The sequence below is a fragment of the Aphelocoma coerulescens genome, chromosome 29 (assembly GCF_041296385.1).
Source record: "Aphelocoma coerulescens isolate FSJ_1873_10779 chromosome 29, UR_Acoe_1.0, whole genome shotgun sequence".
In the NCBI taxonomy this organism is placed as follows: domain Eukaryota; kingdom Metazoa; phylum Chordata; class Aves; order Passeriformes; family Corvidae; genus Aphelocoma; species Aphelocoma coerulescens.
This window is the reverse complement of record NC_091042.1, coordinates 3401415-3465840: the sequence shown is the minus strand read 5'-3', so window position 1 is coordinate 3465840 and position 64426 is coordinate 3401415. Positions and strand designations below refer to the sequence as shown.

At 58.4% G+C, this 64426-nt stretch overlaps 7 protein-coding genes across 9 annotated transcripts in view; 4 read left to right on the top strand and 3 right to left on the bottom strand.

The window, feature by feature from the left end:
• The window catches only part of LOC138099959 (zinc finger protein 787-like), a 3328-nt gene extending 852 nt beyond the window's left edge, over window positions 1–2476 (bottom strand). The window contains 4 exon segments of the mRNA XM_068997587.1: window positions 1–1145; window positions 1147–1298; window positions 1748–1840; window positions 2359–2476. The exon segment at window positions 1–1145 is cut by the window's left edge and continues 852 nt beyond it. Coding sequence (XP_068853688.1) covers window positions 591–1145; window positions 1147–1298; window positions 1748–1840; window positions 2359–2443 — 885 coding nt within the window. The 5' untranslated portion in view covers window positions 2444–2476 and the 3' untranslated portion in view covers window positions 1–590.
• A 3676-nt stretch (window positions 2477–6152) lies between these two features.
• RNF212B (ring finger protein 212B) lies at window positions 6153–9189 on the top strand. Its single transcript, XM_068997757.1, has 11 exons — window positions 6153–6331; window positions 6711–6763; window positions 6878–6952; window positions 7049–7164; window positions 7458–7506; window positions 7631–7694; window positions 7801–7843; window positions 7928–7979; window positions 8056–8104; window positions 8520–8551; window positions 9064–9189. The coding sequence occupies exons 1-11, from the start codon at window positions 6232–6234 to the stop codon at window positions 9124–9126; spliced, it is 696 nt and encodes a 231-aa protein (XP_068853858.1). The 5' UTR covers window positions 6153–6231; the 3' UTR covers window positions 9127–9189.
• A 463-nt stretch (window positions 9190–9652) lies between these two features.
• Window positions 9653–12269, top strand: ASB8 (ankyrin repeat and SOCS box containing 8). The gene is made up of 3 exons (XM_068997761.1): window positions 9653–10029; window positions 10562–10666; window positions 11261–12269. Exons 1-3 carry the CDS (start codon window positions 9913–9915, stop codon window positions 11891–11893), a joined length of 855 nt encoding a protein of 284 aa, XP_068853862.1. The 5' UTR covers window positions 9653–9912; the 3' UTR covers window positions 11894–12269.
• Window positions 12270–12876: 607 nt separating this feature from the next.
• On the bottom strand, window positions 12877–20679 carry PFKM (phosphofructokinase, muscle). The gene is made up of 22 exons (XM_068997759.1): window positions 20478–20679; window positions 19520–19593; window positions 19351–19428; window positions 18891–19080; window positions 18194–18359; window positions 17877–17921; window positions 17683–17791; window positions 17463–17558; window positions 17266–17358; window positions 17061–17186; window positions 16820–16884; window positions 16675–16738; window positions 16143–16289; window positions 15423–15493; window positions 15256–15343; window positions 15011–15163; window positions 14693–14857; window positions 14446–14507; window positions 13973–14084; window positions 13707–13806; window positions 13334–13439; window positions 12877–13225 (listed from the first exon to the last, which is right to left on the bottom strand). Exons 1-22 carry the CDS (start codon window positions 20566–20568, stop codon window positions 13078–13080), a joined length of 2349 nt encoding a protein of 782 aa, XP_068853860.1. The 5' UTR covers window positions 20569–20679; the 3' UTR covers window positions 12877–13077.
• Window positions 20680–23532: 2853 nt separating this feature from the next.
• On the top strand, window positions 23533–32591 carry SENP1 (SUMO specific peptidase 1). Its single transcript, XM_068997760.1, has 16 exons — window positions 23533–23725; window positions 24585–24657; window positions 24760–24859; window positions 25267–25402; window positions 25840–25943; window positions 26313–26548; window positions 26790–26844; window positions 27013–27051; window positions 27163–27247; window positions 27557–27709; window positions 28108–28239; window positions 28692–28895; window positions 29628–29707; window positions 30121–30205; window positions 30770–30865; window positions 31323–32591. Exons 1-16 carry the CDS (start codon window positions 23651–23653, stop codon window positions 31383–31385), a joined length of 1716 nt encoding a protein of 571 aa, XP_068853861.1. The 5' UTR covers window positions 23533–23650; the 3' UTR covers window positions 31386–32591.
• Window positions 32592–38962: 6371 nt separating this feature from the next.
• On the top strand, window positions 38963–57973 carry COL2A1 (collagen type II alpha 1 chain). The gene is made up of 54 exons (XM_068997526.1): window positions 38963–39119; window positions 40818–41021; window positions 41841–41857; window positions 42078–42110; window positions 42228–42260; window positions 42380–42433; window positions 42618–42722; window positions 43140–43217; window positions 43502–43546; window positions 43630–43683; window positions 43774–43827; window positions 43942–43995; window positions 44088–44141; window positions 44230–44283; window positions 44460–44504; window positions 44605–44658; window positions 44766–44810; window positions 44929–44982; window positions 45061–45159; window positions 45288–45332; window positions 45863–45961; window positions 46422–46475; window positions 47049–47156; window positions 47383–47436; window positions 47543–47641; window positions 48218–48271; window positions 48356–48454; window positions 48542–48595; window positions 48744–48797; window positions 49089–49142; window positions 49278–49331; window positions 49420–49464; window positions 49679–49777; window positions 49864–49971; window positions 50060–50113; window positions 50304–50357; window positions 50461–50514; window positions 50627–50680; window positions 50770–50877; window positions 50996–51049; window positions 51142–51195; window positions 51725–51886; window positions 51967–52074; window positions 52982–53089; window positions 53277–53330; window positions 53470–53577; window positions 53919–53972; window positions 54079–54186; window positions 54389–54442; window positions 54729–54836; window positions 55253–55541; window positions 55800–55987; window positions 56726–56968; window positions 57304–57973. Exons 1-54 carry the CDS (start codon window positions 38963–38965, stop codon window positions 57448–57450), a joined length of 4536 nt encoding a protein of 1511 aa, XP_068853627.1. The 3' UTR covers window positions 57451–57973.
• Window positions 57974–59689: 1716 nt separating this feature from the next.
• TMEM106C (transmembrane protein 106C) lies at window positions 59690–63283 on the bottom strand. Of its 3 annotated transcripts, XM_068997618.1 has the most exons (8): window positions 63163–63283; window positions 62452–62674; window positions 62290–62353; window positions 61767–61926; window positions 61546–61686; window positions 61349–61398; window positions 61045–61098; window positions 60467–60688 (listed from the first exon to the last, which is right to left on the bottom strand). In XM_068997618.1, exons 2-8 carry the CDS (start codon window positions 62642–62644, stop codon window positions 60565–60567), a joined length of 786 nt encoding a protein of 261 aa, XP_068853719.1. In that variant the 5' UTR covers window positions 62645–62674; window positions 63163–63283; the 3' UTR covers window positions 60467–60564. The 3 variants fall into 3 exon arrangements, with proteins under 3 accessions (XP_068853717.1, XP_068853718.1, XP_068853719.1); XM_068997616.1 differs by lacking the exon at window positions 61349–61398 and having other exon boundaries at window positions 59690–60688; XM_068997617.1 differs by lacking the exon at window positions 61349–61398 and having other exon boundaries at window positions 59690–60688; window positions 62452–62652.
• Window positions 63284–64426: the final 1143 nt, after the last annotated feature.

The window sequence follows — 64426 nt, the reverse complement described above, 5'->3', positions numbered from 1 at the left end:
CATGTCCCCTCAGGGCACGAGGAGTGGGCAGTGTCCTGCTGTTCCTTCACAATGCTGTCCCTGTGTCACAGTCCCCGCATCCCATCAGGGCACCAAGAGCGAGAGCGGTATCCCTGCCGGTGCCAGGGCATTGTCCCATTGTCCGTGTGTCCCCTCCGCAGGTGTCCCCAGGTCCCCTGAGAGCACGAAGAGCAGGTGGTGTCCTGGGCAGTGCCATGGCAGCGTCCCACTGTCCATGTGTCCCTCCACAGTGTCCCCGCATTGTCCTCTCAGGGCATGAAGAGCAGGTGGTGCCAGGGCATTGTCCCACTGTCCCCACATCCCGGTGCCACTGTCCCCATGTCCCTTCAGGGCACAAAGAGCAGGCAGCGTCCCTGCCGTGCCAGGGCATTGTCCCACTGTCTCTGTGCCCTCTCTGCAGTGTCCCCATGTCCCCTCAGGGCAGGAAGAGCAGGTGGTGCTGGGGCATCTTCCCACTGTCTCTCCACATCACGGTGCCATTGTCTCCTTAGGGCATGAAGAGTGGGCGGTGGTGCCAGGGCACTGTCACAGTCCCCGTGACCCAGTGCCGTTGTCCCCACAATGTCCCCTCAGGGCACGAAGAGCGGGCGGTGCCCCCGGCGGTGTCTCCTGAGCGCGGCACTCCTCGCGAAGCTCTCCCCGCACTCCACGCAGATCAGCGGCTCCTGTCCGCGGCCCTCGCCCCCTGCGGGCCCCTCGCCCTCGACCCGCGGCCCCTTCAGCGCCCTCGGGGCGCCCGCGGGGTGGGCACAGCGCCGCGGCCGCGCCGCCCCTGGCCCGGCGTGGGTGCGCTGGTGTTTGATGAGGTTCTTGCTCTGCGTGAAGCTCTTGCCGCACTCGGCACAGCCGTACGGGCGCTCCCCGGTGTGGATGCGCTGGTGTTGGATGAGGTTGGAGCTCCAGGAGAAGCTCTTGCCGCAGTGGCCACAGCGGTACGGCTTCTCCCCAGTGTGCGTGCGCCGGTGCTGCACCAGGTGCGAGTTCTGCGAGAAGCTCTTGCCGCACTCGCCGCAGGTGCTGGGTCGCTCGCCCGTGTGCGTGCGCTGGTGCCGCAGCAGCTTGGACCAGTGGCTGAAGCTCTTGCCGCACTCGTTGCAGATGAAGGGGCGCTGGCGGCCCCCCCCCCCGCCGCCCCCCACCCTCCTCAGAGCCCCCCGGGGCCGGGCCGGGGGCGCTGCGGGGCGGCGGCGGGCGCAGGGGGCTGTGCGGGATCACCGTGCGGATGATCTCGTGCGGCAGCACCTCGGCCTCACCATCGCTCACGATGCCGTCATCAGCTGGGGGGGACACGAGGAGGGGGGTGAGGGCACAGAAGGGGCTGGACCCCCGACCCAAATGTTTGTTGTACCTTGAAAAGGGGCTGGGCCCTTCTTGGGGTGTCTGGAACCCCCTCAAAAGTGTTTTGAGCCCCCCCAAATGCCTCTACCCCGCTCCAGTGGTGTCTGGAGACTCCCAAAAGTACCTTGAACCCTCCCCAAACGCCTCTACCCCCTTCTTGGTGTGTCTGGAGCACCCCCAAATTGCCTGTATCCCCTTCTTGGTGTGTCTGGAGCACCCCCAAATTGCCTGTATCCCCTTCTTGGGGTGCCTGGAGCCCCCCAAATCTGCCTGACACCCCCCCCCCCCCCCCCAAATTTCCTTTTTTATCCCCTTTTTGGCTTACCTGGAGTTACCTGGGTTACCAAGGCCACCCCTCCCTCCCCCCCAGTTTTAGGGTCCCCCTCACCAATGAAGACCCTCCGGACCACGTCTCCCTCGTCCGAGTCCTGCAGCTCCACCACATCCGGCTCCTCCTGCTCCATGGGGGCTCCCAGGGGGACTGTGGAGTCAGGGGGAGCCCTGAGCACCCCAACCACCCCCCCAGGACCCCCCCAGCCCGCAGAACCAGCCCCCCTCCAAATTCCAGTTGCATCCTGGTTCCTGCTGTGCCCCTCAAATTTCTCAGTGTGACCCTAAAATCCTCCGTGACCCCAAAATCCTCCCTCTGAGCCCAAATCCCTCTGTGTGACCCCAAATCCCTTTGTGCCCCCCTCAATTTCCCTGTACCCCCCAAATCCTTCTGTGTTACCCACCCAAACCCCTCAGTACAACCCCAAATCCCCTCATGCCCCCCTAAGTCTCATCCTTCCAGAAACCTCTGTGCCCCCCAATCCATGTTCCTCCCAAAATTCCTTTGTGTCCCCCCCAATCCCTCAGTGTAACCCCAAACTCCCCCATGTGACCTCAAATCTCTCTGTGCCCCCCCAAATTTTCCTGTTCTCCCCAAAATCCCTTTGTTCTCCCCCAAATCCCTTTGTGCCCTGCCAAATCCCCCTGTGCCCCCCAATTCCCCCCCACCTGCTCTCGGGGGGGTCTCGGGGGGTCGCGCAGCTGCTCCGGACTCAGCCCCCAAAATCTGGGAGGGGGGTAAATGGAGCAACATGGACAGGGGGGTCACAAAGGAGGGGGGTCATCCAGTGCCCCCCAAAATTACCTGGGGCCCTCCAAATCACCCAGGGTCCCCCCAGATTCCCCCCAGTCCCCCCCATTTTGCTCCCACCCCATTTAATTTTGGGGAGGGGGTACAAAAGAATGATGGAGCCCCAGGGACCATCCCCAGAATTCACCCCCCAAGCCAGATCCAACACTGGGGGGGCTCCCAGGTTTTCTTGAGGGGTCCCCACTCTCCTGTCCCCCCTCCCCAAGAATGGTTCATCCATATCCCCCCCCTCCAAATCCAACACAGGAGTATCCCAAATTTTTTTGGGAGAGGGGTCTCCCAAATTTTTTGGTGGGTGTCCCTCTCATTCCCCCCCCTTTCTGCCCTCAAAACCAGCACCTGGTCCTTCCCACCCCCATCCCAAATCCAAGACTGCAGTTATCCCCAGCTGTGCGGCGGGGGGGTCCCACTCTCTTTTTACCCCCCTTTCAACCCTAAAAAACGGTGCCTCACCCCCACCCCGGCCCCAATCCACAGCCGCCCCCATCCCAAATCCAAGATCAGGGTTATCCTCGAGCAGGGGGGAGGCAGGGTGTCCCAGTTTTTCGGGAGGGGTCGCCGCTCTCTTCCCTCTCCTTTCCAAACCCAAAAACGGTTGGAAAAATCCCCCTCCCCCCCCCAAATCCATTGCTGCTCCCCCCGCCATCTCCCCATCCCAAATCCAAGACTGGGGGTGTCCCCAGTCGGGGAGGGGTCTCCCAAATTTGGGGGGGTGGTCCCCACTCTCCTTTTTCTATCTTTTCCAATCCTCAAAACGGCGCCTCGTTCCCGTCTGCCTCCCCAGCAGAGGGGGAATCCATCGTTCCCCTCCATCCCAAATCCAACATCGGGGGTATCCCCAGTTGTAGGGGGGGGTCTCCCAAATTTCTTCTGGGGGTGGGGGGGTCCCCGCTCTCTTCCCTCCCCTTTCCACCCCCAAACCCCGCCGTTCATCCACATCCCCCCCACCCCGAATCTTTTGCCATCCATCCGCCATCGCCTCCCCCATACCAAATCCAAACCCGGGGGTATCCCAAACGGGGGGGGGGTCTCCCAAATTTTTTGTGGGAGGGTTCCCACTCTCCTTTTTCCCTCTTTTCCAGCCCCCAAAACGGCGTTTCCCCCCTCCTCAATCCATCGGCGCCCCCCCGCCATCGCCCCTCCCATCCCAAATCCAAACCCGAAGGTATCCCAAATTGGGGGGGGAAGTCTCCCAGATTTTGGGGGGGGGGGGGGGTCCCCGCTCTCTCCTCTCCCCTCCCCTCCCCCCCCGAAGCCATCGCCTCCCCCCCAATCCATCGCCGTCATCTCCTCCCCCATCCCAAATCCAAGACCGGGGATATCCCAAATTGGGGGGAGGGTCTCCCAATTTCTTTAGGGGGGGTCCCCGCTCTCTCCCGTCCCATCCCTCCCCCCCCAAAACGGCGTTTCCCTCCCCTCCCCCCGCGCCCCCCGACTCACCACGGCGGCTCCGCGGCGGGGGGAGGCCCGGGGGGGTTTCGGGGGGGCCCGGGGGCGGCTCCGGGAGTCCCGTCGGGCTCGGGGGTGCAGGGGGGTCGTGGCGGGGGCGTCCCCCGGGCGCGAGGCGGGCGCGGGGCCGGGAACAGGAAGGTCCCGTCATCCCATTCCCCGCCGGATGCGCCACTGGGAAAAAAGCGGGGAAAAAACGCTGGGAAAAGCGGGGGGAAACCCTTGGAAAAACGGGAATTTGGGCGGGGGGAACACCTTGGGGGTAAAAAAAGGGAGGGTCCCGGCAGGGACACCCCCGAACCGCCCGATTTTGAGTGGGGGGGAATTGTGAGAATTGCCCGAATTGTTGGGGTTTTTTATTATTTTGGGAAGGGGGGTGTTTTCCAAACGGGAAGTGGATTTGGGGGGGGTGGACAGGGTGGGTTTGGGGAGATTAAAGACAGGGGGGCCCCCCAAAGTTCTCCCCCCCCTTCCTGCTTTGTGTAACGGCAGCGACGCGTTTCCTGCCCCCCCGGGAATTAAAAATGGTTGGAATTACGCAACGAGGGCGGAGGGTTCGGCAGCGGCATCCAGGGATTCCGGGAACGGCGGAATCCGGGCGGGCTTCGGGGTGTCCCCTGCGTCCCCTCCAAATCCCTTATTGGTCCCCCCTCAGAGGGGTTTATTGGGGCGTTTCCTGCCCCCCCGCCCCCAGGGATTAAAAATGGTTGGAATTACACAATGAGGGATCACGGGATCCCGAGATAGCGGGATTGGTGGGTAGCAGGATCGGGGTTTTGGGGTAGCCCCCGTGCCCCCCCAGATTTCCCCTCACGACGGTGTGGGAGTGCATTTCTGCCCCCTCCCCGCCCCCCGAATTAAAAATGGTTGGAATTGCACAACGAGAGATCACGGAATTCCGGGATTGTGGGATTGGGGTGCCCCCTGTACCCCCCACCTCACTGAGTTTCCCCGCTTAGGGTTTTATTGGGGCGTTTCCTGCTTTCCCCCACCCTGAGAATTACAAGTAGTCAGAATTACACAATGAGGCCGGGGGGTTCAACAGTGGGATCGAGGAATTTTGGGATCAGGTAATAGTAGGATTGAGGTTTTGGGGTGCCTCCTGCACCCTGCAAACCCTGAGCCCCTCACCCGATATTCTAGGGGTGCTTTTCCTGCCCCCCACAAATTAAAAACTGTTGGAATTATGCAACAAGGCCAAAGATTTAGCGGGATTTTGGGATTCTGGGAGCATGGAATAGCAGGATCAGGGTTTTGGGGTCTCCCACTGGACCCCCTCAAATCTCTGATCTCCCTCAGTGTTCTGGGGGTCCTTTTCCTGACCCCCCAAGAATTAAAAATGGTTGGAGTTACACAACAAGGCCAGAGGATCACAAGATTTTGGGATTGTGGGATTGGGGTTTTGGGGTGCTCCTCCTGCACCCCACACCTCCAGATCCCCCCGGAGGGTTTGGGGGTGCTGGGGTCAGAGTGAGGGGTCCCCATCTCCTTCCGCCACCCCAGGCACTGGATCCTGGAGGATGGGAAAAGCTCCCTGTGGCCACACTGGGATCACTGGGGATGACCCCAAAATCTCACAGTGGGACAATGTCGTTGTCACCCCCCGGGTGGTGTCCCCAAATCCGCATGGTGGGATGACACTGCTCGGGGACCTTTTATTGATGGCATCGGCAGATTGTGTGCCCAACTCCCAGGATTCCCATCCTGGGGTCCCCATCTCTGTCCTGGAGTTCCTGTCCCCACCCTGGGGTCCCTATCCCAGCATGTTCATCCCACCGTCCCTATCCCCATCACAGTGTCCCCATCAGTGTCCCCATCCCGGTGTCCCCATCCCAGTGTCCCCAACCCAAGCGTACCCATCCTGGTGGCCCTGTCCCCTCATGGCATCTCCATTTTGGTGTCCCATCCCAATTTCCCCATCCTCATAAGAGTCCCCACAGGCCCAGGTGTTGCTGTCCCCATTCTGGTGTCCCCATTTCGGTTTCCCTGTCCCCATCTATGTGGTCCTTTTTCCCCTTCCTTTTCCCACCCTTTTTCCCTCACATTTCCCGCCTTTTTTCTCTCTTTTACCGCCCTTTTTCCCCCCTTCAGCTTTCCCGCCCTTTTTCACCTCACGCTTCCGGCCCTTCTTCCCTCGCATTTCCGGCCCTTTCCCCCTCACATTTCCCTCCCTTTTTTCCTCTCACCTTTTCCCACCCTTTTCCTCTCGCCTTTCCCCCTCATTCTCTCCCAGGCCCTCGCGTGTGGAGGCGTCACAGGCGGCTCCTCACCCCAGCCCCGCCATGGACTGGTTCCACTGCAGTCGCTGCTTCCGCCAGGATGGCGCCCGGTTCGCCATCACCAACTGCGGCCACATCCTGTGCGAGGGCTGTGGGGGCACAGGTAAAATTGAGGCAAAACCCCAATTTAAGCCCTTAAAACGCTGAGAAAGGGAGAATTTCCTTCAATTTAACCCCTTAAAATGAGGGGAAAAGGAGGGGTCACCTCAACTTAAGCAAATAAAATGGGCTCTGGCCTCTATTTAAACCCCTAAAATACCGGGAAAAAAGGGTTTCCCCTCAATTTTTCTCTCTCAAATGATGGAAAAAGGAGGATTTTCCCTCAGTTTAAACCCTTACAATGGTGGAAATGGAGGACCCTGCCTCAATTTAAAACCCTAAAATGAGGGAAAATGGTCCATTTCTCTTAAGGAACACAATTTTCGGGACTTTTGGACATCTTTTTCTCTCACTTTTCTCACTTTTTTCTCCCCCTCCCACAGGTCCCTGCCCCGTTTGTGCCACCGCCTGCCGCTACCTGCCCCTATCCCAGCAGGCCAGTGCCCGCCATGTTGTGCCCTGTGTCCCCTCGCCCTCACCCCTTCCCACTCTTTTCCTCTCCCACTTCCCAACCCTCTTCCCATCATTTTGAAGCCCCCGTCCCCAACAGATGCGCCCGCAGGAGAAGGTTTTCTTCAAGAGCCCGGTGGCCATCGCCCTCAAGCACCTTGCCCACGTCACGCAGGTGAGGAGGACGCAGGTGGCAGGGGATGAGGTTCCACCGCTGTCCCCAGCCCCACACGCAGGTGAGAGGGACAAGGGGGTGACCCACGTCTTCCAGGTGTGGCGGTTCCAGCTGGCACAGGCGCAGCTGCTGCTGGACTCGCACCGGGACAGAGCTCGGTGGGCGCAGGCGGAGCTGGAGAAGGCCAGAGAGGAGCTGGGGGAGAGGAGGAGGTGAGGGGGATGCCATGGTAGGGGGTTCACTCCTCCATCTTGGGCTCCTCTGGGCATGTGGGTGAGGCATCCTTGGGCAACGTCTTGGTGAGAATCCTCATCTTTCTGGCCACTTTCTTGGGAGGGTCTTACCCCCCCTTGGCTGCCATGTTGGTGACAGCATGTTCTGCCATTCGCTGCCATCTTGGTGAGCTTCCACCCCTTTGCTCTGGCCCCCTCAGCTGCCCTTTTGGGGGATCCCCACTCCAAAAGGGGGGAATTCCCACCCCCCATAAAATCCTCTCCCTTCCCAGGGAGCTGGAGTCCCTTCGCCGGGAGAACGCGGAGCTGCGCCGCATTCAGGTGACCCCCGAAGCCCTCTTCCCCTTCCCTCACCCCCAAACTGCCCTCCCAAGCCCCCCTGCCCCTTCCCTCACCCCCAAACTGCCCCCCGCCCCCCAAAACTGCCCCCCAAATCTCCCCACAGCTCTCCCCGGGCTGGCGCTGGAGCAGCCACAGCAGCACTCCCCGTCCCTCCCCCACACAGTCAGGTAAGGGCTCCCCCAAATTATTAAGGGGGTCTTCCAAACCTTAAAGCCCCTCCCCCTCCCCTCCTTGCTCATGGGGTCGCCCCAAATTTTCCCCTCTCCCTTCCAGTCACCCCCCAGCCCCGCCAACAGCTCAGCAGCCAAGTGGTCAGGTAAGGGGTGGGCGCCCTAAATTTGGGGTGGGGTCCCCCAATTGCACGGGGGGGGCCCCAAAACCTCCCACCCCTCTTTTGCAGCCGCTCTGCCCCACTGGAGCCCCCCCGGTCTCGCAGCACCCCAAGATGGCAGGTGAGACCTCTCCCCAAATTGGGGGCACCCTAAAACTTGGGAGTGTTTCCCGTAATGCTTTGCACCCTCCCTACAGGTGGGTGTAGCCTACAGGGATGCAGGGACCCCTCTGGCCTCCAGCGTGGGTGAGTGACCCCAAATCCTACAGGATTTACCCCAAAATACTGCCCCAAGCCCCACCCCCTTTCTTTACCTCCAAGGAGGCAACCCGAAAGCTCATATAGGACCACGGTGTGACCCCAAAACCCCTGATCCCTCCCTATAGGAACCCCAAAACCCCTCGGTGGGACCCCAAACTCCTGATCTGTCCCTATAGGGACCCCAAACCACTGATCTCTCCTCACAGGGACCCCAAAGCCCCAAGGTGGAACTCCCAACCCCCGATTTCTCCCTATACGAGCCCCAAGCCCCACGGAAGGTGCCCAGAGCCCCCCTAACCTCCCGCAGCACCCCAAGCCCTCCCCCAGAGAAGCCCCTCAGAGCTGACCCCCATCTATGGGGTGACGCCAAACCCCCCCTAACGCCCCTTTCCCCCCTTAGTGCCCCCCCGGGCTGGGAGAAGCGAGGGGCAGGTACTGGGGGCACTGGGAGGCGACGGGGAGGGGACTGGGGGCTTTGGGATAAACTGGGAAACGCAGAGAGGGGGATTTGGGGGGACTGGGATAAACTGGGAGGGACTGGGAGGGGACTGGGGGCTTTGGGATAAACTGGGAGATGCGGAGAGGGGGATTTTGGGGGGACTGGGATAAACTGGGAGGGACTGGGAGGGGACTGGGGGCTTTGGGATAAACTGGGAGATGCGGAGAGGGGGATTTGGGGGGACTGGGATAAACTCGGAGGGACTGGGAGGGGATATGGGGAGCCCTAGGAGGGACCTGGGGGCACTGGGAGGGGGTTACTGGGAGGGACTGGAAGGGGGGGTGGGTTACTGGGAGGGAAGGTTGGGGTTACTGGGAGCACTGGGAGGACCCCAGCTCCACCCCCTCCCTTATCCCGCCTCTTTTCTCCCTAAATCAAGACAAGACCCCCAAATTCGGTAGCCACCCCCAAAATTCGGTAGCCAGGACCATTTTCCTTTATTTAGGGCTCTGCTCTGCGGCCGGCGAGGGGCGAGCGCTCCCAGTGGGATCCCAATCCACGGCCATAAATGACAAAAGAAGGGACCCGCGGCTCCTGGACAGGAGCTCCGGGGCTTCCCCCTGGCCCTGGAGATGGCCGGGGGGAGGAGAAGTTTAAAATTAGTAAAAAAGTGCCAATTTTGGGGCCATTTGGGGTCCGTTTCTGGGGCGGGGGCGTGGCCTCTCCCGCGTGGCCCCGCCCCGGTGACGTTTCGAGGCCGTGCTGCCGGTGCTGCGTTCCTATTGGTTGGTGGGGCGGTGGGGCTGTGGCCCAAGGGAAATGCCGGGTGTGGGAGGAAAGGGAGGGAAGTGGGGAAAAAGGGGGGAAATTGGGGAAAAAGGGGGGCGGGGGTCGCGAGGGCGTCAATGGAGGAGGGGCTTCGTGATCCGCGGAGAGCGCGGATTGGTGGGAATCCGTTCGGGGGCGTGGCCCAAGGGCGGCCGGCGCTGGCGATTGGAGGAAAGGAACGGAGGGGGCGGGACCAGCGGGGGCGCCGGAGCCGGATTGGTGGGGACGCGGCGCCGTTGGGGATGACGTCATTTCGGTTAGCGGCGTTTCCGCCTCGCGCTGGGCCGGCGGCCGCTGCTGCTCCAGGGACGCGCTGGGAGCGGCCCGGGGCCCCCAGAAGCGCCTCGGAACCCCCAGAAGCGCCTCGGAACCCCCAGAAGAGCCTCGGGACCGCTCCGCAACCACTCCGGATTCCTCCGGAACCGCCGCGGCTCCACCCGCGGCTTCTCCTGCGCCTCGGCCCGGCCCGGGCCGCTCCCCGGCCCGCCCCGGGGCCGGACGGGGATGCCGCGGCGCGGCCCGCGCCATGTGGTACATCATGCAGAGCATCCAGAGCAAGTACTCGCTGTCCGAGCGCCTCATCCGCACCATCGCCGCCATCCGCTCTTTCCCCCGGGACAACGTAGAGGATCTGATCGGCCGGGTGAGCCCCGGGCTCGGGACACCGAACACGTTCCGCGGCCGGGCCGTGCCGCTTAACTCCCCCAAGGGCTCCGGGTGCCTATGACGGGCACTGCCGAGCTGTTCCCGGGTGTTCCGGTCCCTGCGGATCCTCCGTGAGGACTCCCTGGAGGAGTTCTGGGTCCCGATACGGGAAGATTAGGGCACCTCCGGTTGGTTTAGAAACTCCAGGCTTTTCCTTCCCCCTCCGGACCCCTGGGACTGAGGGGGGAGGGGTCTTCGGGGGTCTGCGGGCACCGTTTGGTGAGAATGAATTGGTGAAACGCAGCCGGGAGTTGGGACTGAGATCGGGAGCGTCCCTGCGAACGAACCCCCGGGATTTCTCTGAATTAACCCTTTCTGAAGGGATGGGAGGGGGGAATTCCTGACCCCGAGGCGGTTCCTGCTCTCGGCAGTTCCTGCAAACAAACCCCCGGGATTTGTGTGGATTAACCCTTTCTGAAGGGATGGGAGGGGTGAATTCCTAACCCCGGGGGGGTTCCTGTGCTCCCCAGGGCGCCGATGTGAACTGCCTGCACGGCACCCTCAAACCCCTGCACTGCGCCTGCATGGTGGCTGATGCCGACTGTGTGGAGCTGCTGCTGCAAAAAGGAGCCGAGGTAAAGCTTTGGAAAAACCAAAAACCGGTAAAAAACGCTGAGAAAAGGGGCTGAGAAGTAGGGAGGAGCTGATAAAGAGCTGGGGTTTGAGCTGATGGGTTTAAGTTGGATTTTGGGAAAAAGTTCATCCTCCAGAGGGTCACGGGGCACAAGCCCCAGGGATTGGGGTTTGGACAATGCTCCCAGCACAAGGCAGGATTTTTGAGTGTTCTGTGCAGGGCCAGGGCTTGGATTGGATGACCTTTGTGGGTCTTTTCCAGCTCAGGATATTCCGTGGGTTTGTGTCCGCTCACAAAATGGCACCAGGGGAAAGTTCATTGTCCCAGCAGGGAGGGAATTTTTCGGCTGAGATTTTGGGAGTGGAGGAAGGATTGAAACTAAATTTTTGTGCTAAAATTTTGGAGGATGGGAAGCAAGAATTAGACCCTAAATTTGCTGGGGTTTTTCCCCACTTTCCTCTGGCTGCTGGGCAGCTCCTGCCCCAAACCCGTCATTTTCCCCTAAATTTGGGATCTGGGACCTGTGGCTCTTCCCTTGTTGCCGGGCTGAGCTGGGGCAGCTGCCTGACCCCGAAATCTTCATTTTTCCCCCCAGGTGAACGCCCTGGACGGCTACAACCGCACAGCCCTCCACTACGCAGCAGAAAAGGATGAAACCTGCGTTGAGATTTTGTTGGAGTACGGAGCCAACCCCAACGCCCTGGACGGCAACAAGGACACGCCGCTGCACTGGGCGGCCTTCAAGAACAACGCCGAGTGCGTGCGGGCCCTGCTGGCCAACGGCGCCCTGGTCAATGCCCTGGACTACAACAACGACACCCCCCTGAGCTGGGCGGCCATGAAGGGCAACCTGGAGAGCGTCAGCGTCCTGCTGGACTTCGGCGCCGAGGTGCGTGTGGTCAACCTGAAGGGCCAGAGCCCCATCTCGCGCCTGGTGGCATTGCTGGTGCGAGGCCTGGGCACGGAGCGCGAGGATTCCTGCTTGGATTTGCTGCACAGGGCCACGGGACACTTTGAGCTGCGCAAGAACGGGAGCCTGCCCTGGGAGGTGGCCCGGGACCCGCAGCTGTGCCAGCGGCTGGCGCGGCTGTGCTCGGCGCCGGGCACGCTGCAGGCGCTGTCACGCTACGCCGTGCGCCGCTCGCTCGGCCTGCGCTTCCTGCCCCAGGCCGTGCAGCAGCTGCCGCTGCCCGCCCGCCTCAAGGAGTACCTGCTGCTGCTCACCTGAGGGAGGGACGCCTTCCCTTCTCCCGATCGCTTCTCGCTCCTGGGAGGGGTTCCCCGCTCACCTCAGGACCCGCCGGGTTCCTCTCCGTGGTTTTTGTTCTCCTTGGCCACTTGGGGCCCTGACGGCCCCTCACGCTCCCTCCATTTTTTCCTCTCTGTTCCCTCCATTTCCTGCCTCTGTCCCCTCCACTTCTTTCCCCTGTCCCCTCACGCTCCCTCCACTTTCTCCCTGTTCCCTCCATTTTGTCCCCTCCATTTCTCTCCCATCCCATCCATTTTGTCCTCTCCATTCCTTCCCCTGTCCCCCCATTCACCCTCCTGCAATGAACAATCACCCTCTGATGGTAAATTATATCCCAGCTGTTGGATTAATCTGGTCTTTCCCCTTTTTTAGTATTTTTTTTTTGCCTTGAGAAAGGAAGGGTTTTGAGGAAAATTCTCCTTTTAGGAAGGGCCCGAGGCAGGAAATGAAGGGCTGGGATGCAGAGAAATCCTGTGGGAAGTATTAGCTGGAAATGAAAAGATCCAGGTGTTTCTCCAGCATGGAGAGTGAGGTTTTCCCTGTTTATCCATAATTTTTATGCTGCATCAAAGGTGAAACCACCTCAAAAACCAAAATTTTGCAGGGCTGGAATTCTTGTGGGCCAAGGAAATTCCCAGAGAGCTCCATGTGGAGCTGAGGGCTTCCCTCCCATCTCCCCAAGCTCTTCCTGAGGTTTCCCACCAGGAATTCACACTTTGGTGTTGGTCTTGGGGGTTTTTTTGGAATCTGTTCCAGAATCCAGTGGAAGAGCAACTCTCCAAGGTGAAACCAAGCAGCTAAAAACCCCCATTGTTTTCTGTGAGGAACGTGGGGATGAAAACTCAAATTTTGCCTCTTTTATCCCTCCCTGTTGTGCTGGGCAGTGGAATCCTGAGGATCAGGAGGGATTTGGGGTCAGTGGGATCCAGGTTTGCCTTTCCACGGATTCACAGAGACCTGGAGCACTTGGATGAATGCTGAATTTATTGAAACATCTTCATTTTGTGACTTTTAACCCTAAAACCCTCAACCTCCACCACCCACCCTCAACTCATGACAACATCGCTTCTCAAAATCCCATAAAATTGCCAAACCAGCCCCAAAAGCCTGCAGGAGAAGAGGGGTTTTGGGGTTCCCTGGGGGTGGCATGGCCGCTGTCCCTGTCACAGGGTGGCCTCGGGGACCAGGACCTTGCGGGTCAGGTGCTCCAGGTGCGCCGTCTCCGACGTGTCCAGCTCGATGTTGTACTTGGCCAGGATTTTGAGGATGGGCCGCAGCCTCAGCCACCACTGCTCCTTGGGGATGCGGTGCCTGAGGGGACACAGGGACAGGGACAGCTGGGGACATCTGGGAGCATCCCAGGCTTTGTCCCACTTTCCCACTTTGGGTGGGAGAGGGAGGGAAGGGAGGGGCACGCACTCGAAATCCGTCTGCTGCCGCAGCTCGGTGATGGGCTGGAACACCAGGCTGCGCTTGCGCATCCCCAGCAGGCAGGCGGAGTCGGCCGTGTTGGCGAAGATCCGGCCTGGGAGGGGGATTGCAATGTTTGGGAACCTCCTGGAGGCGAGTTAGGAATGTTTGGGGAACCTTCAGGGACGTGAGAGGGGAAGTTGGGAATGTTTGGGGTCCTCCAGGAGGGGAAAACCCGCAGGAAGGGAGGTGGAGAATGTTTGGGACCTTCCAGAAGCGGGGAACTCCGGCCAAAATCTGCGTGAGGGCCCTTTTGGGAGCGTTTGGGAATGTGGGGTCACTCTGGTATCCCTTTGGGAATCCCCCCTCCGGCAGCACCCACCATGCCGGGAGCACTCCTTGATCTTCCCGGTGATCCAGGCCACGGCCTTGGCACCCATCTTGGTGCCGAAATTCCGGTCGAAGGGGGTGGGGCTGCCTCCCTGTGCCAGGAGAATCTGAGATGAGCTGGGGACATCCCCTGAACCTGATCCCGTTTCCAGGGGGATCCCCCAAACCCCGATCCCATTCCCAGGGAAATCTCCCAAACCCCGATCCCGCCCCCAGGGGAATTCCCAAACCCTCACCCCATTCTCAGGGAATTCCGACCTGCTGCATGTGCCCCAGGATGTTTTTCCGGCAGTCGAAGACCCCTTTGCCCTCCTCGGAGTAGAGGTTGTAGATGAAATCCGTGGTGTAGTTCTCACTGCAGCGCTCGTTCCTACAGCGGGGGCAGGATTGGGGCCAAATCCCACAATTCACCCCATCCCAAAAAATTCCCTGATCCCAAATGCAGTCACCACGGTGAGACCCCAAATCCTCCAGTTCCCTGGATCCCAAACACAATTCTCCTAATCCCAAATGCAACTCCTCAGATCCCAAACCACATCACCATAGTGAGACCCCGATGGGAGTTCCCCATTTCCCCTGATCCCAAAACCCTTTTCCCGACCCCATCACCACGGTGAGACCCCCAATTCTGCTGACCCCAAACACCCCAATTCCCTTGATCCCAAACCCAACCCCCACGGGAGTGACATGAGGTCCCCCCCAGGTGTCCCCACCCCTAAGCCAGGGCCCACCTGAGCACAAGCCCCCTCTTCACCGTGGTCTTCATCTTCTCTATCAGGTGATCCACGTTGGCCTGCGGGGTCAGGAGTGGGGTGGGGAACGGGGTCACGAATGGAGTAGGAATGGAGGCTGGAACAGGGTTGGGAATGGGGGTGGGAGTGGGGTCAGGAGTGGAGTTGGGAATGGGGTTGGGAATGGAACCCACTCATCCCACACCACCCCGGTGGCACTGGGGACAGGGGCCAGGGCTGTCCCCACCTGCAGGTCGCGGCTGCTGAAGGGCTCCTCGTAGATATAGGCGGCGTCGGCGCCGGCCGCCAGCCCGGCCATGGTGGCCAGGTAGCCACAGAAGCCGCCCATGGTCTCGATGATGAACACACGGCGCTTGGTGCCTGCGGCCGACTGCTTGATCAGGTCACACGTCTGGAATAGGGCAGGGTTTGGGGGTCAGGGGATTTGGGGTGCCCACCCCGACCATTTGATCAGGTCACAAGTCTGGAATGGGGCAGGGTTTGGGGTCTGACCATGGTGATGGTGTTTGGGATGTGGGATTGGGCTATAGGGTCGGGGTCTGACCGTGGTGATGGTGTTGAGGGCGGTGTCGGCGCCAATGCTGAAGTCGGAGCCAGGGACGTTGTTGGAGACGGTGGCGGGGATGATGCACAGGGGGATGCAGAGCTCCTCAAAGCGGGCACGGCCCTCCACCAGCTCCAGCCCGCCCGTGAACGCCTGGGGGACAGCAGGGGACACTGACCGTGCCCTGGCCACATCCTGATCCCCCTGGCCACATCCTGACCACGCCCTGACCATGCCCCACTGACCTCGAAGCCGCCGATGATAATGAGCGCGTGGATCCCGAATTTGCTGATGTTGGCGCTGATCTCCTCGAAATATTTCTTGGGCAGAGTCCTGGGAAGGGGAAACCCCCCTGGATGAGCCCGGTCAGGGTGGGGACTCCAAATGACCCCACACAGAGGGGGGAAGTCACCTCTTGGTGCCCAGTTTGGATCCTCCCAGCCCCGTCCAGCTGCCCACGGCGTTCCAGCTGATCTCCTCCACCTGGTGGGGGGGGGGAAACAAGGGGTTAATGGGGTGGGAGAAGGTTTTGGGGTCACACAACGTCCCCTCAGCCCTCTCAGGGGGTTACACGATGTCCCCTGGCTTGGGGACAGCAGCAGATCAGACCCACAGTGGGGCTGGGGTTTGGACAGGGGTTAAACAGCCCCATCCTGAGGAATTCCTGAGGCATCTCCATCCCTGCAGGGCACAACTGCTTCTTCTAGGCCCTTTTCTCACACCCTTTTCCCACAGGGATCTCCCCATCCCAAAATCCAACCCCTCAAATCCATCCTGCACTTCACAAACTCTTTCCTCACCCTATTTTCCTGCTGGGATCTCCCCATTCAAAAACCCAACCCTTCAAATCCATCTCCAACCCCTCAAACCCATCCAGCACTTACCACCCCCTTTTCCCACCCCTTTTCTGTATAGGTATCTCCCTCTCCCCAAAATCAAACCCTCCAAATGCCCTGGGCACTCCTTTATCCCACAGGGATCTCCTCATCCCAACCCCTCTCTCCCATAGGATTCTCACCATCCCAAATGCCAGCCCCTCAAATCCATCTCAAACCCCATTCCCTATAGGAATCTCACCATCCCAAACACTTTCCCCACCCTTTTCCCACCCCATTCCCCTCCAGACCCTCACCATGCCGAACGCCAGTCCCTCGAAGCCGTCGTGCACGGCGAGCACGCGGTGGCCGTGGATGAGGCCGATCCGGACGGTCGCCCGAACGGCCGCGTTCATCCCCGCGGCCGGAGCGCCCACATTCAGCACGGCCAACGTGTACCCGCTCTGGGGACAGGGACAGGGTTGGGCACTTGGGGACAGGGGACATGTCTTGGGTGGCCTTGGGGATTGGGGACACAGGTCAGGTGGCCTCAGGGACTGTGATGGGATTGGGGTAGCCTGGAGTGACTTTGGGGCCAACGTTGTAACTGCTCTGCGGGGACAGCGGACACAGCTGAGGTGGCCTTGGGGACAGTGGCAGGATTGGGGTGTCCTTGGTGGGATTGGGATGGGATGGGGGTGGGATGCATCCCTGGATGAGACTGGGGTGTCCTGGGCTGGGATCTGTCCCTGGGGTGTCCTGGGATGGAACTGGGGTGTCCTGGGATTGGGGTGGGATCAGGGTGTCCCTGGTTGGGCCCCTCCCCGTGCCCTCCCCAGTGTCCCCTACCTTGGTGGCGGGCGGGCGGATGTGAGCCAGCAGCTTGTAGACGTTCCAGTTGTTCTGGAAGCTCCTAAAAATTGGGGAAATTGGAGTTTGGGGACATTTTGGGGACATTGGGGTGCAGGGATGGGGACAGGGAGGTGCCACCCACCGGCCCCGCAGCTTCAGCGCCTCCTCGAAACGTCCCTCATTCATGGCCGTGGTGACGTCCTTGGTCTAGGGGCACAGAGGGGGTTTGGGGTGGAATCGGGGTGTCCTGGGTGGGATTAGGGCGGGATCGGGGTGGGATGAGGTGGGATCTGTCCCTCGGGTGGGATTGGGGTGTCCTGGTGTGGGATCCATCCCTGGGCTGGGTCTGGGGCCACTCCCGGTGTCCCCCCGTCCCCACTCACCACCTGCACGCACTCCATGAGGGGCAGGCGTACAGCCTGGTTGCCGGACAGACTGACCACGCAGGCAGGCGTGTCTGGCGTCCCCTCCAGCAGCGCCATCACGGCCTCCACGCCCATCCTGCTGCCCTGAAGGGACATGGGGGGGGGGAGGTGTCACCTCTGGGGTCCCCTCGTGTGGGGTCAGGGTGAGGAAGGAGGTGCCCACCAGGATGCGGTCGAAGGCCGAGGGGGTCCCCCCGCGCTGGACGTGGCCCAGGATGGTCACTCTGGTGTCGTATCCCAGACGTTTCACCACCAGCTGTGGGGACACCGGGAGAGCTCCGTGACCGGCCCCAAAAGGGGAGAGAAGGGGATTGTCCCCTGTGTCCCTCCTGTCCCCTGTGCCCCCCCGTTCCCACTCACATCCTTGATGTTGTCCGAGGTGATGGCCTTGCCGTGCTTGTCGATGGCACCCTCGGCCACGATGATGATGTTGAGCCTGGAGCCGCCGTCACGAGTCTGGGGGGACACGGGGTGACGAGGGGGATGGGCACCGGGGGACATCCCTGCAGCCATCCCTCCATCCCTCCCTGTGTCCACTGTCCATCCCTGTGTCCACCCCATGTCCATCCCTCCGTCCCACCTCGGCCAGCCTCCTGCACAGGTGCTCTTCCCAGTCATCCTCAGGGGGTGACTCAGGGATGAAAACCCAATCGGCGCCGGAGGCCAGGGCCGTGATCAGCGCCAGGTACCTGAAACGGGGCCAAAAACGCCTTTTGAGCCACTTCCCCCAATTTTTGGGGTGACAAAAGCCCCCCAGGTGCCACCAGGACGTACCCGCAGTGCCGCCCCATCACCTCCAGCACGAAAGTCCTCTGGTGGCTGCGGGGACAAGAAAGCATCACCCACCCAAAATGGGGACACCAGGGGCTTGGGGACAACGAGGGTGTCCCTGCCACCTCTGTGCCGTGGTGGCGATGGTGTCCACAATCTCTGTTAGGGTTTGTGTTTGTGTTTGGGTCAGGGTCAGAGTAATGGTCAGTGTTAGGGTCAGGGTTGGGTTTAGGGTCACCTCCTTGTCAGCTCTGCACTCTGGTGGTGTTGGCGATTTAGGGTTAGTATTAGGGTAAGGTTTAGGGTCTCCACCCCGTCACCTCTGGGCCGTGGTGGTGATGGCATCCACGATCTCCATGATGCGGTGCAGCGCCGAGTCGGTGCCGATGGTCATGTCGGTGCCGCAGAAGTCGTTGTCGATGGAGCCCACCATGCCCACAATGTTCAGGTGGCTTGAGCGCTGCGCCTCCTCTGCCGTGATGGCACCTGGGGAGCGATGGGCAGGAGGGGCACGTCACCCCCAATGGTCACTCGGGGGTAGAGGTGTCACAGAGGTTGTTAGGGGGGAAAAAACAAAAAACATGGCTTTGGGTGATCAAAAGCACGGTTTTGGGTGACAAAACCCCGTATTTTGTGTCGGACACCTGGATTTTGGAACCAAACCTTTCTCTTTTGGAATCAAACCTTTACAGACCCCCTGTTCTCAATGTGAGGCCCCCCCCGAAATGGCCCCTTTGGTGGCAGAGGTTCCACAAAGCTCCATTTTGGGGGAAAACCCGGAATTTTTGGGTGGCCACACCCTGATTTTTTGAACCACACCCCCTTTTCCCTCTGTGTGCCCCCTTAAGCCATCTCCAACAGTGCCCCAAGCCTCCATTATTAGGGAAAAAACTCACATTTTTGTGTGCCAAAAACCCAAATTTTTGTGTGCTTTTGAACCCAACCCTTTCCCTCTTGTCCCCCACCCTCTCCCCCACCCCAGGTGATTTCACGGCTCCCCCACTGTCCCCCCCATACCAGTTTTGACCAGCTCTGCCACGAGCCCGCTCCACTCCGCCCGGAAGGTGTCAGCGCCAGTGAGGCTGCCGTCGCCGCCGATCACACACAGGTTGGTGATGCCGTGCTTGGCCAAGTTCCGTGCGGCGCGGAGCCGCCCCTCGCGCGTGCGGAAATCCTGGCAGCGCGCGCTGCCAATCACCGTGCCGCCCTGGGGGCAAAGGGAGTGCGTGGCCTTGGTCCCGTCTGTCCACCCCTCTGTCCATCCAACCCTCCATCCTTCCGTCCATCCCTGTGTCCATCCCTGTGTCCACCCTTCCCTCCCTCCTTCCCTCCCCCCCATCCCAGCTCTGGTTTTGGGTCATTTTCAACTGAGTCTCAGCTCAGACTGGGACCAGTGAGGGACAAACTGGGATGAGGCCAGGAGGGGACCCCCGGTGTCCCCCTGTCCCCATCCCCCGTCCCTGTCCGTGTCCCTCACCAGCTGCAGCATCATGGACACGCTCTCCCACGTGGCCTCCTTGATGTGGTCACCACCATCCACCAGCCCCTGGTAGCCCTGGGGGGCAGAGGGGACAATGGTTAAATGACACCTTTTCCCACATTTTGGGGTGAGAATGTGGGATTTTGGGACTGGGGCTGGCACTGACCTCGTACACGAAGAACACCTTGGCCCCGGTGTAGATGCCCACGCGCACCACAGCGCGCACGGCCGCGTTCATCCCTGCGGGACGCCACAGTCACTCTGCCACCCCCCCAGACACCTGGCACCCCCCGGACACTCCCAAAGCTGTCACCGACCCCCCCCCAGCTGCCACTCCCTTGGGGACACCCCAAATCCGTCCCCCCTACCCCCCCGCGGTTCCCCCCCTCGCAGCTGCCATCCCCCCCCGGGTTATTTTTGCCCCGGTGACCTTTGGTGGCAGCGCCTGACGCGGCTGACAAACACGGGGGGAGGGGACACTCCGGGGGGGCCCCCCTGGCCTGGCACCCCTCCCCCGTGTCCGTCCGTCCCCCCCCACCCATGGGACCCCCGGAAAACCCCCAAATTTTGGGATGAATCCTTGGAATTTTGGGCAATCCCGATTTTTTTGCCTCTGTGCCAAAGCGCCACCCGTGTCCCCTTGGAGTCCCCTCCCCGAATTTTGTCACCGTCGTTCCCCCCCCCCCGGCACCCTAAAACTCCCCCCGAGCTCCGCCCGACCCCAAAATCCCCCCCAAGGTCATTCCCAAAACCCCAATCCAGGGAAAACCTCGATGGTTGTGGGATCAGAATCCCGATTTTTACCCCAAGAGGAGTCTCCCCCCTCTCACCCGCCCCCAAATTTTGTGGTCCGCGGGGTTTTGGTATGGCAGGGGATTTGGGATCCTGGGGGGTTTGGGGAGTTTTGAGGGGATTTGAAGGGGGATTTTTAGGGATTTGGGGGGATTTGGGGTGGCGGGGGTTTTGGGATCCCGGGGGATTTGGGGAGTTTTGGGGGGGAATTTGCAGGGGACTTAGGGGGATTTTTAGGAATTTGGGGGAATGTGGGGCGTGGCTTTGGATTCCGGAGGTCTTGGGGTCGTGGGCTTTGGGATCCCGGGGTTTGGGGTTTTGGGGTCCCTTACCCTGCGCGTCCCCCCCAGAGGTGAGGACGGCGATGGCTTTGCCGACCCCCAGGGTCTCGGGGTGCCGGTGTCCCGCGGGGCTCTGGGGCATTTTCCTGCCTGGAAAAAATCGGGAAAAACGGGAAATTCGGGCAGATCCCAAGGCGGGAAGGGCGGAAGGACGGTTCTGTCCCCCCGGGTGGCGCTGCCAGCGCAGAGTGGCAGCGCTGGGGGAGGGACAGGGACACGGGGACACCGGGACAGCCCCGCTGCCACCGCCGGGACACTCCCGCCCGGGGGGGCACTGGGGGGCTCCTTACTGGGACCCGTTTGTTCCCTTTACTGGTGCCGGTCTCTATTCCCTGCTGGTGCCGTCTGTCCTTACAGGTTCCAGTCTGTCCCTACCGGTCCCAGTTTGTTCTCCCTGTGGGAGCTGCTCTGCTCTCCTTACTGGTGCCAGTCTTGTGTCCTTACTGGTCTGTAAGGCCAGTCTGTCCTCACTGGTCCCAGTCCCTGTTCCCAGTGGGAGCTGCTCTGTCCTCCTTACTGGTCCCAGTCCGTCCTTACCAGTCCCAGTCGCTGTTCCCTGTGGGATCTGCTCTGCACTCCTCACTGGTTCCAGTCTCCTTTCCTTACTGGTCCCCGTCCCCATTCCCTGCCGGCCCCGGTACGGGGTCATTACTTGCTCTGCCCTCCTTACTGGTCCCAGTCTCTGTTCCCTGCTGATTCCAGTACCTCTCCCTGATCGGTTCCAGTACATCGCCGGCCCCGGTGCGGGGCCGTTACTGGTCCCGGTCGCTGTTCCCGGAGGGATCTGCTCAGCTTTCCTTACTGGTCCCAGTTCCCGTTCCCTGCCCGTGCCGCTCCCGGCTCCAGCTGAGCGCCGGCCCCGCTGCGGGGCCGTTACTGGTGCCAGTGCGGGGCCGTTACTGGTGCCAGTCCCCGGCCATTACTGGTGTCAGTGCGGGGCCGTTACTGGTGCCAGTGCGGGGCCGTTACTGGTGCCAGTCCGGGGCCATTACTGGTGCCAGTGCGGGGCCGTTACTGGTGCCAGTCCCCGGCCATTACTGGTGCCAGTCCGGGGCCATTACTGGTGCCAGTGCGGGGCCGTTACTGGTGCCAGTCCGGGGCCGTTACTGGTGCCAGTCCCCGGCCATTACTGGTGCCAGTCCGGGGCCATTACTGGTGCCAGTGCGGGGCCGTTACTGGTGCCAGTCCGGGGCCATTACTGGTGCCAGTCCCCGGCCGTTACTGGTGCCAGTCCCCGGCCATTACTGGTGCCAGTCCGGGGCCGTTACTGGTGCCAGTCCCCGGCCATTACTGGTGCCAGTCCCCGGCCGTTACTGGTGCCAGTCCCCGGCCGTTACTGGTGCCAGTGCGGGGCCGTTACTGGTGCCAGTCCCCGGCCATTACTGTTGCCAGTCCGGGGCCGTTACTGGTGCCAGTCCCCGGCCGTTACTGGTGCCAGTCCCCGGCCATTACTGGTGCCAGTGTGGGGCCGTTACTGGTGCCAGTGCGGGGCCGTTACTGGTGCCAGTCCCCGGCCATTACTGGTGCCAGTCCCCGGCCGTTACTGGTGCCAGTCCCCGGCCATTACTGGTGCCAGTGCGGGGCCGTTACTGGTGCCAGTCCCCGGCCATTACTGGTGCCAGTCCCCGGCCGTTACTGGTGCCAGTCCCCGGCCATTACTGGTGCCAGTGCGGGGCCGTTACTGGTGCCAGTCCCCGGCCATTACTGGTGCCAGTGTGGGGCCGTTACTGGTGCCAGTGCGGGGCCGTTACTGGTGCCAGTCCGGGGCCATTACTGGTGCCAGTCCCCGGCCGTTACTGGTGCCAGTCCCCGGCCATTACTGGTGCCAGTCCCCGGCCGTTACTGGTGCCAGTCCCCGGCCATTACTGGTGCCAGTGCGGGGCCGTTACTGGTGCCAGTCCCCGGCCATTACTGGTGCCAGTCCCCGGCCGTTACTGGTGCCAGTCCCCACTGCCCGCTGGGAGCACTGACCTGCGGCGCGCCCCCGGCTCGGAGCGGGGGGGAGGAAGGACAAGAGGAGGAGGAGGAGCGCGGCCAAGGAGAGCGCGGCCGAGGCCAGGAACCGGGACAGTCCCGCCACCGGCACCGGCACCGCCGCCATGGCCCGGGGACAGCGCGGGGGCAGCGCCGGAACCGCTCCGGGACCGCCACCATCGCCCGGGGACACGGGCTGGGAGCCGGGATTGGCCGCGGGGAGCGGTGTAATGGGATCGGGGTAATGGGATCGGCTGCAGGGATCGGCTATTATGGGATCAGCTATTACGGGATCGGCTCTGATGGAATTGACTGTAATGGGATCGGGGTAATAGGATCGGCTGTAGGGTCCAGCTATTATGGGATCGACTGTAACGGGATCGGCTCTAATACGATCAGGTATTATGGGATCGGCTGTAGTGGGATTGGATGTAGGGATCAGCTATAACAGGACTGACTATAAGGAGAAACTGGAATGGGATCGACTATAGGGATAAACCATGATGGGATAAACTGTAATGGGATCGGCTGTATGGGATCAGCTGTAATGGGATACACACACACAGAGTGACCCCCTATAGGATGACATCCTCACAGGGTGATGCCCTATGGGGTGGCACCCTCCCAAAGGGTGACCCCCCCCCCCCCCACAGGACCCCCTGTAGGGTCACACCCCCCGTCCGCGGTGACCCCTCCTCTATGCGCTGCCACCCTGGACCTCCTCCCCGCTAGGGGGAACTCTCTTCTCCCCGAAACGCTCTTCTTCCTCCCCTGGTCTCTGCTTCACTTCCGGCGGCGCCTCACCTCCGGCGCCCATTTCCGCTTCCGTCGTCTCTTCTTCGCTGCCGCCGCCGAGGCCGGGAAAACCGCGCGCGCTCGGGACGCTTCCGGTCCCACTTCCGCTTCCGGTCGGGCAGCCGGGGCCGGCTGAGGGGAGCGGAGCGGCGGCGGCGGGTCCGGGACCTGGACCGACCCCGGGGCCGGCTGAAGGCAGCGGCGGCGGCTCCGGGGCCTGAACCGCTCCCGGACCCTGCTCCGCTCCCGGACCCTGCTCCTCTCTCGGTTCTCTGCGCTTCTCCGGACCCTGCTCGTCTCCCTCCCGTTGCCCTCCCGCCGGACCCCGCCGCCGCCGGGCCTTTCCCGGTGCCCGTTCCCCCCGGTTCCGCCGGTGCCCGGAGGCGAAGCCCCCGATGAGGATGGAGGCCCGGGAGGCGGCGCGGGCCCGGCCCGGCCCGGCCTTCAAGGGCTTCGCCCCCACGAGCAAGGTGCGGAGCGGCTGTGGGGCGGGGGGCTCGGGGGGCTGTGGGGCTCGGGGGGCTGTGGGGCTGGGGGCTCGGGGGGCTGTGGGGCTGGGGGGGCTGGGGGTTTGTGGGGCTGGGGGCTCGGGGGGCTGTGGGGCTCGGGGCTTCCCTGCTCCCTTTTCCGTCGGGGCTGGAGCTGCCCTGGCTCCTTTCCTCACGGGATTGCAGAGGGATTTTTTGGGCGAGAATATTTTAGGGATGTCTGGGGCGATTGCCCGCCCCAGGGTGCTCCTTGGACACTTGGAGCCGCGGTTCTCTGGGAAAACTCAGCCTGAAGACCCCAAAAGTCAAACCCTAAACCCATTTTTGAGTTTTCCCGGTTTCTGGCGTGGGAATTCCACCTGGAATTTGCCGGGAATGGGGAGCCCAAGTGTAGGATCCAGCCCGGGCCCGGAGCTGCCCGGGATTTGCCCAACAGTTTTTGGGTTCTTCCTGCTCCATTAATTCCTTCCGTAAAATTTGGGAGTTGTGAGTTCTGGGAGTTGTGAAGTTCAGGAATTGCGGATTTGGGAGTTATGAGTTTCAGGAATTGTGACCTTTGGGAGCTGTAAACTTTGGGAATCGTAAATTTTGGGACTTGTGAATTTTAGAAATTATGAACTTTGGGAATTTTAGGGAGCTGGGAATTTGGGGAATTATTAATTTTAGGGATTGTGAATGTTGGGAAGTATGAACTTTAGGAATTGTGAATTCCTGCCACCATTCCCAACCCAACCCTGGGAGCGCCCTCCCCTTTTCCCAATAATTTTCCTGGATTCCTCCGTGACATTTTCCCACTTCCAACCAAAAAATTAGGATTTTTCCCATATTTTTTTTTCCACAGTTTTTCCCCCCCAAACTCAGCAGCTTCTCCTGCCCAGCTGGGAACTCCTCCTGCTCTCTCAGCTACGCCCCAGGTGAGTTTTCCATTTGGGATTTGGGGCTGTTTTCCCTAAAAACAACCCCTGGAGAGGGGAAATTCGGGATTTTTTGGGAATTCCCGGTGGTTTTCCCCTCAGAAACTGCTGGTGAGAGATTCCCGGGAGCCAACGGGCAGTGGAGGAGCTCCAAGCCCCGGGGCAGCCGAGCCTCCTTCCTGGAAACCCGGAAAAATTCTGGGTGCGTGTGGCAGATGCCCAAATTTCCATGTTTTATTTTATATTTTGGGGGCTTTGGGGGTCTGGGGGGGGGTATTTGGGATTTTGGGGTTTTATTTGGGATTTGGGGATTTTTTGGGGGGTTTTACTTTGGGATTTTTTTGAGAGCTTGGTGGGTTTTTTGGGTTTTATTTGGGATTTTGGTTTCTTTGGAGAGGATTTTTGATGTTTTTTGGGGGGGGCTGGGATTCTTGGGGATTATTTTTCTTTTGTCTGGGATTTTGGGGATTTATTTGGGAGCTTTGGGGGTTTTATTTGGAATTTTGGGCATTTCAGCTCTCCTTTTGCACTTTTTTGTGGTTTCATTTGGGATTTTAAGCCAATTTTCAGGATTCGCAACAAACCTGAGGTGTTTTTCCCTCCTTCCAGTGGGAATTCCAGCACTTTTGTGGGAAAATCCACCCTCCATGGAGCCTCTTTTCCCCTCAAACCGGCCCCGAGCCCCTCCTGGAGCCGCCGCAGCCCCAAGAAGGCCCCGCGGCGCTTCCTGAGCGCAGCCGAGGAGGTGACGGGGCTGGGAATGGGAAAAATCCGGGAAAATCCCAGGGGCTTTGTGGGGTCGGGGCGGGGGGAGGCGGAGCTGGGGGCGCTGCTGGGGTTAAATGTGAAATTCCTGGGGTTTCCCAGCCCTAAACTCCGATTCTCACCCTTAGATCCAAAATATTTTGGATCCTGGTGGGGTTAAACTGAAAATTCCTGGGTTTCTACAGGCCTAAATCCCAATTATTTGGGAACAGGAGAGATTGAGGCAGCTCTGGGTGCTCGGGTGGGGTTAAACTCAAAATTCCGGGGGTTTCCCACCCCTAAATCCCAGTTTTTTGCGGTTTTTCTCAGCGTTGCCTTCGTGGGATCCCACCAGATCCCTGAATTTGGGGGAAATCCCTCGGGATCAGCAAATTCCAGGGTTTTGAGTGGAATTTCTCCCGTGATTTTTCCCCGCAGACGGTGCGGGAAGAGGAGCGGGAGATTTACCGGCAGCTGCTGCAGATGGTGACCGGGAAGAGATTCTCCAGCTCCAAACCCTCCCCACTGCTGCCCTTCCACCTGTGAGTCAGGAACGGCCCAAAAAAATCCCCAAAGAGTCCCAAAATCCCCGTACGAATCCCAAAAACCCTGCCCAAACCCCCAAAAACTCTCCAGAAGCTCTTCCCAAATCCCTGAAAACATCTCCCCAAACCCCAAAATCCCTGCCCAAACCCCAGAAAATCCCCAAAGACCTGCTCGAGTCTCAAAAACTGCCAGAATCCCAAAAACCCTTCCCAAATCCTAAAAACTCCTAAAACCCCCTGCCCAAATCCCAGAAACTCCTCCCTAATCCCAAAAACCCTTCCTAGTCCCCCAAAACCTCTCCCCAAATCCCAAATCTCCATTTTTTCCTCAGGAATTTCCCTGACTGGTTTTTTTTTTCTTTGCAGCTCCCGCTGTCCCCGTTCCGGCCCCTCCTTGCCCCAGGAGGCTCCCAGGGATGATCCCGAGGCGCTGGAAATTCCCAAAATTTCAGGTCCACTCCCACGTCCCCCAGAGCCACCTCAGAATTCCCAAAATCCCCCCCTGGGCCCCTCTCCGGGGTATCCCGGGGGGTTCCAGCCCCAAAATTCCACAGTCCAAGAGCAGCAGGAGGAGCAGGCGGCATCCAGTGCACACACTGAAGGTAAAAATTCCCACAGTCCCAGAAAAACCCCAAGAAGTCCCCAAAATTCCCAAAATCCCAAATAAAACCCCCCAAAGATCCCCCAAATCCCAGACAGAAAAAAAACAAATCCCAAATAACCCAAAACTTTGGGAAAGGGATTTAAATTTCATGACCAATCCGAGGTTTTTATTCGGGATCGGGCAGGATTTGGGATGGGAGTCGAGGGGGACAAAATTCCAGGAATTTTTCCCACTTTTAGGGTCGGATTCCGTCATTTTGCTCAAGGTCAAGGATTCCAGGACTCCAGCCCCGAGGTGAGGGGCAGGAAATGGGGGAATTTTGGGGGGAATTTGGGGATTTTGCAGATTTTTAGGGAGGTGACAATAGAGAGGGATAGGGTGAGAATTTGGGACATGAGGGAATTCTGGGGAAATTCCGGGATTTTTGGGCACTTCCAACCCTCCTTTCTCCCCCTTTTCCAGCCTCCCCTTTTTCCAGGCTGAGCTATGGATCAAAGAGCTGTGAGTAAATATTCCCTGCTGCCTTTTCCTGGGAATTTTGGGGGTGGAAAAATGAAAATCTTTATTTTTTTTAATCGATTTTTTTCCCATAAAAATTCTGGCTTTTTCCAGGACCAGTGTCTACGATTCCCGAGCCAGGGAGAGGTGGAGGCAAATCGAGGAGCAGAAAGCTCTGGCCCTGCAGCTCCAGAGCCAGGTGAGAATTCCATGGAAATTTCTTGGGATAAGCAACCAGGAAAAGAGGAAATGTTCCAGATTGGAAGTTATGGAAAAATTTGGCACTGGGAGGGTGGTCAGGGCTTGGACAAGGGGTCAGAATCCATGGAAATGGGGAAAAAGGGGGGACGTGGCCCTTGGGGACAGGGTCACGTGGCTGTGGAAGGGTTAATTACAGGATCCTGGAGCTTTTCCCCAATTTTATTGCTCCTAAGTCCTTCTTTTCCCCGATCCGAGAGGAGTGTGAGGAGAATCCCCGGTCTCTGACCCCAAATCTCTGCTCCCGCAGCGCCTCCAGGAGCGGCAGCGCTCGGTGCAGGACCTGGTGGATCTGCACCTGCGGGTGCCCCTGGAGAAGGAGATCCCGGTCACCGTGGGACCCGAGGCGCCGGAGCGGGGCCGGGGGCCCGAGGGCGACGAAGAATTCCCGGAGATCACCGAGGTGGGGCTGAGAGCCGGGAAAACGGAACCTGAACTGGGATCCCTGGGATTTGTGCACGGGAGCAGAGCTGGGCTCCCTCCTCCCGTTGAATTTTTGTAGGAAATTTATGACTCAAGGGGCAAAAAGGGAATTTTGGGGTTGCATCCTTAGGGATTTGGGGATGAGGAAGAGCAGGAATTTTCTTTGCCCTTCCTGCAGGAAATGGAGAAGGAAATCGAGCCCTGCTCCCTCTTCCTGTTTAATTTTTGCTGGGAATTTGTCCTTCGAGGGGCAAAGGATAAACCTGGCCTACCCTTTCTTAGGGAGTTTATTTTTAAGGAGGAAAGGATGAATTTGGGGTTCAGCCCCTGGGGATTTGGGGTCAGGAAAAGCAGGAATTTTCCTTCCCCTTCCGGCAGGAAATGGAGAAGGAAATCAAGAGCCTCTTCCGAGGAGGGAACCAGGACGAGGTGCTGAGCGAGGCTTTCCGGCTCACCATCACCAGGAAGGACATCCAGACCCTCAACAACCTCAACTGGCTCAACGATGAGGTCAAAACCCCCCAAATTCCCATTTTCCACTCATTTCCGGCAGCTTGGAGCGGGAGAATGGATGGGTTTGGTGCTGGCAGTGGAGTTGTGGGTTGGCATTCCCAGCCCGGAGCAAAAAATGCGTTTCAGAGGGGAAAGCTCTGAAAAATAAAAATAATTTATATTTATGTGGGGAATGAACGATGGTGGGAGGATGGGATTGGCGTGAACAGGGAAAACAACAAGTGAATCTTAAACAAAGGCAGATTCCTAAAAATCCTTGGATTTTTGGAAGGTTTTAATGCCTCAGAGCTGGAATTTTTGAAGCTTTTACTGCAAATCCCCTTTTTTGGGGGGTTTATTCCCTAATTTTACACGGGGCCACAAATCCCAACTTCCCATGAAAAAAAATTTAAAAATATTTAGAAAAAAATTAAAAATCCTGGCTGTTTTTCCCTTTTTTTTTGCCCCAGATCATCAATTTCTACATGAATTTGCTAATGGAGAGGAGCAAGGAGAAGGATCTGCCCGCAGTCCACGCCTTCAACACCTTTTTCTTCACCAAACTAAAGACTGCAGGGTACCAGGCTGTGAAAAGATGGACAAAAAAAGTGGATATTTTCTCAGTGGATCTTCTGCTGGTGCCCATCCACCTGGGAGTGCACTGGTGCCTGGCTGTGAGTGCCTGGACTATCCCTGAAAATCCTCGGCTCGGGATTTAAGGCCCAAAATTTGTTGGTTTTGAGGGATGCTGAGGGGAAAAATTTGAATTTGTGGCTCAAATCAAAGCCTAAAATGAAATACAAAGGTGGGAGCAGTTTAGTGTGGGGCTTTTAGGCCTTAAATTCAGCTTGAAGGTCATTTTAGGGAATTTATTCCCTTGGGAAGATCTGATTTCCCCGTTCCCACCAACTCCTGCTGCCACAGGATCTTTTTAAAAAGAGATTTAGGCCACAGATATTTCACTTTTCCCCCCTCCTTTGTCCCGTCCCCTCCCCCTGGCTCCTGGGATCCTGCAGGGATTTTCAGCTCCTTTAGCAAAAACCTCCTGGCTTTATTAATTCCTGCTTAAATTATTAGTTAGTTCCACGGAAAAGAGTTAATTCCCACCAGAAATGGTGTGGGAATGGGGAAGGAAAGCGCCAAAAACCACGGATTTGGGGCCTTCAGAGGTGGGCAAACCTTGGTAAAAAAAATAGTACCTGATGAATAATAATAACAAACTATAAATAATATAAAAATAATATTAGAGGCTGATTTGGACATTCAGGGGGTAAAAAACACAGCAGGAAACGGGGATTTTTGGGGGGAAATCCTCTGGTGTGAAATAATCGGAATTTTTTTTTTGCTGGCAGGGAGAATTCTGGAATTTTTTTTTTGCCCTTTTTAAGGAGTTTTTCTCTGTGCAGGTGGTGGACTTCAGGAAAAAAACCATCACCTACTACGATTCCATGGGGGGGATCAACAGCGAGGCCTGCAGGATCCTGCTGTGAGTGAGATCCTTCCCTCGGAGCTGTTCCTGGAGAAAATCCCATTCCTGCTTCCCTGGCCTTGGAAGGAACAACTTGGCCCATCTTTGGGTCCCTTTGGGGTCATTTTTGGGCTCTTTTAGGGTCATTTTTGGCCCCTTTTAGGGCCATTTTTGCTCCCTTTTTCAGGCTCATTCTCCCCTTCCAGGACCTGGAAAATTCCTGCTCTTCCCTGGAATTCTGTCCCACAAATCCCAGGAATTCTCTCCCTTTTTTTTTTTTTTCCATGAGATTTGGCCTCTCCTGATACAATTTTAGATTTTTTGGGGGGATTAATCTGTAAATCCCAACCCGGAATCTTTGGGAATGGCCAGACAGAGAAAAAACCTCAGAATTCCTGGTTTTCCATGAATTCCTGCTTCCTTTCCCGCAGGCAGTACCTGAAACAGGAAAGTTTGGATAAGAAAAGGAAGGAATTTGACACCAATGGATGGGCCCTGCTAAGCAAGAAGAGCCAGGTTTGGACACCCCAAAATTCCCCAAAAATTTGGGATTTCCTTGGATTCCCCCCCCCCCTTTCCAGGCCCTTTTTTCTTCAGGGATTCCTGGGGAGAAAAGGAGGCAACAAATCCCAAATCTTGGGAGAGGGTGTTTTCCCCAGGGATGGGATCAAGGGGAAGGAAGGGTTTAGGTGGGATTTGGGGAAGGTGGGAACACAAAAAGTCCTGGAATTCTGGGACCTTTCCAGTTTTTCCAGCAGGAGATTCCACCGGAATTTCCCTCAGATTTCACTGGAATTTCAGGGATTTTTGGGATTGCCCTGGCCCTGGGGGTTTGGGATTTGAGAGAACTTCAGAATGTTGGGAATTTGGGAATGCTGTCCCATAATCCAGGTTGTTCCTGGAGGGTGGGAATCAGAAAAAAAGCAGGAATTCCGTGGGGGGAGAAATGGGGTAAATTTGGCTGAATTTTCCCCAGATTCCCCTGGAATTTCGGGGATTATGGGGATTTTCCCAGCCCTGGGGGCCTGGGAGTGGAGGAAATGTGGGAATTTGGGAATCCTGAGTCCCGTTTTTCCGCAGGAGATCCCACAGCAGATGAACGGCAGCGACTGCGGGATGTTCGCCTGCAAATACGCCGAGTGCATCTCCAAGGACAAACCCATCAACTTCACCCAGGTACCCACATTCCAGGGGCTGGGAATTCCCACATTCCCGAATTCCTGCTGCTCCCAGGCCCCCAGCGCCAGGAAAATCCCAAAAATCCCTGAAATTCCAGCAAGATTTCGGGGAAATCAGGAATTTCTCACCCAATTCCTGTGTTATTTCCCCCGGGAAGATCCCAAATGGCTCCTGATTGTGGGACAGCATTCCCAGATCCCAACATTCCCAAATTCTCTCCACTCCCAACCCCCAGGGCCAGGAAAACCCCAAAATCCCAGCAAAATCTGGGATACATTCCACCATTTTTTGCCTGAATCCCAAGAAATTCCCACTTCTTCCCCCATTCTCACAACCCCAAAGCCCCAAATTTCCCCCATTTTCCCCAGTTTTCCATGGAAAACGAGCAGGAATCTGTCCCTAGCTGAGCAAACCCTGACTGAAATTCCCATTTTTCCTCCCAAAATTCCCGAAGCAACACATGCCCTACTTCCGGAAGAGGATGGCCTGGGAAATCCTGCATAGGAAGCTCCTCTGATGCTGGAAAAACCCTGAAATTCCACGGATTTGGATCAGAAAAATCCCGGGATTCTCTTCGGGATGCAGCCAAGGAACTCCGGGTCCTGCTCTTCCCAAAAACACCCCCTGGATTTGGGGGGAATAGAAAAGTTTGGAAGCACAGTTGGGATTTTTTGGAGGTTTTTTCCCTCTTTTTTGTGATTCCAGGATGGATTTTCCCGCTTTTCTGGCTGCTGGGATGGGGAGATTTGGGAATTTTGGGCTTTTTGGAGCTGGATTTTTGGGAAAAGGGAGGCGCTTCCATGGATTTGGGTTGGGAAAATCCAGATTTGGGAAAAGTGAGGGAAGGGTTTGGTTCTGAAGGGAACTTCTGGAAATCATTCCCATTTTTTTCCACCTCATTCCCAAAGTTTGGGGATTTTATCCATGGGAAAACCTGGATTGGGAACCCTGGGAGTAAGTCCCGCTTAAATCCCGTTTTTTCCCAATTTTTCTTCCCAAATTCCCTCCTTTCAGCACAGCTTTTTCTGGGATTAAGCTCCGGAATGCCAGAATTCCTCCGGATTTATTCCCAAACTTCGCATTTCTGAGGGATAAACCCCAAAACCTGAGCAAAATCCTGGATTTTTGGGGAATTTTTGAGAATTTTCGCCTCCCTTTGGAGCTGCTTCATCCCCGCAGCTCCCGTTGCTTTTTCCAGCTGCTTTTCCCACTTTTTCCTGGAAAAAAACCCTCCCAGATCCCAGGAACTGCAGCAACGATGGGAAAAGCTCCAAAATCCTGGGAATTCCTTCAACTTTTCCCCCAAAAAAACAGGATTTATCTGGGGAGCTTTTCCAAAAAAAAAAAAAAAGGGATTTTGAGGCCTTTCCCTGGATTAATTTATTCCTGATTTTTTTTGGAGCTTCCCAAGCCTCTGGATCTGCTGTTCCTGGTGGAAAAGAAGATTTTTAAGGAGAAGAAAAGTGGGAAAAAATCCCAAATTTTTGTATTTTCCCTCTCCCATGGGAGCAGGGAATTTTTTCTATTTTTCCCAAGCTGGGAGCCGAAGTTTTGTACTGAATTCCCAAATTTTTGGAGCCCTTTTTCCTGGTTTTTCCCGGCCCTTTGTGTCCCTTTGTCTCAAACCAGGACAGATCCTAAATTCCCTCCTGTTTTATACCAGATTCGTTTCCTACTTTTTTTATCTTTTATTGGAATTAAAGCTCTGGGAAAAAAACTCAAATTGTGGAATTTTCCTGCCTTTTTTGTTCTCCTTGGGTGGGAATCCCGGGAAAAGGGTTTGGGGTCATTCGTCCTCAGCCGAAGAAATCAGGGAAGTGCCCCAACATTTCGGAAGAATGCTCCAAAATCCAGAAAAAAATGACTCAAAATTCAGGAAAAATGCCCCCAAATCCTGGAAAGTGGCTCCGTGGCCACCAGAAAATTCCATGGATCATTTATTCCCACCCAATTTTTGGGATAAATCGCCCTATTCCAGGGATTTTCAGGTCACCTTGGCTTTTTTCCCTCTTTTCCGGATCCTCATTCCTGGGTTTTGGGCCAGTTTGTCCCAAAAAAGTCTCTGGAACTCCTTAAAAACCTCCTGGCTCTCGGTGCCCCCTTCAGCCGCTCCTGGGCATTTTTGGGAAGGCAGGAATCACCTGGGATGGGGGGAACTTGGGAAAAATGCCCCAAAACCTGGGAATGGTGCCCAAAATCCATGAAAAATGCCCCAAAATCCAGGCAAGATGTCCCAAAACCCAGGAAAAACGCCCCAAAACCCAAGAAGATGCCCCATATTCCATCAGGAAATGACCCCAAATTCCACAGGAATCCCCAAAATCCTGGCAGGAATTCCTTCCCCCCCCCACCAGGTGACAAAAGTCCCTTCATGTCCTCTCCCCCCCCCCCCGCATCTGTTGCTATTTTTACCAAAATTCCCAGAAAAAGCCAGGATTTGGGATAAAGGCGCCCTTTCTTGGGGCTGCAGTTGGGGCTGGCAGCGGCCGCGTCAGGTAAACTCAGCTCTCCTGGGAATCCCCAAAATCCCAAAAATCCGGGCCTCGGAGCCCCTTGTGCTGCCGGGGGCGGCGGCTGCAGCCCGAAAATGCCCCAGAAGACAAAAAGATGCCCCAAAACCAGGGATACCTTCCCCAAAACCAGACAAAAATGCCCCAAATCCAGGGAAGATGCCCCAAAATCTGGGATAGATGCCTCAAAACCTGTAAAGATGCCCCAAAACATCACATTCCCCGAAATTCAGGGTTGGGACCCCAAATTCTGAGCTGGGAGACCCCAAAATTCATAGCTGCCCCTTCAAACCCCTGATTTGGGGTAATTTTTGGGATAGTTTTGGGTAATTCTAGGTCAATTTTAACCCCAAACCAGGCTTGGGGCAGAGCTGCCCCTCCAAACCCCAATTTGGGTCATTTTGGGGTCATTTTTAACCATCCAAACCCCAATTTTGGGGTAATTTTGGGTCATTTTTAATTCATTGGAGTAACTTTGGGGTCATTTTGGGGTAACTTTTGGCTAATTTTGGGTCATTTTTAACCCCAAACCCTCCAGGTCGGGGCTGCTCCTCAAAACTCCCATTTTGGGGTCATTTGGGGTCATTTTTAACCTCAAGCAGGGGCAGGGTCCTCACACTCCAGGAGCCTCCTGATCCTAATTGCTCCTAATAACTCCCCCTGACCCCATTAATCCCCTACAGGCCTGAGCCTTCATTAATTAATTAATTAACCTGCAGCCCCGCTGGGCTTCTTTCTGCTTTTTCCCAAAAAAAAATCCCCAAAAAACCCCAAAAATAATAAAAAAAAAATCCCTGAACCCAATCTCCCTTCAAACCTTGGGACCCTCAGCCCAGCCCCCATCAAAAAATCCCTTCTAGGGTCAAGGGTTTTTTGGGATTTTTGGTGGTTTTGATGTTTTTTTTATTTTTTTTCCCTAGATTTATTTATTTTGGGGGATTTTTCCGGTTCTGGGACACAGGGGTGGCTTTGTCCCCGTGGCTTTTGGGGCCCTGGCTCAGTGCCACCCCAAATAGGTTTTTTTTGGGATGGGGGGATGGGAGAATTCGCCATCAAAGGATCCTAAATCCCTTTTTTTTTTAACCTCTTCCTCACTCCAGCCGGGAAAAAAAGGAACTTTCAGGGTTTCGAGCCGGATGAAAATCCTGAATTTCAGGCATTTAGGGGGCAAAAAGTCCCAAATTTTTGGGAAAGATCCTAAAAAATTAAAGGGTGAAGCAACTCCGCCCTGCTCAGAGCAACCCCGAGGGAAAAAATTCGGGAATTCCAGGGGAAAAATCCCTAAAAAGACCCAAAAAATCCCAAAGAATCCCCCAAACCCATTCATTGGATTCCCAACATTTCACCCCAAAATCCCAGAATTTCTCCCCAAATTCCTGGGGTTTCACCTCAAATTCCCATGGTCTTGCCCCAAAAAAATATTAAAAATTTTTTTTAATTAAAAGATACACAAAAATATAAAAGAATACACGAAAAATATATTAAAAATACCCCAAAAATATCTTTAAAATACAAAAAATTACCCCAAAACATTCAAAAAATATAACCCCCCCAAAAAAAATTAAAATAATGCACAAAAATACCCCAAAAATAGAGAGAAAACAACAAAAAATATCTAAAAAATACAAAAAAGTCAAAAAATAAAAATAAAACACAAACAACTTCAAAATAAATCAAAATAAATCAAAATAAATCAAAATAAATCAAAATAAAAGCCCTAAAAAATCGCCGGCAGGGCCCTGAGCTCCCCCCCTGCTGCCTGAAAGGATCCCTTTGTACCTTTCCCTAAAAATCGCCTTTTCATCCCAAAAAAGGGGGAGGAGGGTAGGGAGGAGGAGGAGGAAGAGGCCGCGCTCGGGGAGGGGAAGGGTTTGACCTCATCCCACAAAAATTCCCGGTTTTTTCCCCATTTCGGGCCCCTTCCCACCTTTCCAGGGGGGAAAAAGGGACAAAGGGGCTCTGTGCCACCAAACCCCCCAAAAATGGGGAAAAAAGGGGAATTTGGAGGATTTTCCCCACCAGGAAAAGGAGGAGAAGGAAAAGTCCTAAATGGAAAAATGGGATTTAGGTCCAGGATTTGGGAGTTTGGGATTTTTATAGGGATTAGAAGCAGATTTTACGTCCCTAAATTTTTTAGGGGCTAAATTTGCCTCAAAATTGGGATTTCTGTGGGGTTTGGGGCCTTCAAATTCGCTTTTTTCACATGAATTCGCCCCAAAATTGGGAATTATTGGAGTTTTTCGTCCCCTAAAATAATCAGTTTGGGGATCAAAAAATAATTTCATTTTTCTATTATTAAACATTAATTTTTAATAGGAAATTTTATGGGACAATTAAAAATATGGAGCGAAGCGGCTGCAAAATGAGGAGGAAAAAGTAAAAATTGGGAGGGGGGGGGGAGCAAAGATCCTTTTTCTGCTCCACAATTCCAAAAGGATCCCGGGAAATATTTGGGGCCAGATCTGAGGTTATTGAGAGGTGCCAGAGGGAAAAAATGGAATTTGGGGAGTGTTTGGGTTGAAAAAAAGCCCTTTTTGAAGGGAAAAACAAATTCCTGGCTCCCCCCCAGTGAGGAATTCCCTCTCTGGGTTTGGGAGTTTTATGGGATTTGGGGATTTTTATGGGACTGGGGGGTTTGGGAGAGTGGGAAAAATTGGGAGGGAAGGGGGAAAATGGGAAAAAAATGGGGGGAAATGGGAAAAAATGGGGGGGGGAATCGAGGGAAATTGGGGGAAAATGAGGAAAAATTTGGGTAAAAATAGGGCAGAAGTGGAGGAATAATGGGGCTGAAATGGGGGAAGAATTGGGGTAAAAGTGGGGAGGGAAGGGGGTTAAAATTGGGCAAAATTTGGGTAAAAATGGGGGGAATGGGGCAGAGATGGAGCAGAAATGGGGAAAAAATGGGATTAAAATGGGGCAAATTGGGTTAAAAATGGGGCACAAATGAGGCTTAAATTGGGTGAAAACGGGGGCAAAATTTGAGCAGAAATGGAGGAAAAATGGAGCAAAAATGGGACAAAAATCGGGCGAAATTGGAGTAAAAATGGGAAATTGGGGTAAAAGTGGGGCAAAAATGGGATAAAAATGAGGAAAAATTTGGGACAATGGGATAAAAATAGGACAAAAATGGGGGAGAGAAGGGGGGAAAAATGGGGGGAAATGGGAAAAACTGAATTCCCTCTCTGCTTCCAGAGCAGTTTTGAGCCTCAGTTGGGAGATTTGGGGTGGGAAGATTTGGTCCCAAACCCAGCGGGGCCGGGTGACGCTCGCGGGTGGCGGCACCGGGGAGGGGACAGTGGGGACAAAGGGTGGTCCCACCCCCTGGGACGGTCCGAGCCCAAACCACGCCCCCCTCCCCCCCTCCCCCCATCCCGGTGTCCCTTCGCTGTCCCCGTCCCGGTTCGGGATCGAACCGTCCCCTTTTGGGATGATTTGACCCCAAACTGGGTTTGTTCAATCCCAACCTCCCCGCTCTGTGCCGCCGGCCGTGCCACCCCAAGGGACAAAACCGGGGGGGCCCAGCCTAAACTCTGTCATCGCCGCTGTCACCCGCGCCACCAGTGGCACCTGTATCTGTCACCAGTGCCACCAGTGGCACCAGTATCTGTCATCACTGTCACCAGTATCTGGCACCAGTGGCACCAGTGGCACCAGTGGCACCAGTATCTGTCATCACTGTCACCAGTATCTGGCACCACTGTCACCAGTGGCACCAGTATCTGGCATCACTGTCACCAGTATCTGGCACCACTGTCACCAGTGGCACCAGTATCTGGCATCACTGTCACCAGTATCTGGCACCACTGTCACCAGTGGCACCAGTGCCGCCTGCGTGTCCGCGCTCCGCGGAGAACGGGAAGCGATGTCCCCACCCCATGGCCGGGCTGTCCCCACCCCAAGGCCGGGCTGTCCCCACCCCATGGCCGGGCTGTCCCCACCCGTTGTCCCCACCAGCTCTCGGTTGTCCCCACCTTGGCTTCGAGGGAGTTTTTGAGGGGCTTTGGTGGGGGTTTGGGGTGAATTTGAGAGGAGTTTTTGGGGGGCTTTGTGGAGGATTTGAGGGGGATTTGAGCAGTCCCCGTCCCGGCTCTGTCACCCCGGGGACAGCGGCGGAGCCCCCCAAAAACTGGGGAAGGGTCGGGCAGCGCCTCCTTGCCCGTTTGACTTATTCCCAAATTTTCTGTTCCATCGGAAAGCGGCGGCCGGAGCCAAGGCCTGGCCCCGATCCCGGCTAGATCCGGCCACGCCGAGCACTCTTCCACCTGCTGGGGGTGGGAACCCCGAAATCCCCCAAATCACGCTCAAATCACCTCCAAGACTCCCCATAAACCCCTCAAAATCCCCCCAAAAAATCCCCCCAAATCGCCTCCAAAATGCCCCCAAAAGCTCCCTCAAATCATCCTTAAATCCCCCCAAATTCCCCTCAAAACCCCCTAAATCCCCCAAAAACTCACCCAAATCCCTCCCAAAAAAAGCCATCAAATCCCCCCAACCCCCCCCCCCCAAGCCCCCTTAAATCCCCCTTCAAATCCCCCGCAAAATTCCCTCAAATCCTCCCCAAAACCCCTCCAAACTCCCACAAATTCGGGGCAGTTTTGAGGGGCATTTGGGGGAATTTGGGGGGGGGGGGGAGGGTTGGGGAGGGGGTGGTCCCGGGCCCCGATCCGGGCAGGACAATTTGGGGAGGGGACTGCGCTGGGTTTGGGGTCGGGGGGGATGCTCCCCGTGTCCCTCGCCCTGATCCCACAATTCCTGCCGGGAATTCCGCCGGGAATGGGGACAACGAAAGGGGGGAGGGGTCGGGCTGGGCCCCAGGGGGCCCCAGAGGGGGGCGGGGATTTGGGGACAGCACGGGCGGGAGCGGGGGGGAGGACAGAGTGACCCCCGGGATGGATTTGGGGGGGGGGTGTGTCTCATCCCGGGGATATCCCAGTTTTTCCAGGACGCCCCTGCATGGATTTGGGGCGTCTCACACCGCGGGGGAAGGGGAGGGGAGGGGAGGGGGGGAGGTCGGGGGTATTCCGATGTTCCCAGGAGCCGGGGTGGGGATGGTGATGGGGATGAGGATGAGGATGGGATGAGGATGGGATGGGGTAGGGTGGGATGGGATGGGGTGGGGTGGGAATGGGAACGGGAATGGGAATGGGGTAGGATGGGGTGGGATGGGGTGGGATGGGGTAAAAATGGAGTGGGATGGGGTGGGATGTGGTGGAGAATGGGGTGGGCTAGAATGGAATGGGCTGCGCCGCCTCACCCCTCGCATCCCCCAAACCCTGCATCCCCCCCTCCGCTGCGGGGCCGGGGCCGTACCGGGGGGGTCCCCGCGGGGGCCCGGCCCGGTCCCTCCGCCCGCGCTGGCCCCGGTGGCGGCCGGGCGGGGGGGTCCGGAGTGGACGGGGGAGGGCTCGGGGCCACCGAGGGAGGGTCCGGGGGGCCCGGGGGAGGGCTCGGGGGGCTCGCGGGGAGGGCCGTCCCGGCTCGGGTTACAGCGCCCGGGGGGCGGCGGGGCCGGGACTTAAACGGGGCCGCGGGGCCGAGCGGGCACTGCAAGCCCCGGGCGCGGATCGGGCGCAGCCGCCTCGCCATGCCCGGACACCGCCCGGCTCCAGGCGGCCGCCGCTCGGAGCCCGCCGCCACCGGCCGGGTCCCCGCCGCCACCGGGGCCGCCCCCCGGCCGCCCCTCCTGCTCCTCCTCCTCCTCTGCCTCGCCGCCGCAGCCGCCGCGCAGGACCGGGACCTCCGTGAGTGGCCGGGGATGGGGACAGGGAGGGGACGGAGCGGGGACGGAAAGGGGTGAGCAGGGGAAAGTTTTGGGGCACCGGCGGGGGGGGGGGGGCGAGGGGGACACGTTGAGGGAAAGCTGAAGGAGGGGAGAGGGGGACAGCGCGGGGACACCGGCGAACAATGGGGACAGAGGGGACAGGGAGCGGAAAGGGGACGGGGGACAGCGGGGGACACCATGGGGACATCGTGGGACAGCGTAGGACGGTGTGGGATGGACGGGGAGAGTTTCAGAGCGGCAGGGGAGGGCAGCTTGGAGTGTGGGGACAGCAGGGGACAGCGGGAGGAGAGTGGGGGACAGTGTGGGGACATCGGGGAAAGTGCCAGGGGAATGTGGGCGCAGGGGGGGCAGTGGGGGACAGGGAGGGACACGGGGGGACAGCACGAGGAGAGTTGGGGACAACGGGGGACAATGGGAAATTAAGTGGAACAGGGAGGGACAGCCTGGGGGGCAGTGGGAGGACAAGGTGGGGCAGGCAGGGACAGACAGTGGGACACTGGAGGATGGCACAAGGCAGGGGGAGGACACCGTGGGAACACTGGGGGACAGTCTGGGATCCAGGTGTGTGGCGTGGATGGAGTTTAGGGGCGGTGGGGAGGGACAGGGACAGCCTGGGATGGCCGGAGGGGCACAGGTGGGACATGAGGACAGCAGGTGACAGTGAGGGGACAGAGGGACAGCCAGGGGTGTAGGAGATGCGCTGGGGCAGGGGGATTGGCAGAGACAGTGGGGGACAGGCTGGGGACATGGGGGACTCCCTGGGATAGTGGGGGGACAGCCAGGGGACAGCAGGGTCCGGTTGGGGTCACAGGGTCCAGCTGGGGACAGGGGGTGCACTGAGGGCCAGCCCTAGGCTGTGTCCTGGGGACATCCCTAGCGACACTGAGGTACAACCTGGGGTCCCAGGGGACACCTGGGGACCCTAGGGCACCTCCGGGGACACTGGGACACATCCCAGGGACCCCGAGGGACACTCTGGGGACCCTTTGGGTAGCCGGGGACACCTGGGGGACATTCCACAGACCCTGGGGACACCTGGGGACCCCGGCGTGCAGCCTGGGAACACCAAGGCACCTCCTGGTGACCCCCCAGGAGTACCCGGGTACCTCTGGGCCACCTGTGAGTTCAGCCTGGGGACATCAACCCCCCTTGTCCCCGAACCTGTGGGGACACCGGTGCCACGGCCCGTGTGCCACCAGAGCCGCGGGGACCTCGGGGACACCCGGGGGGACCCGGGGAAGGGGCGGGGGGGTGGGGCTGCTCGAGGCTGTGTCCCCTTCGCTGCTTCGGGGGCTCAGAGCGGGACTGGCACTGCCACCACCCCCCTGCTGGCTGTCCCCGCGCTGTCCCCGCAGCCGAGGCTGGCAGCTGCCCGCAGGATGGGGCTGGTAGTGCCACCACCTCCCTCCTGGCTGTCCCCGCGCTGTCCCCGCGCTGTCCCTGAGCTGTCCCGCTCACCGGGGGTTGGGGCCCCATTGGTGTCCCCTTCCTCCTGCTCCCCGTGCTCCGGCAGGGCTGGCAGTGCCACCACCTCCCTCCTGGCTGTCCCCGCGCTGTCCCCGCAGCCGAGGCTGGCAGCTGCCTGCAGGACGGGGCTGGCACTGCCACCCCCCTTACCCCGCGCTGTCCCCACGCTGTCCCCGCGCTGTCCCCGCAGCCGAGGCTGGCAGCTGCCTGCAGGACGGGCACCGCTACAGCGACAAGGACGTGTGGAAGCCGGAGCCGTGCCGGATCTGCGTGTGCGACACGGGGACGGTTCTGTGCGACGAAATCACCTGCGAGGAGCTGCGGGACTGCCCCAGCCCCGAGATCCCCTTCGGAGAGTGCTGCCCCATTTGCCCCAGCGAGCAGCCCAGCGGTTGTAATTTATTTATTCCCCCTAATTAGTTGATTAATAAATAAATTACGCGGCCATGGATGGCGGCATCCATGCGGCAACACAGGGAAAAGGCAACTTCACCCAAAAAAAACCTGGGGAAAAATCGTCCCCAGGGGAAAAAAATCCGGTTTTACCCCCTGGAGAAGGTGGGGTTGAAAATTTGGAGGTTTTGGGGTTTTTTAGATAGAAAAAATGGAGGGAAATCGCCCCCGGGGGCAGCCCAGTAGTTGTAATTTATTTATTTCCCCTTAATTCCTTAATTAATTACCTAGACATGGATGGCAGCATCCATGCGGCAACACGTGGAAAAGGAAACTTCACACCCCAAAAAAATTGAAAAAATCGGCCCCCGGGGAAAAATCATTGAGGTTTTTAGCCCTGGTTGAGAATATGGAGGGTTTGAGGATTTTAGACAGAAAAAATGGGGGAGAGGCAGGAGGGGATTTGCACCCCCGGCAAAGGGGTTTGGTGGAAATCCCCTGAAATTGTGGGATTTCACCCCAGAATGAAGGAAAACCCCTACCCCACTTCCTCCAAAACCCCAAAAGTTGCCTTTTTTTAACCCTTCCCTGCCCCAGCCAGGGGGGGATTAAAGGGTTGAGCGCCCCCCAAAAGCCTCCAAACCACCCCAAAAAAGCCCCCTCGCTGCTGGCCCCGCTTTGGGGGAGCCCCCAGTGCCCCCCAGTTTGGCCCCACAGCCCCCCCAGGATGGAGCCACCTTGTGTCGCCCCTGCCCCAAATTCGTGTCCCCTCCCCTCATTAACTTCTCTTTATTTTTCTTTTCTTTGGGGTACCCTGCAGGGAAGCCCGGCCCCAAGGTGAGCAAATTTGGGGGGGGGTTTGTCCTGAATTTTGGAGTGGGTGATTTTGGGGCTTTGCGGGGTTTCGGGGAGAATTTTGGGGTGGTTTTGGGGTCTCTGGGTTCATTCCTGGGGGAGTCAGCAAGAGGAATTTTGGGGTGGTTTTGGGGCCTTGGGGGGATCAGAGAAAGGAATTTTGGGGCGGTTTTGGGGTCTCACCCTTTGCTTTACCCCGCAGGGACAAAAAGGTGAACCCGGTGACATCAAAGATGTGAGTGGGGGGGGACACCCCAAAAAGGGGCTGGGCCGGGGGGCGGGGTTGACACATCCCAAAAAGGGGCTGGGACCCTCCCAGCCCTGATGTCGTCCCCCCTTTGTGTCCCCACAGGTCGTAGGACCCCGAGGACCCCCGGGCCCGCAGGTGGGAGTGGCTCCGGGCCGGGAAATCTCTGGAATTTTTGGGGGAGGGGGGATCTGGGGGGGGGGGGGGAGGGGATTCCTGACCCCCCCTCCCATCCTGCTCCTCCCCTCCCCCTGCAGGGCCCCGCAGGTGAGCAGGGACAGCGAGGGGACCGCGGCGAGAAAGGGGAGAAGGTGAGAGGGACTCCCCCAAAATCCCTAAAAATCCTCTGTGAAACCCCCAAATCCCCAAAAATCCCTAAAAATCCATTGGGAACACCTCAAAACCCCCTGCGACCTCCCCAAAATCCAAAAAAATCCCTTTTTTTGTCCCACCCAAAATACCCAAAAATCCCTTTTTTTGTGCCCCCCATCCCAGGGTGCCCCCGGTCCCCGGGGCAGGGATGGGGAACCCGGAACTCCAGGAAATCCCGGCCCCCCCGGCCCCCCCGGACCCCCGGGACCTCCTGGCCTGGGGGGGGGGGTGAGTATTTGTGGGAGGGGTTAGGGGGTTAGGTTGGGGGGTAGATGGGATTTTGGGGGGATTGGGGGGGTTTGAGGGGAATTTGAGGGTGTTTCATGGAAATTTGGGGGAACTTGAGGGGGATTTGGAGGAGATTTTGGGAGGTTTTGAGATGATTTGGGGGGGATTGAGGAGACTTAGGGAGGTTCTGAGGGAGGTTTTGGGATGATTTGAGAAGTTTTGAGGGGAATTGGGAAGATTTTGAAGAGTTTTGAGGGGGATTTGGGGTGGTTTTGAGGGAATTTGGGTGGGTTTTGAGGGAATGTGGGTGGGTTTTGAGTGCAGTTGCGGAGGTTTTGATGGTAATTGGGTTTTTTTGAGGGGAATTCAGGGGTTTTTTGGGGGTGTCTGGGGTGCTGAGCCCCCTTTCCCTGGCAGAACTTTGCAGCTCAGATGGCCGGGGGCTTCGACGAGAAGGCCGGAGGGGCTCAGATGGGCGTCATGCAGGGACCAATGGTAATCTCCCCGCAAAATCCCCCCAAATCCCCTCAAAATCCCCCTCAATTCCCCCCAATTCCCCTCAAAATCCCCCCAGACCTCCTCAATCCCCCCAAATCCCCACAAAACCTCCCCAAATTCCCCTCAATTCCTCCCAAATCCCCCTCCAAACCCCTCCCCACCCCTGTGCAGACTGATCCCATTCTGGACCCCACTCCAGGATCCCCAGTTTTGGGGGATCTCCCCAATTTTGGTGGCTTTGGGGGTGTCCCCCCCCTTGTGACATCGCTGTGTCCTCCCAGGGCCCCATGGGACCCCGCGGCCCCCCCGGGCCCTCCGGCTCCCCTGTAAGTACTGCCCACCCCCCCCAAATTTTGGGGCATCCAGGCTGGCTGGTGCCACCCCCACTGATGTCACCTTGTCCCCACAGGGTCCCCAAGGATTCCAAGGCAACCCCGGCGAACCCGGCGAGCCTGGTGCTGCTGTGAGTGTCCCCAAATGTCCCCAAACCCCCTCAAATCAGGGCACTGCCACCCCCCAGTGCCACTCATTACCACCTCTCTGTCCCCTTTAGGGTCCGATGGGTCCCCGGGGACCTCCAGGACCTCCTGGAAAACCCGGTGATGACGTGAGTGACATTTGTGACATTCAGCTGTGGTGGCAGCTGCCGAAGCTGAGCTGAGAAGGGACAAAAAGTGACATTTTTGTGTCCCCAACCCTCTCAAATCCCATTTTCCCGCAGGGTGAGACCGGCAAACCCGGGAAATCCGGCGACCGCGGCCCCCCTGGCCCCCAGGTGAGCGTGGCACCGGTGGCCCTGCGACAAAGTCACCGTTGTCCCCTCGCTGTCCTCTCCCTGTCCCCAACTCACCCCTCTCCTGCCCGCAGGGCGCTCGTGGCTTCCCCGGGACCCCCGGCCTGCCTGGAGTCAAAGGCCACCGGGTGAGTGCATGTCCCCTCCCTGTGTCCCCCGTGTCACCCCCGGAGTGGCTCTGTCACTGTCACACCCCTGCTGTGTCCCTGTCCCCAGGGCTACCCTGGCCTGGACGGTGCCAAAGGAGAGGCGGGAGCGCCCGGAGCCAAGGTGAGAAGGGGTGACAGTTGCTGGGGCTGGGGACAATTCCCCGGCTCTGGTGGCCGTCCCCACGGCCCAGTGAGCATCCCAGTGACACCAGGGGACGGTCCCCTGGCTCTGGTGACCGCCCCAGTGACACCAGGGGACCGTCCCCGTGCCGCGCTCACCACTGCTCCTCCCCGCAGGGCGAGTCCGGCTCCCCGGGTGAGAACGGCTCCCCCGGCCCCATGGTGAGTCCAGCGCTGGGAGAGGGAAACTGAGGCACGCCCGGGAGTGCTCGGGAGGGGGCAGCGCCCCCTGGGCCTCACCTGTCACCCTCTGTCCCCACAGGGTCCCCGCGGGCTGCCTGGAGAGCGAGGACGCCCCGGCCCTTCGGGCGCTGCGGTAAGAGCAGTGTCACCCGCGGCCCTGGTGGCACCCGGGGGTGGCAGGGGGGACCTGTCCCCCCCCCGTGGGGACCCCCTGTGACCGCTGTCACCCTCTCCCTGCAGGGCGCTCGTGGCAACGACGGCCTCCCTGGCCCAGCCGGACCCCCTGTAAGTCCAGGGGGGGTTGGCACATCCCCGGACCTTGCGTCACCCCCCCGAGGAGACAGCGGGGTCCCCCAGGACCCCCCCGAGCCCAGGGGGACCCTCACGCTCCTCTCGCCCCCAGGGTCCCGTCGGCCCAGCAGGAGCCCCCGGCTTCCCCGGTGCCCCTGGCTCCAAGGTGAGGGGAGAGGGACGATCCCGGTGGGGACAAGAGGGTCACGATGTCACCCTGACCCTCTTTGTCACCCCCCCCCAGGGTGAAGCAGGTCCCACAGGAGCGCGGGGACCCGAGGGTGCCCAGGGGCCCCGTGGAGAATCCGGGACCCCCGGCTCGCCCGGCCCCGCCGGCGCCCCCGTAAGTCCCTGTGTCCCCTCGCCCTGGTGGCTCTGTCCCCGCCGTGTTGTCCCCTGAGCTGGGAGAGGCGGGGACGGGGCCGGATCCGGGGAAACTGAGGCACGGAGCTCAGCGGGGTCTGCTCGTAGGGGAACCCAGGTACCGATGGCATCCCCGGAGCGAAGGGATCAGCGGTGAGCGGGGACGGGGACAGGGATGGGGACAGGCGTGGGAATGGGGTTGGGAACAGGGATGGGAATGGGGACGGGGATGAGGACAGGGATGGGGATGGGGACAGGGACAGGGATGGGGTGTCCCAGCGAGTCCCTGGGACTGGGAGGGGACTGGCCCGGGGTGAGGAGCAGCTGCTGAGGACTGCGCTGGGATTTGGAGACATTTGAGTCCCCTGGGGGAGCACTGAGGGATGGGGGACACTGGGGAGTATTGGGGGACGCTGAGGGACACTGGGGGACACGGAGATGAGGGGGCATATTGGGGGGACGCTGGGGGACACCAAGGGGACAATGGGGACACTGGGTGACATGGAAATGTGCGGAGACACCAACGGGACGCTGGGGGACACTGGGGCTGCAGGGACAAAGGTAGGAATTGAGCTGCTGGGGGACAGGAGCTGCTGGCGGAGGGGCGGACACTGGGGACAGTGGGAACACTGAGGGGAGCACGGGGACGGTTCTGGGTCCCTGATGTCCCCCGGTGTCCGCAGGGCGCCCCGGGCATCGCTGGCGCTCCAGGATTCCCCGGCCCCCGCGGCCCGCCCGGACCTCAGGGAGCCACCGGCCCGCTGGGCCCTAAGGGACAGACGGTGAGAGACCCCCGATGGCCCCCGGGGACCCGAGCACGCCCGCTGACCGCACCCCGGACACTGACCACGCCCAGTGACCGCGCCCCGGGCACCGCCCACGCCACGCCCACTGACCGCAGCCCACCCAGTGCATGGGCACGCCCCTTCTGTCCCAGGCCGCGCCCCCTTAACACCTTCCCCTTTTGGGTGTCCCCTCCCCAAAGTCACACTCGGGTCATTCCAGGGTCACCCCCGGGTCACTCCCCGGGCACCCGGCCCTGACCCCTGAGGGGACACTGGGGGGGGGAGGGGGCTGGGGATGGGGAAAGGGGTGGGAATGGGGACAGGGATGGGGACAGGAATGGGATCAGGAGTGGGGACGTGGATGGGACGGGAATGGGCACAAGGACCTGGAGGCCAGGCCGGGGGTGGGGTGGGGACAGCCCTAGGGACGCTGTGACTTTGTCGTCCCCCTCCCCAGGGCGAACCCGGCATCGCGGGCTTCAAAGGCGAGCAGGGACCCAAGGGAGAGACGGTGAGTGTGGGGGGGGCACCCGGAGCCCCCGGCCAGGGTCCAGCCCTGACCCCTCACTGACCACCTGAGTGTCCAGCCCCAGCCCCATCACTGCCCATCCAAGGGTCCAGCCCCTGCCCGAGGTCCATCCCTGACCCCTCACTGCCCACCCGGAGGTCCAGTCCCAGCCCCTCATTGCCCACTCGAGTGTCCATCCCTGACCCCTCACTGCCCATCCCCGTGCCCATCCTCAGCCCCTCTGTCCCCACCGCCACCGCCTCGGCCCTAATGAGTTCATTCCCCTAACGAGGCCCCTCGAGGGGCAGCGTCCCCCTCCCCGCGGGGGGACAGTGGCGGGGGGATGATGGGACAATGGCCGCAGTGTTTGCGTGTCCCCCCTTGGGGACATCCCTCCGCCTTGGGGACATTTTCCCCTCGCCTCATTAACCACCCTCAATGGGGCCCCGCTGAGCCCGGCGCCAGCAGGGACATGAGGGGGGACACGAGGGGGACTCGGGTTTATGGGATTTGTCCCCGGAGGGGTTGGGGAGGGGACTAAGGCTCCTCGTGACCCGTTTTCCTCCTTGTCCTCAGGGCCCCGCAGGACCCCAAGGTGCCCCCGGACCGGCCGGGGAGGAAGGGAAGAGAGGAGCCCGTGGAGAGCCCGGAGCTGCCGGACCTTTGGGGCCACCTGGAGAGAGGGTCTGTGGTCACCCTGATCCCAAAAATGGACCCTGATCCCCAAAAACTGACCTCAATCCCAAAAAACTCCCCTGACGCCAAAACCCTCCTCCTCTTCCTCCTCAGGGCACTCCCAGCAATCCCAAAAACCTTCCCAGACCCCAAAAACCAACCCCGGATCCCAAAAATATTCCGCAGATCCCAAAACAACTCCCTTGACCCCACAAATCCTCGTCTTCCCCCACAGGGCGCTCCCGGCAATCGCGGCTTCCCCGGGCAGGACGGGCTGGCCGGCCCCAAGGTGGGACTTTGGGGACACCAGGGGTGTCCCGAGGGGGACAACCCCAAATCCACCCCAAATGCCCCCAAATCCCCCCAGACTGACCCCAAATCCCCCCATCCCGCAGGGGGCCCCAGGTGAGCGTGGCCCCGCTGGCCTGGCCGGCCCCAAAGGAGCCACCGGCGACCCCGGACGCCCCGGAGAGCCCGGCCTGCCCGGAGCCAGGGTGAGGGACAGCAGTGACCCCAAAAACGGGGACGGGGTGGCACCTGTGAGGTCTGGAGGGTGGGTGAGGGGGCTTGAGGTTGGTAAGGTGGTTTTGGGGGTGCTAAATGTGACTTTGGGGTCGGTGAGGGAGTTTTGGGGTCGGTGAGGGGGTTTTGGGGTCAGTGACGGGGTTTTGGGGTTGGTTAGGGTGTTTTTCAGGTCAACGAGGCGATTTTGGGGTTGGTTTAAGGTGATTTTGAGGTTGGTAAAGGTGACTTTGGGGTTGATAAGGTGCTTTTGGGTCACTAAGGTCCTTTTGGGGTTAGCCAAGACACCCTTTGGCATCAAGACCTTTTTTGGGGTTTCATCTGGTGCTCTTTGGTGCTAATTAAGACCATTTGGGGTTATTTAAGACGCTCTCTGCTAATTCCAACACTCTTTGGGATTCCCAAGGTGTATTTGGAGTTTCCAAAAATCCCCTCTGGGGTTCCCCGCTCCTTGTGCGAAGCACAGCTGCCCTTTGGGGTCACCCCATGGCCATGGGGTCAGGCCCCCCACACCAAGGGACGTCCCCAAACCCTTTTTGTCCCCACAGGGTCTCACTGGCCGCCCTGGGGATGCCGGACCCCAAGGCAAAGTCGGCCCCACGGTGAGTGACACCCCATAAGGGGTTTGGGGTTGTTTGAGGTTTTTTGGGGTTTGGGGTGGGGTCCTGACCCCGCTGTCCCCACAGGGTGCCCCCGGTGAGGACGGGCGCCCCGGACCCCCCGGCCCGCAGGGGGCTCGGGGCCAGCCTGGCGTTATGGGATTCCCCGGTCCCAAAGGTGCCAACGTGAGTATGGGCCCTGTTTTACCCCTAAAAAAACCCCCAGGAATTCTCCCCGGTGCCTGGAACCCCAAATCCTCCATCCTTTTTTAGGGTGAGCCTGGAAAAGCCGGGGAAAAAGGACTTCCTGGAGCGCCGGGGCTGAGGGTGAGGTTTTCTGTCCCCACAAACCCCAAAAAGTCCCATTTTGGTGCTGCTCCACCCTAAAAGCCCCCGAGGGGGAAACTGAGGCGTGGGAAGGGGGGAAATGGGATTTATGGGATTTGGGGCTCAGCGGGGTTTCCCTTCTCTGTAGGGACTTCCTGGCAAGGACGGAGAGACTGGAGCTGCTGGACCCCCAGGACCTGCTGTGAGTGAAACAGGGCAAGCGCTGGATTGGGGCTAAAAATCCCAAATTTGGGCTAAACACCCCCCAGATCTGCTGGGGGATCCCAAAACCCACAAATCCCTGGCCCACATGGTCCTGGGGCTTTTGGGATCCCCAAAATCCTGGGGGTGGGGGGGAGGTGGGAAGCCTGAAATCCCAAAGGTTTGGGGGTCCTTGAGATCTGTCTCTTGTGGATTTTGGGGTCCCCAAAATTTTGGGGTGGGAGAAGCCTGAAAAGGTTTTTGAGGTCCTTGAGCAGCATCCATCCCACAGGGCCCCGCAGGGGAGAGGGGAGAGCAAGGAGCCCCCGGCCCCTCTGGCTTCCAGGTGAGCACTGGGATGTGGGATTTGGTATTTGGGGTTTGGGATTCAGGATTATTTGGGGTTTGGGGTGGGGGTGGTGCCACCCCAACCCCAGAGTCTCACTGTCACTGCCTTCACGTGGCTCCTGTCCCCTCCCAGGGGCTGCCAGGGCCACCAGGTCCCCCCGGCGAGAGCGGCAAACCTGGAGATCAGGTGAGACCCCCCCTTTCCCCCCCAGGTGGGGTCGGGACCCCCAAATCTCCCAGGCCTGACCCCAAACCCGTTTGTCCCCTTCCCACAGGGTGTTCCCGGAGAAGCTGGAGCCCCTGGGCTCGTGGGTCCCAGGGTAAGTGTCACCTGTGAGGGGTGCAGGGGTCCCACAGTGTCACCCGTGAGGGGTGCAGGGGTCCCACAGTGTCACCTGTGAGGGCCTTTGGGGGGTCCCAGGGCATGGTTGTCCCCACCGAGGACCACCAGCTCCGTGCTGCTTCTGTCCCCATCCCACCCCCCGGTGCCACCCATCCCGGTGTCCCCTCCTGAGCTGTCCCCGCTGTCCCCAGGGCGAGCGCGGCTTCCCTGGTGAGCGCGGCTCTCCCGGCGCCCAGGGCCTGCAGGGGCCCCGCGGCCTCCCCGGCACGCCCGGCACCGATGGACCCAAGGTGGGTGAAACGATGGGACAGCGCCAGGTGGTTCAGTGCCAGCACGGTGGGGGTGGCACCCCAATAATGTCCCTTTGCTGCTTTAGGGCGCCACTGGCCCCGCCGGCCCCAACGGCGCCCAGGGACCCCCAGGGCTGCAGGGGATGCCCGGAGAGAGAGGAGCAGCCGGAATCGCCGGTCCCAAGGGGGACAGGGTGAGTGAAGGCTACATGGGGGTCACAAGGTGTCACCAGGGCCACCAGGGCTCAGCTGGGCTCACGCTGGCCCTGTCGTGCCCCGCAGGGAGACGTCGGAGAGAAGGGACCTGAGGGAGCCCCCGGAAAGGACGGAGCTCGCGTGAGTGAGACGGGGACAGGGGGAGGAGGGGGCCGGGCAGGGACACTCCCGGTGGCCAGCCTGGGACACTCATGGTGGCCAGTCAGGGATGTTCATGGTGGCCAGTGAGGAACACTCTTAGTGGCCTCATCATCATGGTGGCCATCCAGGGCCCCTCCCGGTGGCATCACCATCCCCTCTGTCCCCACAGGGTCTGACCGGTCCCATCGGCCCCCCTGGCCCTGCTGGCCCCAACGGCGAGAAGGTGAGACCGGGGTGGCCCCAGGCTGCTCCCGCCTGGATAGACCCCACCGGATCCCTGGGGCAGACCCCCCCTGACCCCACAACTATCCCTCCTTCTTTTCCAGGGCGAGTCCGGCCCCCCTGGCCCATCTGGAGCCGCGGGTGCCCGCGGTGCCCCTGTAAGTGCCACCTGTCCCCCCCCGGTGTTGCCGGTGCCACCTGTCCCCACTCCGGTGCTCACAGTGCAACATTTACCCCATTCCCTCAATTTTCCCCCCATTACCCCCACAGGGAGAGCGTGGAGAGCCCGGGGCCCCCGGCCCCGCTGGATTCGCCGGACCCCCGGTGAGTTCTGTCCCCGCTCTGTCCATGTCCCCTGCCCGTCCCTGTGACCTCAGTCTGGCTCTGGCTGCTGACCGCTGACCCTTTCCCAGGGTGCTGATGGACAACCCGGAGCCAAGGGCGAGCAGGGGGAGCCTGGCCAGAAGGGCGACGCCGGTGCCCCCGGGCCCCAGGGTCCCTCCGGGGCTCCAGGCCCGCAGGTGGGTCCAGCTGGGACCCCCCAAATTGGGGCTGAGCCCTTCCGGGGGTCCCTCATCCCAGGAGTTCCAGGAATCACTGCATCCTGACTGTCCTCACCCTTTTTCTGCTTCTTCCCAGGGTCCCACTGGTGTCACCGGCCCCAAAGGAGCCCGGGGCGCTCAGGGACCCCCGGTGAGTGTGGGGGGATAGGGGAAGGGGATGGGGGTGGGAATTAGGGGATGGGGGAGGGGCGGGATCTGAGCCCCTCTCGCCTCCATCCCCAGGGAGCCACCGGATTCCCCGGAGCTGCCGGACGCGTTGGACCCCCCGGCCCCAATGTGAGTGTGGGGGAAACTGGGACCACTGAGGGGAAACTGGGATCACTCGAAGCAGCCAAGATCGCTTGGGAAGATCTGGGATCACTCAGGACAGTTGGGATCACTGGGGGAAAACTGGGATCGTTTGGGAACAGCTCATTTGGGGACAGTTGGGATCACTGGGGGAAAACTGGGATCGTTTGGGAACAGCTCATTTGGGGACAGTTGGGATCATCTGGGGGCAGCCAGGATCCCTCAGGAAGCTCTGGGATCACTCGGGACAGTTGGGATCAGCCGGGATCGCCGACCCCCAGCTCTGGGGCTGGGCAGCCGCCACTCCCCACGATGTCCCCGAACCAAAGCCACCCCCGGGTGCCACCCACCTTCCAAGGGGACGTTCCCAGCGCTCTCCAACCCCTGGGCAGCGCCAAGACTGGGATCAGGAATGGCTCAGGGATGGCTCAGGACTGGGACCAGGAATGGCTCAGGGATGGATCAGGAGCATGGAAACCTCTCCTGTGTTCGCTCTAACCCTGCTCTCTCCCCCCAGGGTAACCCCGGCCCCCCTGGCCCCCCCGGCTCCGCGGGCAAGGATGGCCCCAAGGGCGCACGGGGCGACGCAGGACCCCCGGGCCGGGCGGGGGACCCGGGGCTGCAGGGCCCCGCCGGCCCCCCCGGCGAGAAGGGCGAGCCCGGCGAGGACGGCCCTGCGGTATTTGGGATTTGGGGACACCCCCCCGGGCCCTCTGCCACCCCCCCGAGTGGCGCTGACCCCTCTCTGTGTCCTCGCAGGGTCCGGACGGCCCCCCCGGTCCCCAAGGGCTGGCAGGACAGCGCGGCATCGTGGGGCTACCGGGGCAGCGTGGCGAGCGTGGATTCCCGGGGCTGCCCGGGCCCTCGGTGAGCGAAACCCCAAAAAACCCCACAGTCCAGGAAGAAATGGGAGCTCATCAGAGGCAATTTCGTGGCGCGGAAGGATTTCGGGAGGGTGCGGAGTGGTGGAAGCTGCTCATCCCCATCCCGGCATTTCTGGGATCGCAGCTCTTTCCATGCCCAAAAAATGTCCCAAAACCTCCCGAGGCTTTTCCCCACTGACCCGGCCGCGCCCAGAGCAGCGTGACACCTTTTCCATAGGAATTTGCCACCATTCCCACCTCTTTCCCACCGGGAATTTGTGCCCCCCGAGCTCTGGGGAAAGTTTGTGGCCGATGAAGGCTTGAATTCCCTCCCTTTCTCCCGATTTCCTGCTGCTCTTCCACCCTCAATCCAAAGGGCTTTGGGGCCAAATCCCGGCTCTGTTCCGCATCCCTGGGACAGCCGGGGATGTGCAGGGATTCGGGAGGATTTAATTCCTGCATGGAAATTCCAAGAGCTGTGACCCGGAGCCGCAGCTTTTGTGCTGCTCCAGCCTGGAAAAAGGGATCGGCGGGGCTGGGAGAGGAGGATGAGGGCTCGGGGATGTGGAGCGGCAGGAATTGGGAATTACGAGACCTCCCCAGATCGTCGTGGAATGGTTTGGGGTGGGAAGGGACCTTAAGGATCGTCATTGCCACCCCTGGAATTGTCCCTGGACGGGGCTTGGAGCCAGCCGGGAGAGCGGCAGGTGTGGGATAAACGGGGCTGGATGAGCTCGGAAGTCCCTCCCAAAAAGTCCCGCGATTCCATGATCCCGTTCCAGGGCTCAGAAATCCCTGAGGGACGCACGGAAAAGCGGAATAAAAGCCCGAATCCAATATTTCCCAGCCCCTTGAGCAATGATCTCTCATCCCGGACTCACTCCCGCGGGGGTTTTCCCGTTTATTTTTAGGGAGAGCCTGGAAAACAGGGAGCGCCTGGATCTGCTGGAGACCGCGGACCCCCCGGCCCTGTGGGACCCCCCGGGCTGACCGGGCCAGCCGGAGAGCCTGGACGGGAGGTAGGAAAATTGGGAATGTCTGGAATATCCAGGATGGATCCCTGGCTGATCCTGGGGGGGGGGGGGGGGACAGCCCTAAGGGTGCTCCCGGGAAATGCCGCCGCGTTTTTGCCGTGGGATTTTGCTAGGAAAAAACAGTTTTCCCTCTATCCCAAAGGCGAAAGCTGAATTTCTCCCCTTTTCCCAGGGAAGTCCCGGCTCTGACGGACCCCCGGGCAGGGATGGGGCGGCCGGAGTGAAGGTGAGCTCATCCCGGGTTTCTCAAGAACCGGAATTCCCGGGATTCCTGACCCTGGTCCCGGATCTCTCCCGTTATCTGTGTGTTCCCCAATCCCAGAGTCGGGATTCCCGGGATTCCTGATCCCATTCCCTGTTCACAGGGCGACCGTGGCGAGACCGGCCCCGTGGGTGCTCCCGGCGCTCCTGGCGCTCCAGGAGCTCCTGGCCCCGTGGGACCCACTGGAAAACAGGGAGACAGAGGAGAGACGGTGAGCAGGACGTGCCGGGATCGGGGGAGAGGGAATTATCGGGAATCATCCCAAATCCAGGGCATGGAGCTGTTCGAGATCATCTGGGAATGGCACCGGGAACAGCTCCTGAGGATTCCCGAGGATTCCCGGGAGCCTGGTTTGGGATCTGCCTGGGAGCTCCAGGAGATAAAACTTGGAATTGAACTGGGAGCTCCAGGAGTTGGAAATTGGAATATCTACAGTGCCTGGGAATCCCAGGAGATAAAACTGGGAATGAGCCGGGAATCCCAGGAATTAAATCTGGGAATATCTGCAGTGCCTGGGAATCCCAGAGCGAACTCTGCTCCTTTCTCCCGCAGGGTGCTCAGGGTCCCATGGGTCCCTCCGGCCCCGCTGGCGCACGGGGAATGCCGGTGAGTGATTCCTGCACATCCCGCCCGGAATTCCCACTTGGGATCCCGGTTTGGGGTCCCAGTTTGGAATCGGCCCTGCTCCTGACCCGCTGTGTCCCCCTTGCAGGGTCCCCAGGGCCCACGCGGGGACAAAGGCGAGGCGGGCGAGGCCGGTGAGCGTGGCCTGAAGGGGCACCGGGGCTTCACCGGGCTCCAGGGGCTGCCCGGGCCCCCCGTAAGTCCCAGGATTTGGGATCACAGCCTCCCATGGATCCCAAATCCCCCATTCTACACCCCAAACCCCACATCCCAAACCCCACATCTCACATCCCAGCACCCCAAATCCTGAATCCCACATCCCAAATCCCACATTCCCACACCCCAAATCCCACATCTCCCATGGGATCCAAAACCCTCCACCTTCCCATCCTTCCCAGGGTCCTTCTGGAGACCAAGGTGCTGCCGGGCCTGCAGGTCCCTCCGGGCCCAGGGTAAGTCGTGGGATTTTGGGGGGAAAACAGAAGAAAGTGGGGGAAAACATAAAAGGAGCCACCTCTGAGCCCCGCCTGGGCCCAGGGTAAATCCTGGAATTTTGGGGGAAAAACAGAAAAGGAGGGAAAAGCAGAAAAAGGGGCACCTCTAAGCCCCCCCTGGGTGCAGGGTAAATCCTGAAATTTTGGGGAAAAGTGGAAAAGGCGGCACCCCTGGATCGATGCCACGCCCAGGGGTGGCAGCTCCGTCCCTGGCACACCCCGAGCCCCTTTTGGTGTTTTTCAGGGTCCCCCCGGCCCTGTGGGCCCCTCGGGCAAGGATGGCTCCAATGGGATGCCCGGGCCCATCGGCCCCCCCGGGCCCCGCGGGAGGAGCGGCGAGCCCGGCCCAGCGGTGAGCGGGGAACTGCGTGGGAGTGGATCCAGCGGGGCAGGGATCCAGTAGGGCAGGGTGATCCAGCAGAGGAGGCAGATCCAGGTGGCCAAGGGGTTAGGGTTAGAATGAGGGGAGGGGGATCCAGCAGAACAAAGGGATCCAGCAGAGGAGAAGGATCCAGAAGGATGAAGGGATCCGGAAGAGCAGGGGGATCCACGAGGAGAGGGGATTAGGGTTAGAATTAGGGGCAGGGGATCCAGCGGGGCAGAGGGATCCTGCGGGGGAGGGATCCAGTAGGATAGGGGGGTCCAGAGAACAAAGGGATCCAGCAGGGCAGGGGGTTCTGGTTAGGATTAGGGGCAGGGGATCCAGCTGGGCAGGGGGATCCAACCCCCAGCCCACCCTGCCGTGACCTCACCTCCTCCCTCCCGCAGGGCCCCCCCGGGAACCCCGGCCCACCCGGCCCCCCCGGGCCCCCTGGCACTGGCATCGACATGTCGGCGTTCGCAGGGCTGGGGCAGCCCGAGAAGGGCCCCGACCCCGGGCGCTACATGCGGGCGGACGAGGCGGCTCCGGGGCTGCGGCCGCACGACACTGAGGTGGACGCCACCCTCAAGGCCCTCAACAACCAGATCGAGAGCATCCGCAGCCCCGAGGGCTCCCGCAAGAACCCAGCCAGGACCTGCCGCGACATCAAACTCTGCCACCCCGACTGGAAGAGTGGTGAGAGAGAGGCTCCGGCCCTGCGTCCATCCCTGTGGCCAGTCCCTGCCTCCATCCCTCTGTCCACCCCTGTCTCCATCCCTCCTCCATCCTTGTGTCCACCCCTGTGTCCATCCATGTCCATCCCCGCCTCTATCCCCTTGTGCACCCCTTCCTCCTCCTCCCCTCCACCACCCAAGTGGACGCCCAGGACGGTGCTGGCCTTCTCACTGACCCCCACCACCTGGTGGTCACTCACTCGGTGCCCTCCGACCGCAGGCGATTACTGGATCGACCCCAACCAGGGCTGCACCCTGGACGCCATCAAGGTCTTCTGCAACATGGCCACGGGGGAGACGTGCGTGTACCCCAGCCCCGGCAGCATCCCCAGGAAGAACTGGTGGAGCAGCAAAGCCAAGGAGAAGAAGCATGTCTGGTTCGCCGACACCATCAATGGTGGCTTCCACGTGGGTGTCCAGCCGAGATGGGGTCAGGGAGAGGGCTGGGGGTGGAATTTTATGGAAAAGTTGGAGTTATGTCCTTCTTTGGGGTGAAATTTTTGGCTGTTCTATCAGATACTGGGTGATTTGAGGATTTTAAGGAAATCTTGGAGTTGATATCCATCCTTGGGGTGGAATTGGTGGGTTTTGGATCACATATTGGCTGATTTAGAGACTTTATAGAAAGTTTGGAGTTGATGTCCTTCTTTGGGGTAGGGTTGATGGGTTTTGTACCAGAACTGGTTGGTCCAGAGAATTTTATGAAAAACTTGGTGCTATGACCTTCCTTAGGGTCAAATTCATGGTTGTTGGATCAGAATTGGTTGATTTAGAGGTTTATATTGAAAGTTTGGGGTTGATGTCCTTCCTTGGGGTGGAATTGGTGGTGGTTGGATCAGCTATTGGGTGATCTTGAGGATTTTATGTAAAGTTTGGAGTTGCATCCTTCTTTGGGGTGAAATTTTTGGTGGTTCTATCAGATACCGGGTGATCTTGAGGATTATACAGAAATCTTGGAGTTGATGTCCGTCCTTGGGGTGGAATCGGTGGTTGTTGGATCAGAACTGGTTGATTTAGAGGCTGTTATGGAAATCTTGCCATCAGGCCGTGACACCTACACCCCTCTGGGAAAGCAAACTCTGGGAATTCCCCCAAAATTCCCAAAAAAAAAAAAAAGCTGGCTGAAAGCCTCCCTTCCCCCTGCAGTTCAGCTACGGCGCTGAGGACCTGGCGCCCAACACGGCCAACATCCAGATGACCTTCCTGAGGCTGCTGTCCACCGAGGGCTCCCAGAACGTCACCTACCACTGCCGCAACAGCGTGGCCTACCTGGACGAGGAGTCAGGCAGCCTGAGGAAGGCCCTGCTCATCCAGGGCTCCAACGACGTCGAGATCCGTGCCGAGGGCAACAGCAGGTTCACCTACAGCGTGCTGGAGGACGGCTGCACGGTGCGTGCTGGGGGAGGAGGCAGGGAATTGGGGCAGGATCCTCGAATCGTGGGGTTAACGAGGTTGGAGGAGACCTCTGAGGTCAGCAAGGGCAGTTTGTGAGCCGATGTCACCTTGTCACCAAGTGCTGCCACTCCAGGCTCTGCTTCAACACCCCCGGCTGGCGATGGTGTTCCAGAGGTCGTGAGGCCAAACCCCATTTTCCGACATTTTTCCCTCAGAAACACACCGGGAAGTGGGGCCCCTCTGTGCCTGACAATAAATTGGGGTTCAAACTGAGATTTAGAAGGTTTTAGAACATTAAATAACACAATTTTTACCCATTTTTCCCTCAGAAACACACCGGGAAGTGGGGCAAGACAGTCATCGAGTACCGCTCGCAGAAGACCTCACGCCTGCCCATCGTGGACATTGCACCTATGGACATTGGGGGACCCGAGCAGGAGTTTGGGGTCGACCTCGGCCCCGTCTGCTTCTTGTAAAAAAAAAGGATTTTTTTGTTGTGGTTGTTTGTTTTTGGTTGTCGTGGTTTTTGTTTGTTGTTGGTTTGGTTTTTGTTTTTTTTTAAAAAAGCCCAGCCTGATTCCTTAAAAAAAAAACCACAAAAAATGGGATCCACCCCAAAAAGGAGCTGAGAAATTCTGCACTGAAAGGGCTCACCCCGAATCAGGGAGCAACCACCTCGTGCCAACACCAGAATCGAAGGAAAAACCCATTAATATTTATTTATTCTCTTCCTGGAAGACCTGTTTTTGAGGTCAGGTGGAGGTGGGAATGTCAGTGATCCCTTTTTCCTGGAAAAAAATGGGATTTCGCCAGTCCAGGTATCAAAAAATCCCCTCCCTGTCCCAAATTTTCCCCTTCCTCCAAGCAGGAGTGTTCATGTATAATATGAGTTTAAAAAACACAAAAAAAAAATTCAAAAAATGGTGCTATTCTTGTAAAACAAGTCTGTATTTTTTAACATCCGTTGGTATAAAATGAAAAAAAAATCTAAAAAAAAAACTTTTGGTGGAAAGTAAAAGTTGAGTTGGTTTTTCTTTTCGGGTGTGTTTGCAGCAATTAAAATCTTTCCTCCCCATTTCAGCTATTGTAAAATCGCTTAGGTTAGGAAAAAATCCCTTTTAAATCCTCATTTTGGGTTAAAACTGCAAATTTTTTTTGGTTGAGATACTTCAAACTAAGGGGGAAAAGGGGAAAAAAATAAATTTAAAAAAAAGCCAAAAAAGGGAAAATCTTGAAAGTGAAAATTTTAAAGTGGAAAAATCTTAGAACAGCAAGAGGTTTAATTGTGGAACTCTTGTCCCATAATTAGGATGGGGACAATCCTGGTGTCACCAGGCCAGGGGTGACTGTCCCCTCCTCCCCACGGATTTTATCCTATTTTTTACCTGCAGAAGTTCAATTTTGGGCTGTTTTGCAGCACTGGAAGTGGGAGACTCCGTGGCCCTCACCTCTTGTCCTGCCGTAAAAAATCCCGTATGGAAATTCTTCTCCTCACCAGACTGTTCATTAGAGGGGAAAAGCTCAGAAATGGGATTTTTTTTTAATGATCCTGAAGAAAATCAGCCCAGTGACCCCGAAGAGCCCCAAACCTGCTTGGATTTCACATGCAGGAGGCCCCAGGCAGCTCCTAAGTGAGGAATTCCTGAGTTTCATCCCAATTCTCCTCTTTTTGCCTCTGTGGATGGCAAAACTTTGCTTGGAGAAATTATAACTTGAAAAGATTTTAAGAAACAACTTTTAAAAAGCCATTTTGGGGCACAATTTATGTTTTAAACCTTCCCCAGCTTTGAGCACAGCAGCTGCCAGCTGTGGCCAAGCACCAAAACACTGGCAGGGGACATTAATTAAGGAGGATTGGGGGATTAAAGAGGATTTTCCACCTAAAAGTGCCCTTTAAAAGGCTCTCCTAATGATGAGGGCTCTGCACAAAGGATTTCAGGTCAAACCTTTCCCCTCCTGGCTCAGCCAAGCAGCAAATTTGGGGGTCCCTGCTGTGGGCAGCCCCCTCTCCCCCCCAAAAAATCCTCCAGGATTCTTGGAAAAGTGGGATGGGGCTTGGGGTAAAGAGGGGGAAAGGGAATGTGGGGAGATCCACGAAAAATCAGGATTGAACCCAGCCAGGAGGGGAAGAAAATGGAGGAAAAGCAAAGTTTGGGATTTCTTCTTTTTCCTTAAAAAAGTGAAAGGAAAACTCAGCGGGAATTGGGGGATTTGTGGGAGAAGTTTGGGGTCACCAGGGAAGGAGGTTGGGATTGGGATTCTGGGCACTGGTCCCAGCTGGGAATGGGCACCTGGTTGAGTTTTTTCCCCCAGAAATCCTGGGAAAAGCTGTGAAAATTGGGATTTTTCAGCCTGGAGAAGGGAAGACCTTCCCAGGAGAGCTGGGAATGGGTTTGGGACAAGGGACAGGACACAGGGAGTGGCTTCCCACTGGGATTTGGAGGTTTAGGTGGGATTTTGGGAAGGAATTCCTCCCTGCGAGGGCAGGGAGGCCCCGGGATGGAATTCCCAGAGGATTCCCCATCCCTGGGATGGTGGGAGGTGAAATGGGATGAGCTTTAGGGTCCCTCCCAACCCATTCTGGGATTCCATGGAAACCCATCAGCAAAACAAGGATTTTTGGGAAAAAAGCCACCAAAGGAATAACCCCAACAGAGCATTGGATTTAGGACAAATCCAGAGCTTTTCCTTAAAAAAAAACAAAGGACAGCACACTGAAAGATCCAAATCAGGTTTAATGAACAATTCAGCCCTAAAAACGCTGATTCCTGGGGCAGGAATCTCTCGTTGGAAAAGGGAGCAAAGTGTGGATTTTATGTCACTGTCACCCAAAAATCAGGGAATTTTTCCACTGAGGAAGAATTCCCTCACCTGTGGCTGTGCCTGGCTCTCGAATCCCATGGGAAACGAGGGCTGAAATTCCAGCAGAAACCTCCCAAAAAGGGGCAAAATGCCAAAGGGCTGTGGGGGCCGAGCTGCCAGCTGGATTTTCCTCGGGATAGCAGCCGGCAGGAATGTCCAGTTCCCGGCAGGGAGGCCTTGGAATCCCAGCCTCCCACAGAACCCCCTCAAATCCCTGCTGATTTGGGAAGTGGAGCACAAAAAGCAGCCAATTCCCAGATCTCAAACCCCAGGGAAGAGCCTCTGGATGCCAGACGGGTCAGAGCCACGGGAGAAAAGGAGGAAAAAGCTCATTCCAAAGATTTGGGTTCCTCTGCCTCCTTCCAGGGTGTGACAGAGGCACATTCCCAGTGGGATTGTCCCTTTTTGAGGTCCTGAGGTGCTGCCACCACTCAAGAACAAGAAAATAAATTTATTCACCCTGAAAAAAATAAATTCATTCCCCCCAAAACACCCTGACAGTGCCCAGCTTCCGAAACAGGTGCAAACCACGGGAAATCTTCGGGATTTCAGCCCCTAATTCAGGAGGGAAAGTTCCGGATTCCTCCCCGAAAAGGAAGGGAAGGAACAACCCCCAGCAGGGCTCCAGAAGGCCCCAGAGCTGCCAGATTTGGCCCTGCAGAGCCACTCACGGTCCCTCTGCTGCCAGTCTGAGGTGGCTTCGGGTCCCTCTGTGCCCCTGGGCGCCGTCAGGGTGCCCCTCGTGCCAGGGGCAGCAGCGGGGCCGTGGAGTTGGAGCTGCAGTCCAGGTAGTGGAAGGTCTCCAGAGAGCTCTGGGTGCTGTGGCCAATGTAGGAGAGCTTCACCGAGGTCCTGGCAGGACAAAGGAACAACCCAGCAGGTCTGTATTCATCACACAATTCCTCTTTTATAAAAAAAAAAAAAAAAAAAAAAAAAAAAAAGGCAAATTCCTGAGGGTTTTGGTGAAAAAGTGGGAATTGCAACACCTGGAGGGAGCTGTGTGCTCTGTCCCACGTTTCACACTCCTGGGCTGGATTAAAACCTGACCCTGAGGTGGATTTGGGGTGAATTTGGGGGAAATCCAAACAGGATTCTCTCCCTGGAGCCCAAACCCGTGGCTGCAATTCCCTTGGGATTCAGGAACCCCAGAACAGAATCTTTGAGGGGGGAAAAGAGGCCCAAAAACCCAAAGCAGGAGCAGCTACTACCTCATGAGGATCACGATGTTGTGGACCTTCACCTTGGGCAAAGTGCAGAAAAAACTGGAAAAGATCAAGGAAATCAGTCAGCAGGGGGGGAAAACTTGAGGAATTTGGGTTTTTTTGGCAGCTCCTGCTGGTATTTTTCACTTTGGTGTTAACAAAACCATCTCACAGCAGCTCAAGAAAATTCCTGGCAAAGTAATTGAGCAGGAAAAGTGAGTGATTTTCATAGTAATTTCCCAAATTTTAATCAAAGCAGCTTCAACCCTCTCTGCCCCCCAGGTATCTACAAGGAGCAGTAAATCCTTACTACACATAGGACAGGGATCCCCCCAGCTCTGCCTTCACGGTGAAATTCACCTGGAACAGAGCAAAAAAACACCAGATTTCAGTGCAATTTGATCACCCTTCAACCCCATTTTTGGAAGGAGTGGACAGAGCAAAAGCTGCTGTGGCCACCGGACACCGAAATTCCAAGGTGCAGCTCCCAGAACTCCCAGTCAGTACCAGTTTGTCCCTCAGGGGCTGGATGTTGGAGACGTTGGTGAGCTGCTGGCTGCCCACCACGGTGTTCATGTACTGCACCTGGCTGCTCAGGCTGCTCACTGCCACCGAGTAGAAGTTGGAATTCCTGATCCTCAGGGTGGCCTGGAGGGGACAGAAACAACCCTGACCTTGCTGGCTCATTCCCCTGCTGGTTTATTCTCCCAAATCCATGGAAAATTTACCGTGATGGCCAGGAGGACAGCAGAGTTCTTCCTGTCAAACCACACCTGGACCACCTTAATGCCATCATCATCCACCAGGACTGAGTGGGGGAAGAGGAAGAAAACGCCCAGGCCAGACAGCAGCAGGCAGAGCAGCACTGAGAGCAGGACATAGAGTTTCCTGGGAAAAAACCAGGGAATTCTTCACCTCCTCTGCAAGATTCGGATCCTAAAAAACCTAAAAAATCCCACCTTATATTTGGTTTCATTGGAAGAGGCACCCAAGAGCTGCTCTTACATTTTTAACATCAGAATTGCTCCAAATCCTCCTTTTTTACACATTTGGAGTTGGGTAATGAGCAACCAAAGCAGCATTTTGGGGGTTTTTTTGCAGTTGCTCCCAAAACTCCAGCATGGGGATGGAAGGGAGTGGGATCGTTGTGCCCACAGTGGAAATATCTAAAATCATGCTTTAAATCCTATTTTTTGGGGTGAAAACAACCCCTAAATGCAGCAATAAGTGATATAAGAGCTCCTCCCTTACGTTCTCTGAGGACGAAGCCGCTGGTCGCTGTAGGGGATCAGAGCCACTAACTCGTTCACCTGCTCTGGGAAGCAAAATGGGAACAACACATTAAAAAAAGTGACCTTTTTTTGCTGTTTAAAGCTGTTTTTTGGGATGTTTAGGCCCCAGAGGAGCAGCCACCTGTGGGGATGCGGCCAGTGCCTTGGCAGGTGGGACAGGTGACACTGTCCTGGCCCGTGAATTCCATGTAGGGAATCTTGGCCACGTCCTCCACGGGTTCCTGGCTGTCCAATAAATCCTCATCCTTCTCATCCTCAGCCTTCCTCTGGCTTGGGGCAGCGCTGGCAGCAGACAGGGACAGCACAGAGCCCATGGTGGCAGCTGGCGGGGACAGTTCTGTCACCTGGGAGAGGCGGCAGGAGCAGCTCAGGGGTGTTAAAGGGGTTCTGGAGCCATTTCTAAGCTACGGCGGCCCTCTCAGGGGTCCCAAACCCACCACAAAGTGTCCCTATCCCCAAGGGGCTTCCCTGGAGAAAGGGACACCTGGATGGGGTTCATCTCCAGCCCCTCAAGGCACCCTCCCCTCCACTGAGAGCAGCATCTCCTCAGGAGGCCTCCACCCCCAAAAAAAAGGTCCCAGGCTTGTCCACAACCCCTCAGAACCACCCCCAGAGCCCCTGAGACCCCACGAGAGGAACAGGCCCCGCTATGGACCCCCCAGACCCCCACCTCAGAGACCCCCCCTCATCCTCAGGGACCCTCTCCCCTCAAGAAACCCCCTTTTAAGACCTCCCTCCCCTCAGAAACTCCCTCCCTCACAGACCCCATCCCTCACAGACCCCATCCCTCAGAAACCTCCCCCTTTAGAGACCCCCCCCCGCCCCCACGGACCCCTTGCCGCCGCAAGGACCCCTTCCCTCAGCGCCCTCCGGCAGGGGGCGCCACGTTCCCGCCACGAGCGCGCGCCCCGGGCTCGACACGGCCGCAGCCCCACCCCCCGTTCCTGCGCGCAGCCGCCGTCGCTATAGCAACGGCGCCGGAGGGGGGGTGGGCCTGGCCTCGCCATCGCCCCGCCCAACAGCCCCCAGCAGCGGGGGGCGGGGTTAACGGCCACGCCTACTTGGTGTGGTATTGCGTCACAGGGGTGGGCGGGGCTTGGGTTCACCTAAAGCGCACGCGCCAACTCCCGGGGGTGGGGTCGGTGACCACACCCTTCATTTTGCATATGGTGGGCGTGGTCAGAATTGCGCATGCGCAGAACCAACGCGTTGTTCCGGTGGGCGGGGCGGGGCGGGGCGTGACGCGGATCGCGCGCGTGCGCACAGCGGGGGCGCCCCGTCCGGAGCGCGCATGCGTGGAGGGGAAGGGTGGGGTGGGACCAGTATGGAGCCCACACCCCCCAATTTGGGGATTCCTGTCCCAGTAGGGGTCCCCTCGCAGCAGCACAGACTGGTGCCGCACCAGTGCGAGAGCCCTCCCAGTACGGAGCGGTCCCACACCAGTCTGAGGGCTCTACTCCCAGTAAGGCGCAGTCCCACACCAGTTTGGAGGCGTCTGTCCCAGTAAGGACTAGTCCCACCCGTCCCAGTTCAGCCCAGCATCACCGCCAGGACCTCTCAATTTTTTGGGAAAAATCCCCCCCCCCCAGCCTTTCCTTCCCCTCCCGCTCCCGGGCCCATTTTCCTTCAATAAATTCCCTCCCGTGGGATTTTTTTCCGACGGGAAAACCGATGGAAAATTAAATTCCTCCCTCTCCCCATCATCAAAACCCAAACCACCAAAATAAAATTCACGGAAAAACATTAAACTCTTTGTGAGCTCCAGAGGCACCTCCTGCCCGGCCGCGGGAGCTGTATCCCAAGGAAATTTTATGGATCATTTCTCCTCTCCTTCCCAGGAGCGAAATTCCAGGCGGGGGGGAGAATTCCCGGCTCTCTTTCCTTCCCCCGGCTCCTTCCTGCGCCTTCCCGGCGGTTGTGGCAGCCCGGGAAAAGGAGCATGGAGAGGGATTGGGAAAGGGAGAATCCCTGCCAATCCCTTGGGATGAGCTGCGAGATGAGTTCAACCCTGCAGAGAATTCCGACAACAGGGAGAGAACCCAAAATTCCCCCGCAGCCTCCACTCGGCTCCTGGCGCGTCTTGGGTTTAATCCCAT

Excerpts from the sequence above, each read along its gene's own strand:
- RNF212B (XM_068997757.1), top strand. The coding sequence starts at position 6,232 with ATGGACTGGTTCCACTGCAGTCGCTGCTTCCGCCAGGATGGCGCCCGG. Across the intron at positions 7,165-7,457 it reads GAGCTGGGGGAGAGGAGGAG|GGAGCTGGAGTCCCTTCGCC; the intron begins GTGAGGGGGATG and ends CTCCCTTCCCAG. Across the intron at positions 7,695-7,800 it reads TCCCTCCCCCACACAGTCAG|TCACCCCCCAGCCCCGCCAA; the intron begins GTAAGGGCTCCC and ends TCTCCCTTCCAG.
- ASB8 (XM_068997761.1), top strand. The coding sequence starts at position 9,913 with ATGTGGTACATCATGCAGAGCATCCAGAGCAAGTACTCGCTGTCCGAG. Across the intron at positions 10,030-10,561 it reads TAGAGGATCTGATCGGCCGG|GGCGCCGATGTGAACTGCCT; the intron begins GTGAGCCCCGGG and ends TGTGCTCCCCAG. Across the intron at positions 10,667-11,260 it reads TGCTGCAAAAAGGAGCCGAG|GTGAACGCCCTGGACGGCTA; the intron begins GTAAAGCTTTGG and ends TTTTCCCCCCAG.
- PFKM (XM_068997759.1), bottom strand. The coding sequence starts at position 20,568 with ATGCCCCAGAGCCCCGCGGGACACCGGCACCCCGAGACCCTGGGGGTC. Across the intron at positions 19,429-19,519 it reads AGGTGTTCTTCGTGTACGAG|GGCTACCAGGGGCTGGTGGA; the intron begins GTCAGTGCCAGC and ends TCTGCCCCCCAG. Across the intron at positions 17,792-17,876 it reads GTGATGGGGCGGCACTGCGG|GTACCTGGCGCTGATCACGG; the intron begins GTACGTCCTGGT and ends GCCCCGTTTCAG.
- SENP1 (XM_068997760.1), top strand. The coding sequence starts at position 23,651 with ATGAGGATGGAGGCCCGGGAGGCGGCGCGGGCCCGGCCCGGCCCGGCC. Across the intron at positions 25,944-26,312 it reads CCACTGCTGCCCTTCCACCT|CTCCCGCTGTCCCCGTTCCG; the intron begins GTGAGTCAGGAA and ends TTTTCTTTGCAG. Across the intron at positions 30,206-30,769 it reads TGCTAAGCAAGAAGAGCCAG|GAGATCCCACAGCAGATGAA; the intron begins GTTTGGACACCC and ends GTTTTTCCGCAG.
- COL2A1 (XM_068997526.1), top strand. The coding sequence starts at position 38,963 with ATGCCCGGACACCGCCCGGCTCCAGGCGGCCGCCGCTCGGAGCCCGCC. Across the intron at positions 44,811-44,928 it reads CTGGCCCAGCCGGACCCCCT|GGTCCCGTCGGCCCAGCAGG; the intron begins GTAAGTCCAGGG and ends TCTCGCCCCCAG. Across the intron at positions 53,090-53,276 it reads CCGGAGAGCCTGGACGGGAG|GGAAGTCCCGGCTCTGACGG; the intron begins GTAGGAAAATTG and ends CCCTTTTCCCAG.
- TMEM106C (XM_068997616.1), bottom strand. The coding sequence starts at position 62,644 with ATGGGCTCTGTGCTGTCCCTGTCTGCTGCCAGCGCTGCCCCAAGCCAG. Across the intron at positions 62,354-62,451 it reads CACTGGCCGCATCCCCACAG|AGCAGGTGAACGAGTTAGTG; the intron begins GTGGCTGCTCCT and ends TTTGCTTCCCAG. Across the intron at positions 61,927-62,289 it reads CGGCTTCGTCCTCAGAGAAC|GAAACTCTATGTCCTGCTCT; the intron begins GTAAGGGAGGAG and ends GTTTTTTCCCAG.